Genomic DNA, 63,801 nt, shown 5'->3' on the forward strand with positions numbered 1-63,801 from the left:
CCCAGTCAAATGCGCATGTGTTAACCACTGCTGCCCAAGGACAACTCGTTAGTCGCATGGGACACAGTAACACATTAGCACAGATTAAATTTGCCCTGAAATGGGATTGGGGAGATCTTTGGGCTGTAGGTTGTCGGGGATGTTGTTACTGCCTCAAGGACTGCAATGATGACCACTGTTTATTCACTTGTTTCTTGCCAGGTATCAAAGAGCTTTGTTGGATTATCCCTCCTAATAAAACAGCATCTTGAGATCTCTTGATCTGCTGGATTTTCCCACTGCAAAGTTACTGTTTTTCCCTTCATAATTAATGAATACTGGGGGGAAGTTACTGAGACTCTGCAATATTGTTTAATCTCAAACTTCCCGTCACTTCTCCATATCCTTGGACTGCCTCTGCAACACCCCTCCAGGCTGGCATTGGTGGCTTTTGCTCTTGGTTCAGATTTCCTTTCACTCCAACCTCACCTGAGTAACTCACTGTGTTTGCATCTCCCTCCCCCTCAACTCCCTTCCTCTGCCCACTCCTCCCATCCTGCACCTGGCATTGGCACTCCTGTGGGTTTCGACGACGTCCAGGCTCTGGACCCCTCTGTGGACGTCTTCCTCTTTCATCTAACTCCACTCTTTTCCTCTCTTCTCCCCTCCTCCCTAGTGGATTCTTCCTTGGTGGCTCCTTCTTTGTTGAATTCCCACATCCTTCAAACTCTGCAAATCATATCCTTTACCATTTGCTTGGGAAGAACCAAGCCTAGATCCTGAACCACACTGTTGGGCTGCATCCTCCAGGACCACAAGCTCTGTGCTTGCCCAGTTTCAAGACCAAAGAAAGAGCCTGGAGTCAGAAACACCAATGGTCTAATACATGTAGAGCTTACTTGTCTGAAGCAAGGTTCTGGAGTGACACCCCACCATACTCAGCAGGCAGGACATGGCAGCTTCACTCGCCGGGGCAGGGGAGGTTATCAGTTATGGGGGGATTTGTCAGGTTGGCTCATGAGTTACCAGGAAAACCAGCAGAAAAGCACGTCTCTCACCACTCCTTTGATAAGCTATCAGGTGGAGACGTTCTGCTCTAAAATTAGAACGCTCATTAGCTGGGGTGGGGTCAAGTATGTAGGAAGGTCAGTCAGGTGAACACACTGTAGGTGCAGCAGGCACTGCTTGAGCAGAAGACATACAGGCAGCGAGAGAGCCACCATTTTGGGTGGCCTGATGATAGGTATTGTTGTTGGTGTCTAGTCGCTAAGTCGTGTTTGACTCTTTTGTGACCCCATGGACTGTAGACTGCCAGGTTCATCAGTCAGTGGGATTTCCCAGACAAGAATCCTGGAGTGAGTTGCCATTTCCTTCTCCAGGTTATATGTATGTTAACTTCCTAATCCTTTCTCTATATTCTCCGAACATCTCCACCTCCACAAGCATCCTTTCCTCCTCCCATCCAATCTCAGGCAACTAGCAAAGGCCTTTGGGGCCAGCTGGAGCTCTGACACCACCTAGTAGAGTAGAGCGAACACTGGCTTTAGGGGAAGTCAATTCTGATGTGGCCCATAGTGCCACCGTTTACTAACTATATGACCACTGTCTTTTCCTTTGAACTTTCTGAGCATCAGTGAACCTATCGATGATGTCTGGATAAAAATACTGATTATTAAATATTTTAAGAATTAATATTGATGTGTGACAAGTTCCTGAAACAGACTCTGACATGTAATGCTCAATAAATGGTGCGGGCGTGCTCAGTCCTGTCCAACTCTTTGCGACACTATGGTCTGTAGCCCGCCAGGCTCCTCTGTCCATGGGGATTCTCCAGGCAAGACTATAGGAGTGGGAAATAAAATAAAATTTATTTCCTCCTCCAGGGGATCTTCCTAACCTAGGGATAGAACCCACATCTCCTACGTCTCCTGCCTTGGCAGGTGGATTCTTTACTCTGTGCCGCCTGGGAAGCCCTCAATAAATGATGACTATTATAATTATTCATGGTATGGGTCCGACTCTCTCTAAAAACTTTATGCATCACCTCTCCTCTCTCCTGTATTTTCAACCTCTCACTTCCAACTGGTTTCTTCCCTCAGCTTATGAACAAGGTCAAACCTCTCCCAACTTTAAAAACAAACTAAATAAATAAATAGAAAAACAAAAAGTCCTCTGTAAAAAAAAAAAAAAAATACTCCACCAGCTCCCACAAGTATTTTCACACCTGGTCAGGAAAGGAGAACTTCCACAGGAGGGAATCTTTGGCTTAACTAATGCCTGGTTCTCCAAGATTCCTATCACCTGTGGGAATTTCTTGTCTGGCCTTTCTGAATCAGAGAATTGACTTGTCATCAATTCTGGAAAATTCTCAACCATTATCTTTTCAAATACTGTCTCTGCTCCATTTTCTCTCTCCCTTCCTTCCAAAACTCCAGTTAAACATATATTGGACTTTCTCACTCTATTGTCTCATTTATCTTCTCATCTGTGTTTTCCACCTTGAAGCCCTCTGGGCTTCGTTCTGGATGGCTTCTGACTTATCTTCCTTTCCACTTTCTTGTTAACCTTATTGCATAATCCTACTTTTCAGTTCTATAATATCTAGTTGATTCTTTTTAAAGCCAGCAATCTGCTTTCAGAGCTTCCATATCCTTACATAAAACTCTAAATCCTGCTTTTATCTCCATGGACACAGTAAGCATTGCTTTATTACAAGTTGAGTCTAGTGACTCTAGTATCTGGGCTCCCGGTGGGTCTGTTTCTATGGCTTCTGCCTATTCTACCACTTATTTTGTTGTTTGTTTGTTTTACATGCCATGTATGCTGGTGTACTTTCTGGACATTTTATCTGAAATGACTATTTTGAGAATTAATTTGAGACCTACGCTCTTCTTCCAGAGAGGGTTTTCTTTTCTTCTGCCAGAACCTGAGGTCACTCAGTCCAGGAACAAGACCTGAGGATATTCTAGACGACCACAGAGTCAGTCCCTGCCCCATATCCAATTGCAGCCCTTCGAGGTCTCTGCTCAATGCAGAAGGTGGGCGTATTGGAAAGAAGAGCAGAGGGAGGCGGAAAGAAGGAGGGAAAGAGACAAGGAAATGTGTCTTTATATACAGGGTGAAGATGGGCTTGGGTAGAGATGAAACCCTTTACCTTAGGCAGAGTTCTTAGCCACAGACAACAAAACTGTCTCTGGCAGATTTACTCAGAAAGGAAGTTTAGTAAAGATATCATCTGGAGGGCTAAAATGCAAGGTAGAGTCCAGGGCGGGTGTGTAGCCTGTGTCCACTCCAAGGGAGGCCATGAGGGACAAAGGACAATTCTGGCATTTCTAGGTCCTTGTGAGGACCTGGACTCTTGCTGTATCTGCCCTGTAGGTGGGGAATTCCTTAAAAAGAGGAAGGGGGTTCAAATACTGAGCAGACAAACAGAATAACTATGTCCATTAAGCTCCCCCTCTCCTCCACCCCTGAACAGTGCGGGCTTGAGGTATGTCCAGAAAAGAACGAACTTGAACTCTGTTAATAGCCAAGGTTCAGAGATCACTGACCCCCTGGAGTCCTTGACAAGAACCATTGCAAGAAGAAACAATACAACGCCAAAAAGAATATTGGCTGCAAAGAAGGAAGGCATCTTCTACTACAAACCCCAATTCTCTTCAAACCCAGAGGTCTAAATGAGAATGGCTTCAGAAAAACTGGGAGACTGGCCCTCAGCCTTCTCCATCCTGCTTCCCGCAGCCACAGGTATTGTACTCTGAGAAGATAGTCTAGGTGGAGGACCAAGGAGAGTGATCTCACAGAACGGGAGAGCCCCACAGAGCTCCAAGAATCTTCCTGCATGTGGGGTCCCCTCTGTCATGGAAAAGGAGCTATTTCCACCTTACTTGGCATGAGCATCATTCCCTGGGGAGAACTGCCAGGGAGCTAAACCAAGACCAGGGCCGTCCAAGCTGTCTATCAAGGCCATTGCCCATGGAGCCCCAGCCCAGAGACCCAGCTAGGCCAGCAGCAAGCCTGGGCAACCCTTGGTGATGGCAGCACCACGGGCCAAGAAAGGGCTGGAGGCCAGCAGCCCCCAGGCCACAGCGTCCCTGACGGCCTGCTGAGGGCAGCAGCTGCAGGGTCAGTGCCCAGCACACAGCATGGGCAGTGCGTCTACACCTGACCAGCAATGTGCTGATGGAAAAGGGCCGAGAGCTGACTCTTGCAGACAGAATTCCATAGAAGAGAAGTTCTGCACGATCCTAAGACCCTCTGTGACACTGCAAATCCTGGTGGCAAAGAACCACTAATAAGTAGACACTCGTGTTCATCAGACTGGACTTGTAGTCCCAGATGGTGAAACCTGGTGTGGTGGTACCATGGTTGTAACAACACGCACAATTGTTACATCGTGTAGCATTCTCACATATTAGCCTGATGCTGGGCAGACATCACATCTTTGAAAGCACAGGGAGCAAAGTGGCATTACTGGGGCACCACCTCCTGCCTCATCCAAGGAACACCTTCTTGAGAGGTAAACTACCTGTTTATTTGTTGAGCCTTTGCCAGGCTTCTCCCGGTGGGATGCGAGGGGCAGCTGTCCCCTGTGATGAGTCCTGGGCTCTTCTCAGGGGGATGTCTCTGCCCTGCTGGGACCACATTCAAGAAGAGACCTGACAGCAGAGGTGATGGCAGCAGGTGCCCTTGGGAGAGGTGGGGGAAGCAGTTGCCTTCTTAGTATCCGTCATACTAAGTTCTGTTTCCCAAAGTTAAGCAGATGGTGATGGTGGACGAGGAAGAGGCTGAGAAGCTGGTCCTTCTCCACAAGCCAGGGCAGCAGGTACCTCGCTCTTCTTGCTGGGATTTTGGAGCCATGATGAACCAGGCATGTCTGGCAGAGCAGCACATGAAGAGGGATTGGACGGCCAATGCCTTGGGTGTGGGTGTTCAGGGCACAAACAGCCCACTGAACAGCCCCCTGGCTGCTGCAGCTGCGGGTGATCATGTGACTCCCCCCACTTCCTGCCAGAGACCCCAAGCTTCCTCACCACCTTCTGCTAGCCTCCGACCTGAGGAGCTATTGTGCTGCCACCATCTGCAGCCTCTGGCACCACTGTTGCCGCTCCTGTGGAAAGGCATGTGCCAGGTCCCTCCATGCCCAGTGACCCCCAGGCTGGAGCCCAGGAAGCTGGGGGCAAAGGTCATGCTGCAGCATGGAACTCCAGGCTCAAAGCTGTCCTTGGAGGAGCCCCACAGGTGGGCAGACTAAAGTGTCCTGAGAGTCACTGATTGTCTATCCCATGAACTGTGTTCTTGTTTCCTGGAGCTGTTTAGCTCCTGAGATGGCTTCAGGACCTGTCTGTCTGTCTGTCTCATGGTGTAGGGGTGGGATGGATTCTTCATACTGATCCAGAAAGGGTCTGGATGGAGAGGGAGGATTGAGCAACATGTCTGGACGTGAGGTTGCTGACCAGCTTCTTCTTTCATTGAAGCATAACAAAAATACAGACAAGTGGGTAAATTATAAGTGTGTAGCTCAATAGATTTTTCCAAAATCACCTGTGTAACCAGCATCCAATCAAGAAATAGAAATGTGCCAGAAGTCCCTCCTGACACCTCCTAGCCACTCCCCCTCACAAAGACCACTATCCTGACTTCTGACACCATAAGTTAGTTTTGCCCATTGGAAGACATAATAAGAATAGAATCATAAGATATTGCTGATGGACTTTAAAAGAAAAAAAAAAAACAGAAATATCCAATACCTAATGCTGGGAGTTTGCTTTGGATGATATTATCACCTAACATCATCATCCTCACACTTGTAATAAATCCAGGCTCCTCTGTCCATGGGATTCTCCAGGCAAGAATACTGGAGTGGGTTGCCATGCCCTTCTCCAGGAGATCTTCCTGACTCAGCGATCAAACCTGCATCTCTTATGTCTCCTGCATTAGCAGGCAGGTTCTTTACCACTAGCATCACCTGGGAAGCCCGAGCTGACCTCGGGGCAGTGCAAAAACAGACCAAGGAGTGCTGTGCTGCAGAAAGTGTTTAGAGCAGATTCACACACTCAAAGTCTGAAGGGAGGGTAACCCCAGCCTTGGGATGCTCAGGAACCTTGGACAGAGTGTTGATTTCAGAGAGTCTGGGATGGGTAGGCAATGAGTCAACTTCACCTACATCTCAAAAGGTAGGGCAATTGCTCCACTAACATCTGGTCACACACTAGATAAGCACGACATTTCATCAGAGGAGATACAAAAAACTGTGCATAGGCATCCTTATTTAACATTAACTGGCAGATTTATTCCTGTGTGAGTTAAACCTGCATGAATCACCTGACAGGGCTGAAACAGAAGAAGTTCCCAGCCACAGGTATGGAAAGGGGCCAGAAAGAAAGCCTGCTGGGAGAGGTATCACCATCCAGCCACCCAAGAAGAAGTGCTGTGAGGGGCATGGAGAGGGTCTCCAGGGCCAGTCTTGGGCAAGGGACAGACAAATCTTAAAGGGACAGTGAGACTTCCTCACGCCTTTCCCCAGCAGCAGCAATAAATGAAACCCGAACGGCTCCAGTTTGAGTCTCCCAAGGGAGTAGGAGGCCAGTTCAAGCACAAGGGCAAAACCCGTCCTTCCATCACTCACCACAAAGAACACAGGATGGTTTTCAACCTGACAGCAAATGACGTCACCAGGAGAGAGGTCATCTTTCACTCAAAAAAAAAAAAATTGTGGTTAAAAAATACACAACATAAAAAGGTACCATTTTAACCATTTTTAGGGATACAGTTCAGAGGCATTAAGTGCATCAATACTGTTGTGTAACCATCACCACTATCCCTTTCCAGAACTCCTTCCTCTTACTAAACCGAGACGGTCCTCATTAAACACTAATACCCATCCCCCCTCCCCCAACCCCTGGCAACCAACCTACTTTCTGTCTCTAAGGATCTGACCACTCTAGGTGCCTCACATAATAAGGATAGAAGTGGAATCATACAGCATTTGGTCTTTTGTGTCTGCAGGGGAGATTTTAAAAACATGAATGCCCAGGCCCAACAACTCCTGATCAATAAACCAGAACTTGGGGAGGGGGCAGGAACCCCTCCCCACAGCAAACACATCCAAGCACTTGCTGGCTAATGCCTAAAATTCCTTTAGATGTGGGTAAAGCTAAAGATTTTTCCTATTTCAACTGGAGATGAAAGGTTTAAAATGACTGACTGAGCTATCACAGTGACTGAAACTCATCTGCTCAAGATTAATCTATCAGTCGACAAGCACAGATGACTGTTATCAGGCACTGTCTCCTTCTGAGACCCAGGAGCACTCAGATGACAGCAGATGATGAAATGGGGTGAGACAGACAAACTAGAGACTCGTGGTCACTTTTGGTGTGGGGGCTGGTAATAAAGGTTAGTTCTGTTTACCTTTACTTACCCTGTGGACAAAATAGGAGTTGGGAGTAGAGGAATTTAGGTCCAACACAGCTGTGTACTTGCCCAGTTTACTGGAACGTGGCCACCCTGACATATGGTTCCCATCAACTATATTTTTGCATGATTCTTGAATCCTGCCTCCCACCCCCCACCTTTTTCTGTTCGACTGCACTGACTTCATTACAATGGAACTTCTCTTCCATGGGTTCTAATTGAGGCATGACCAGTGCCTTGTTCAAGAAGAGTTTCTTCTGCTGCTTGTTTCTGCAGAACTAGGAATACATAGAAAACCATCAGATGGGTTGGAGAGATACAAACATATGCAAAATAACAGAATGGCAAGAAGGGTTCACACCAAGCCTGGCCCTACCTGTGAACGGAGAAAGGTATGGACAGGGGACTGAGAAGGACTTGAATGTTTGCTTATTTTTTAAAATCCTGAAGCAAAACATGACAAAATGTTAACACTTATTCATTCTGTGTTGGCATTTGCTATGTTATATTACTCTTTTTACTTGTCTCCATGCCCCTTGGTGTCTTTAAAAGTTGCCAGTATTGCATATATATCTTTATAAATAACTGTACACATGATTATAGATGTATAAAGAAATATTTTGATGACTAAAGAGAATTCTTACAGTTTTTTATGTTAATGATTTTATCATAAAATTAAATTAATAAAGCCTCACAGAAAAGTTGAAAAATATAAGAAAATAGAGATGCAAATTAACATTTCCCATAAAACTACCATCCAGAAAGTGCCACAGTTAAAAATTTTTAGCAATTTATTTCTTTTTATTATTTTTGTTTGCACTGGGTCTTCATTGCTGTTCACGGACTTTTCTCTGGTTGCGGTGAGCGGGGGCTACTCTCTAATTGCAGTGCAGGAGCTTCTCATTGTGGTGGCTTTTTTGTTGCAGAGCATGGGCTCTAGATGCATGGGCTTCCGTAGTGGCAGCATATGGGCTCAGTAGTTGAAGCACACAGGCTTAGTTGCTCACAGCCTGTGGAATCTCCCCAGAGCAGGAATCGAACCCATGTCCCCTCAATTGGTAGGTGGATTCCTATCCACTGTACCACCATGGAAGTTCCAGAATTTGCCACATTGTGATGTCTTGATAGCTAAGCTTTTTCTCCAGGCATTAAATAATTGCAACATTGGTTTTAAGTTTTCAGATAGCTTCTGATTATAAAAATAATACTTGCTAATTATAAAATGGAGAAAAAGATAGATAAGGAAAGAAAATTACTCATGGCCTTAATACCTGGAGTGTCTCTGTCAAGGTTCTTGATGGCAAAAACCAAAATCTGATTCTAGTTGCGAGGAGAAAGATATCATCGGAAAGACTGGAATAGCATGCATCGACAGTGGGGAGGTGGGTTTCACAGGGCTGTTTTTATTTCCTTCATCTCCTCTTCTGGTCTTTATGTAATAGGTTGACCCAAAAATTCAGTCAGATATTGAATAGCTAGACCCTAATACCAGAGAAGGAAATGGCAAGCCACTCCAGTATTCTTGCCTGGAGAATCCCATAGGCAGAGGAGCCTGGCAGGCTACAGTCCATGGGGTCGCAAGAAGTTGGACATGATTGAAGCGACTCAGACAGTAAAGCATCTGCCCACAATGCAGGAGACCGGAGTTCGATCCCTGGGTTGGGAAGATCCCCTGGAGAAGGAAATGGCAACCCACTCCAGTGCTTTTGCCTAGAAAATTCCATGGATGGAGGAGCCTGGTGGGCTACAGTCCATGGGGTCGCAAAGAGTCAGACACAACTGAGTGAATTCACTTCAGCACACACACAGAGACCCTAATGCCAGTTTGATATTGGTTTAAACATTATTTCTATGATGGGAAGGAGTCACTCAGTGTCACAATGGCCTTTTTTTGACGGGAGAGGGCTTATCATTTGTCATTCTCTAACGTTTTTCTTGTTTTCTTAAGTATTTGTGTCTTGTCTCTCTTCTCTGTTGTATTCTCAGGGTTGGAACAGCATCTGGCGTTAGCAGTATTCACTGTTGAATGAATAAGTGAATCAAAGAGCATTCGGTGGTCTTACCTACAAAGTACCTTCCTTTAACTACCACTGGACATGTCATCTAAGAAGCGAACCTGGTGAAGCACCATCTTTCATCTGCATCCCTACCCCCACCTCCTTGTGCAGCAGCAATCCTAATACATCTCTGTGTCCACTACCTGCAGCCAACACCATATCCCTCTTTTTAGCCTGTTTGCCTTGCGCCTTGAGGAGCCTGAAATATCCATGTGACGCCTCCGCTTCCAGTTCAATGACATCATCAATGTGTCCCTTGATGGGTATATTCTTCCCTTTGGTGTTAAAACTCTCAACCCTCAGGGTCTAGTGTTGCTAGGATGGAAAAAATATTTTTATATCCATTCACTAATGCAGCAGCCGTAAGTTGGTGTTTTTTTCCTTTGGCTCATCATTTATCATTCTTTACCACTTTTTTGTCATCGAGGAGTGGGAGGAACTATGTCATCCTCTGTGGGAGGAAGTCGGTATTCTTAAGGCTACAGATAAGCTCCACCCCAGTCACCACAGCCACACTAAACATGAGGCCACTGAGCACACACTGGGCAGAGGGGAAGGGAGCAGAATGCCCTTGCAGAGTGGACTGTCCTGGTCCCTGGTCCCGGAAAACCCCCACCAGGGGAACATTTTATTCAGCATTCACAAGAGATGAATATTCTGGGCCCATTCCAAGAGTCTGAGCCTTTAATTCTTCCCCAAACTTCTTTGTTATAAATCCTCTCATCTGAGTTCTTCTAGGCCATTGATCATATGACAAGATTTTAACTATTACCCAGGATTTAGTGGGCCTTCCTCTGTGGCTCAGTGGTAAAGAATCTACCTGCAATGCAGAAGACACAGGATACTCGGGTTCAATCCCTGGGTCAGGAAGATCTCCCTGTAGGAGGGCGTGGCAACCCACTCCAGTATTCTTGCCTGGAGAATCCTATGGACAGAGGAGCCTGGCAGGCTTCAGTCTTTCAGGTTCACAAAGAGTCAAACATGACTGAAGCAATTGAATGCACACACACACACACATACACACACAGGATTTAGTGGTCCTTGAGCTGTTCCAGAAAAAGTAGAATTGTTTTTTAATGTTATTATTCTGTTCAAAGTTCTGCCCTCCAGAAGTGTTTGTTTTATACGCTGTTCTTCAGGACCATCTGGAGCAAAATTATAGCACTGCTTGGCACGTCCTCTCTGGGAGAGCCACCTGGAAGCAAGCTTGACTGTTCCCTCCTTATCAAGTAGTCAGAGAGAGCTCTACTCTACTAGGTGTTGGCAAAGGGAGCAGAGGGAGGAGGAAGCATGCTAGGAATGTGAGCAACACATTCCCACCACTTATTTTTGCTTTCAGGTCATGCTCAAGCCTGGCCTCATTGTACATATCTATTTGATGATGCAGCATTGCTATGCAGCCTGACTTTAGATTCAGAAAATATCCAGAAAACATGGTTACCATACTAGTGTTCAGAGTCTCCAGAAGAGCCCAATAGCAAGCTAAGATCCAGTTTCTCAAAATGTCACTCTGCCATTTGCCAACACGGTCATGGTTTTGCTCCAGAATCATGAAGCCTTCACTGTGATTCTCATATCTGGACTTGACACAGCCTCCATGAAATTTATTACCTCTGGATCCACTATGCAATAATAAAGCTGCTGGTACTGCAACCTGGGCCAGTTGGAAGGTCTTCCCTTACATTGACCTCCACCTAAAAACAAACACATGTGGACACTCTACCCAACAACAACAGAACACAAATTCTTCTAAGTGCACGTGGACCTTCTCCAGGAGAGAACATGGGTTAGGTCACAATTCAGAACACTTTAAAAGAGAGATGTCATATCAAGTATCTTCTCCAACCACAATGGGATGAAGTTATAACCCTGTATACGAGACAGCAAAAGAGACACTGATGTATAGAACAGTCTTTTGGACTCTGTAGAAGAGGGAGAGGGTGGGATGATTTGGAAGAATGGCATTGAAACATGTGTAATATCATATATGAAACAAGTCGCCAGTCCAGGTTCGATGCACGATACTGGATGCTTGGGGCTGGTGCACTGGGACGACCCAGAGGGATGGTACGGGGAGGGAGGAGGAAGGAGGGTTCAGGATGGGGAACACGTGTATACCTGTGGTGAATTCATATTGATATATGGCAAAACCAATACAATATTGTAAAGTTAAAAAAATAAATAAATAAAAAATTAAAACAATAACAACAAAAAAGAAATCAACTACAGAAAGAAAACTCCAAATTTGTGGAAATTAGCACGCTCTTAAACAACTAATGGGTCAATGTTTTACTCTGCTTGGGCCACCATCACAAAATATGACAGACTGAGTGGCTGAAAGAGCAGATATTTATTTCTTCAGCTCTGGAGGCTGGGCAATCCAAAACTAAGGAGCTAGCCAATTCAGTTCTTGGTGAAGAAATACTTGCTGGCTTGCAGATGGCCACCTTCTCCTCTGTGTCCTTACAGAGTAGACAGCATTCTCATCTCTCTCTTCTTATAAGGACATTAATCCCACCATAGGGGCCCAACCCCCATAACCTCCTTTGAACCTAATTGCCTCCTAGAAGTCTCAGCTCCATCTACTGTCACATTGGGGTATTAGTTCTTCAACATGTGAACTGTAAGGGAACACAAACATTCAGTCCATAACATTCTGCTCCTGGCCTCCCTTAAAGTCATAAAGATATGCAAAAAATTCATCCCATCCCAACAGTCCCAAAAGTGTCAACTCACTCCAGCATCGACTCTAAAATCAAAAGCCTAAAGGTTTATCTAAATAGTATCTAAGTCAGCTAAGCATGAGACTTAAGGTATGATTCATCCTGAGGCAAAACTCCTTCTCAGCTATGAACCTGTGAAACCAGACAAGTTGTGTGGTTCCAAATACAGTCATGGGACAGGCATAGGCTAGATGTACCTTTTCCAAAAGGGAGAAAGTGAAAGGAAGGGGTTATGGTCCCAAGGAAGTATGAAAGTTAGCAAGGTCAATATCATTACATCTCAAGGCTAGAGAAGAATTCTATTTGGTCAGATACTCTGCCCTTAGCCCCTTGGAGCAATGGTCCTGCCTTCAAGACCCACTGGATTGGCGACCCCATCCCTGTGGCTCTACTTGGCAGGTTACCACCCCACAGCTCCAGGTGGCCCCACCCACAAGGCTCCAGAAGACCACTGTCTGGCCTGTTGAGATTGAGGTGGTGTCCCCCCACCACACACATTTTGAAACCAAGGGAGCAGCCGTAATGATCTCTGAATTGCCTTCAGGGTCCTTTTCCCCTTGTCTTGAAGAATAGCACATGTTCACAGCCAAAGAGCTTTACCATCCAGTGCTGCCTGTAGGACCAAAGAAGCCAAAAAGCCTTCCCTCATTTAGTCTCAGCTCCACTCCCTTCGGTTGAAATGGACAGTGTTTCTGATGGGGTGGCTAATCAGGTTTGTAGTCTCACCCCATGCTCATCCGCTTGTCAAGAGGTTGTTGAGCCTCAACTTCCTGTTCTCTTCAGAACATCTCTTTCATTTTTTGCAATATGGACAGGCTGAGAATTTTCAAATCCTTAAGTTTAAGATCTTTTTTGCTTGACAATTACTTCTTCAATGCATTCCTCTCTTTTTGCATTTTACTATAAGCAATTGGAGAAGGAAATGGCAACCTACTCCAGTGTTCTTGCTTGGGAAATCCTGTGGTTAGAGGAGCCTAGTCCATGGAGGCTACAATCCATGGAGTCACAAAGAGTCGGACACGACTTAATGACTAAACAACAATAACAATAATCAATTTGGAGGCACCAAGCCTCTCTTTCAATACTGTACTTAGTAATCTCTTCAGTTAATGGCATCCAGTCCCATCATTTGGGGTTTCCTGGTAGCTCAGCAGTAAAGAATTTGCCTGCAATGCGGGAAACCTGAGTTCAATCCCTGGGTTGGGAAGGTCCCATGGAGAAGGAAAAGGCTACCCACTTCAGTATTCTGGCCTGGAGAACTCCATGGACTGCAGTCCATGGGGTCACAGAGTCGGACACAACTGAGTGACTTTCATATTCGCATTCACAGTCCCATCATTTAATGGCAAATAGAAGGGGAAAAAGTGAATGCAGTGACAGGCTTTACTTTTGGGGGTTCCAAAATCACTATGGACAATGACTGCAGCCATGAAATTAAAAGACGCTTGCTCCTTTGAAGGAAAGCTATGACAAATCTAGACAGTGTGTTAAAAAGCTGAGGCATCGCTTTGGTGATGGTCTGTATAGTCAAAGCAATGGTTTTTCATGCTTTGGATTTGTCATGTATGGATTTGAGAGTTGACCCATAAAGAAGACTGAACTGGGGTGCTGGAAAAGACTCCTGAGAGGCCCTTGGACTGCAAGGAGATTAAACCAGTCAATCCTAAAGGAAATCAACCCTGAATATTCACTGGAAGGATTGATGTTGAAGCCGAAGCTCCAATACTTTGGCCACCTGATGTGAAGAGCTGACTCACTGGAAAAGACCCTGATGCTGGGAAACATTGAGGGCAGGAAGAGAAGAGGGCGACAGAGGATGAGATGGTTGGATGGCATCACTGACTCAATGCACATGAGTTTGAGCAAACTTAGGGAGATAGTAAAGGACAGGAAAGCCTGGTGTTCTGCAGTCCATGGGGTCACAGTCAGATACAACTTGGTACAACAACTCCCCAGTTAAGTAGGCAATTTCTTTTCTCACAAATTCTACCTTCCACAAAACACTAGAACATGAACATAACTGAGCCGAGTTCTTTGCCACTTTTATAAGTACCACATTTTCAACATGTCTTCTAACATGTTTCTCATGTCCATCTGAGACCTCACCAGAAAGGGCTTTATAGCCCATATTTCCACCAACATCCTGTTGGTGACTATTTAGGCATTCTCTAAGGAAAGGGACACTTTTTCTATAGTTGTCCTTTTTTCTTTCTAGGTCATCAACTGAATTATTTTTAACTGTGCCTTCATGGCACTCTTAACCTAGAATTTTCTAGCAGGTACTCCAGACTCTCCCAATTATCCAGTGGCAAAGCTGCTTCCACAATCTTAGGTGTTACAGCAGCATCTCACCTCACAGTACCAAAATTCTGTCAGCTCAATCTGCTCGCTGGGTGACTTAAATCACAAATATTCATTTTTCATGTTTTATAGGCTAGAAATCTGAGATCAGCGTGCCAAGATAGTTGGGTTCTTCTTCTTCTTCTTCTTTTTTTTTTTTTTTTTTTTTTGGTGGAGGGGAGTCTTAACCACTGGACTGACAGGGAAGTCCAGATGGTTGGGTTCTGATGAAAGCTTTTTTCCTGACTTAAAGACAGCTACCTGCTGGCTGTGTGCTCATGTGGCCTTTCCTCAGTGCATGCATATGGAGAGAAACACCAGACACAGGATAGGTAAGGAAGCAGAGGACTTGAACAACACAATAAACCAAATAGATGAAATATATATGAACACTCTGCCCAACAACAACAGAATTCACACTCTTCTGAGAGATCTTCGTTTCTCTTCCTCTTTCTGTAAGGACATGAATGTCATCACAAGGGCCCCACTCTTATGACTTGATCTAAACCTAATCATTCCCAAAGACCCCGCCTCCAAACACTATCACTCTGGAGACTAGAGCATCAACATGAATCCTGTGGGAGACAAACTTTCAGTCCACAACAGGTACCATGTTGATTTTTATTATTATTTGCTTATTTACCAGTGAGATTCATTTTCTTGCATTTCATAGGTTTGTTCAATTTATAGTTTTTGTTAATTTATAGTTTTTCTTAGATGAATAATCACTTTATGTCCTTGGCCCATTTTCCTATTAAGGTATTCATTTTTAACTTCTTGAGATATAAAAGCCTATTATATTGTAAGAAGACTAACACTTTGTGACATATAGAGAAAATTTTAGTTTGTTTTTCTCTCAAAATTGGTTTTTTAACAGTAATTTTAATACATAAATGATTAATTCTGATGTTGAAATTCTATTAAAAAACCTTCAAATTTTTAAAAATAATTAAGTTTTTTACTTTCTTCTTTATGATTCCTACTTTGGTATCATTCAGAGAAATACTCCAATAACTTCAGCATCATGGGAATTTTGCAAGAAATATTAGTAATAACTCTAGTAAAGTTACTAATAATCCTGTCATTTTTTGAGTATTTACTATAGATCAGATACTCTACATACATTGTTCTACATGGATACCTCAGAGATATTGCAGGTCTAGTTCCAGATCATCACAATAAATAAAATGTCATGGGTTTTTTGTTTGTTTGTCAGTGCATGTAAAAAAAAGTTATATTTACACTATATATTATGGTCTATTAAGCACGCAATAACATTGTGTCTAAAACAACAACATGCATACCCTAATTAAAAAGTATTTTATTACTTTAAGAAAAACAATTACAATAGCAACGTCAAAGATCAGTGATCACAGGCCATCATAACGATATAATAATAACAAAAAAATTTGAAATATTGTGAAAACAACCCAAATGTGACACAGAGGCAAGAAGGGAGCAAATGTTGTTGGAAAAATGACATCAATAGATTTGCTTGACTCAGGGTTACCATAAATCTTTCCTTTGTTTAAAAAACATAATATATGCAAAACCTCAATAAAGCAAAGCACAATAAAATATGTCTGCATTTAATCCTCACAAGAAACCCAGAAAGGAATTATTATTCCCATTCTACAGATCAGGAAACTGAGGCTCCAGAAGACAGTAACTTGCTTATCGTTCTGTGAGTTGCAAATGTTGGAGCCGAGATTCAGTCACAATGCAGATAAACGAGTGGATCCAGTCCCATCCTGACTCTGCTGTGTTGGCTGCTGGGTCCCTTCCCCACTCTTAGCCTTCCTGTCACCTGTAAAATTTGTTTAGTAATAACTTTCTCACAGAATTGTTGACAGATTTAACTGAGGGGAAAAAAAATGTAACATGCCTATTACCAAGAAACAGTCAGTAAAAGGGAGTCAGCCACCATCCCTCTTGGCTGGCACCAACCACCCCACTGTCTCCCTCTCCTCTCCTTGTGAAGCGGTGGGGCGGAGGCTGGGAGAGAAAGGGCAGACCTGTGCCAACAGTGAGGGGCAAAGGTTGAAATCCCAGGCCTAGGATCTAAGTAAGGAACAGAGTGAGGCGCAACGCACGTACACCATCAGGCCTCCTAAAGAGCCACTTCCACCCAGGAGTGACTCAGAGGCACCTTCCCCTGTGTGGGAGCACAGGTGTGGCCACATCAGGAGAATCTCCCCATTGCTCAAAAGCAGCCACTCTTGCTCCTGAGAAGCGCCCATGAGGTCGCTGCTCATCTCCAGCCAGTGGCCCTGCCACACACACCCAGACCATGGGGACCCTCGGGGGACACCTGCTTGCAGGGCTGCTGTTCCTCATTGTAGGGCTCTACTACTCGGTGCTGGTGTCCTTGGCTCTGCTACGGGGACAGAGATTCCTCAAATCTCCTCTGCCCCCAAGAGACAAGCGAGGGCACCGGTGGTGGCAGCTGATTTCTGTGGAAGCAGTGGTGAAGGTGGTCTTCTCCCTGATAGTTATCTTGCCCGAGTTCTTCTACCCACCGGGAACAAACCGGATGGTGATGGTGGACTGGGAGGACCCGAAGCGGCCGTTTGTGTTCCAGGACACCTGGCAGCACATCACCATGTACGGGTTCTTCCTCTTCAGCGGAGTGGTGGACATCGTGAGCCAGGTGTGCCAGGCGCGGCAGAACATGAAGCTGGAGCGAGCGGCGGAGGCACTGGCCTTCTGCGTGCTGGTGCTGCTGATGATAAACCACATTGAGAACAAGAGCACCCTGGAGAGCCGCGTGCACGCCCTGTTCATGCTGCCTGTCTTCCTGGTCAGCTTGGTGCTCATCATCGAGGTCTGGGTCCCCGACCAGCCCTCACTCTGGGTGCTCAAGAGCTGGATGGGGCTGGTGCTCAGCAACTGGCTGCTGCATCTAAGCGTCCTGATGTATGCGCCTCCCTCCGGACAGCCCTGGAGCGGGGACGACCCTGTGGAGCTCGCCTTTGTCACTACCTTCTTCTGCTGGCACCTGGGCTTGGGGGCTGTCATGCTGGCTGCCATCTATGGTCTCTGCAGCCTCTGGCACCATCGCTTCTCCTCCTGGAAAAGGGCCCCAGGTGCCAAGTACCAGCCGTGCCCCCTATGTGAGGGCAGCGAAGAGCCTGAAAAGTTCAGGGCAGGGGCCCCACAACTAGACGGGGGTGTTTAGGCATAGAATATATCTTGGTACCTCACCCTTTGTAATGAGGATGCCCACTGTGTGCCTCGTGCAGGAACATCCTGGGATCTGCAATGTGGCTTTCCATCACAGGGGTCCCATTCCTTGATCTGAAATGAACAAAGATTACTTCTGTCTACCACCCTCTTCTCTCCAGACCTGTCTCTCTCCTGCTAGCCAGTGTGGTTCCTTATCATGGATTCACATGAAGTGAGAATAGGAGTAATGGTTTCCTCTGACAGCTTTTGGGATCCAAGAGGAAGAGAAGAAATGAGGAAATAGAAGAAAATGGAGGGTGTCTGGGGACATGGCAGGGCTCTGTATGTCCAGGGCAGAGCTGGCTTGCTGTGTGTGCTGCGTGGACCTGTAGCTGAAGTAGTAAAATGTGTCCCAGGGAGAGAGCTCTGTTTTCCCATTGTGGTGAGGGCTTCTGCTTCTTCATTTCTTTTTAATTATTAATTTATTTTAACTGAAGGCTAATTACAATATTGTGGTGGTTTTTGTTCTGTCTTTTACTCATACTAAGTGGGGCAGGAAGAAGAGCTGGTTTTGTTGTTACTGTTTTCTCATCTAAAGTGGATGAGGCTACTTCTGCCTGAGGGAATGAGGGATGAGGGGATAGGGCAGCAATCAGGTTAGCAGGGCTCAAGTCTAGGGAGGAAGGAAGTGAGGGAGGGATTCCCAAAGGTGGGTGTAAGAAATGAGGATTATATCTGTATAATTTTAGGTTGTTTGGTTTTTGCTATGACATAAAACTCCATTGCTTATGTAGGGTCTTTCAATAAAGTCTATGATACACATACACATGTTTTGTGTGAGTGATTCTGGGGTGAGATCAAAGAAAAGGCCCAGATTTCAGTTGATGGGAGCAGAAGGCAAGGACCACCATGAAACTTGGGGCGCAAATGACCTCAGCAGTTCTGAAGACACAGGAACTCCAAGCTGAGAGGGAATCTGAGAACGCCAGCTCCTGGAAGCTGCAGAACTTTCAGCCACTGTACTCACTGAGCTCCTCCCAGAAACAGGAGGTGTTAATAACTTCACATCCTCAGTGAAATATATGAAAGCAAACTATATAAAAATACTTATCTCTGGGTACAACTAGAAAACTGCTCTTGACAGCGCGTGTCTGCTTATGTGAGATGATAAAGCCAGCATTTGGAAGTCTGAAGAGGCAGGAAAAAGGGAGGAGATGCTGACCACAGTGGTGGATAAAGGACCACAGAGAAAAGTGCCCACACAGTGAAGCAGCTACAATTCTGCCACGCCCACACAGTCAGAGGTGCCGGACTCAAAGACAGAAAAGCTCTATGAAGCACAGAGAGGGATATGCATTTGCAGATGGAGGGCAAGATTGGCTGTACATTGTCCTCCGAAACATCACAGGACACTCCCTAAAGAAGTAGGGTGCATGAGTGTGGAGACAAGCCCTGGAAACAGAGGGATAGGGCTTAAAGCAAAGAAGGGGAACAGGGAAGGAATGGAAGTGGGGCAGGGGTCTGGCAAGTCACAGGGCAGTGCTTGGAGGGAAGGAACACTCTGGGTCTAGAAAAGAGAAATGACTTCCCCCAGCTGGAACCAGGCCAGCCTCAGCTTTCCTCCCCAACCTAAGGAAAGGCCAACATCCTTCCTTGTGTCCCCACGTAAAAACCCAGAAACAGAGTCAACTTTACACCAAAGCTAGTAAACCTTAAACTTCAGTTCCCCTCACTTCATTCTTTATTCTTTTTTTTTGGAGGGGGGCACATCTCTCAGTTTGTGGGATCTCAGTTCCCAGGCTGTGGGCCCCAGCGGTAATAGTGCCGAGTCCTAACCACTGGACCACCAAGGAATTCCCAAGGCCCCCCACTTTATATCTCTCATATAAACTCTTGAGAGGGGCCATAGCAAGTGTTCATATGATCACTTATCACTGAGAAAATGCAAAAGTTAGATTTTTCTTAATCTTTTTTTCTCCATAAAATGTGGCTGTGCCCCCTCCCTGAAAACTCAGCACAGATTTACTTTCAGGATGACTTATGATAAACACATCTCTTCCCGTTAGTAGTGAAAAGTAAGAGTGAAAGTGTTAGTCCCTCAGTCATGTCCAGCTTTTTGGGACGCCATGGACTGTAGCCCACCAGGCTCCTCTGTCCTTGGAATTTCCCAGGCAAAAATACTGGAGTGGGTTGCCATTTCCTTCTCCACCTGTTAGTAGAGCATCCTTTATTCAAGGATAATGGTAAGACTCTTCTTCTTTAGCTTGAAAATAAGAAGCTTAAAATGTTAATGACATCATACACTGGCTGAAAACCACCTTCCAAATTAGAATCTCTCAGTCAACAAATGTGAATATCTTATCAGATGCTGGGCCTGATGCAAGGAGCAGGAATTAAAGGTGCAGAAAACTGATGGCTTCCCTGGTGACTCAGACAATAAAAGAATCCTCCTGCAATGCAGGAGACCTGGGTTCAATTTCTGGGTTGGGAGGTTCCCCTGGAGAAGGGAATGGAAACCCACTCCTGTATTCTTGCCTGGGAAATTTCATGGACAGAAGAGCCTGGCACGCTACAGTCCATGGTGTCGCAAAGAGTTAGATATGAATGAGTGACTAACACTAACACTTTTCTTCACTGAGGCAGAGGTGGGAGGTAATACACAGATTTGGTTTCTGCTTATCTCATCTGTGCTGTATGCAGAATTCTTGTCCTGCACATCTGGCCCTTGCCCAGAGTATCAGTAATGGCTGTCTAGGGAATCAGAAACAATGGGATGCGGACAGATAGAGGATTCAAGGAACTGATTCATAAGATTGTGAAGACTAGCAAGTCCAGAATCTTCAGGGCACGCCAGCAGGCTGGAGACCCAGGGGAGAGTTGAGTTGATGTTGCCATCTTGAATCTGAAGGTGGTCTGGAGGCAAAATTTATTTTTCTTCAGGGCACCTCGGACTCTTCTTTTAATGCTTTCAACTGATGAAATGAGGCCAAACCACATTACCTAAGCCTACTGATTTAAATGTTCATCACATTTGTAAAAATTACCTGCACAGCAACATCTAGACTGATGCTTGACCAAACATCTGGGTATCATGGCCCAGCCAAGTTAACACAAAAAATTAGTCATTATACTCAGCATAACAGAACACGACCACTCAAATATGATTTAAGTCAACATGTTTGTCATGTATTGGAGACCTCCCAAAAGAGTAGTAATAACTTCATTTTGGGTTTTCCTGATGGCTCAGACAGTAAAGAATCTGCCTGTAATGCAGGAGACCCAGGTTCGATCCCTGGGTCGGGAAGATCCCCTGGAGAAGGAAATGGCAACCCGCTCCAGTATTCTTTCCTGGGAAACCCCATGGACAGAGGAGCCTGACAGGCAACAACAGTCCACGAGGTCACAAAAGAGCTGGACAGGACTTAACGACTGAACAACAACAACAAACTTCATTTTAAATGAACTCCATCATTATAGGACCTGACTGCAGTGTGACTACAACTATATAATGTTCTACAGATTTCTTCCCTTCCCTGAACCCTCCAGAAGGAGAATGATAGAGTGATGGGTGTGCAGGTAGGTGACACTGATTTTTAAATTTAAAATTTTTTTTATAATTTTTTAATTTAATTTTTTAATTTAAAAAAGAGGCTTTTTTTTTCTTTTTCAGGTTACATATTTTAGGCATCTTAGAAAATAACAAAAAATAGTTTAAAGTGTTTGGAAATCTACCATAATGCTCTTACCCAGAATTAATTACTGCCTCAAAGGGCTAAAAGGGTAGGATATTATTTCAACCACCTTAAGAGGGTAGAGGGCTTCCCAGGTGGCTCAGAGGTAAAGAATCCACCTGTAATGCAGGAGACGAGAGTTTGATCCCTGGATCAGAAAGATCTCCTGGAGGAGGGCATGGCAGCCCACTCCCGTATTCTTGCCTGGAGAGTCCCATGGCATGAAGAGCCGGGTGGGCTACAGCCCACAGGCTTGCAAAGAGTTGGACGAGACTGAAGTGACTGAGCACACATGCACAAGAGGGGAGAAGGTGGGGTTTAATATCAGAGATGAGGCCATTCCTGGTGATACTGCCTCATGTACCTGATGACCAGGTGAAGGTCACTGAAGATAAGGAAGTCCAGAACTGGGAGTCTAGTACTATGAGAAAGAACTAAGGATACTGACATGCCTGGAAGATGGCAACCTTGGTGAGAAGAACCTGGAGCCCAGTTCTTGGTGAATCTGGAGGAGGCAGTGTGGTAAGGCATCAAGGAAGTACAGAAGATAGAAAATGTGACTAGCATGAGCTTCAAAGGAAGACGTGATCAGGGTTAAGCAGACATGGTAATATTTACCCTACAGAGGTATTCTGGGAAATAAACATGGTTCTTCATATACAACACTTAACACAGAGTGTTGTGCATACCATACAGCAGACACTCAATATGTATTAGTTAGAGATTCTGAATACACATGCAGGCAATGACCAGACCATATATTGAAAATAAAACTCTGACCCACAGTCTGCAGCAACCAGCCCAGGAAACCAGTCTGTGATCTACAAATCAGACTTGTAGAAAGTTAGCCAACTGTCACTCGCTACCAACTAGTCCTGGTAGCCAAACAATAATCCCTATAACAACTGACATACAATGGACAGGACCTGGTAAATAACTAACAGCTTCCCTAATTTTTGCCCCGTTTCTAGCTTAAGGAGCTTTCCTGGTGGCTCAGATGGTAACGGCAACTGCTTGCAATGCGGGAGACCCAGGCTCGATCCCTGGGTCGGGAAGATCCCCTGGAGAAGGAAATGGCAACCCACTCCAGTAATCTTGCCTGGAAAATTCCATGGATGGAGGAACCTCATAGGCTACAGTCCATGGGGTTGCAAAGAGTCGGACATGACTGAGTGACTTCACTTTCTAGCTTAGGACCAACCTGAAAAAGCCAAATATGCACCCCTAAGCAATCACATGAGACTCCACTTCTAGTTAGCCTGACCACAGCTTTCCTATGACAACAGCTTCCAAGCAAAGCATTCCCTGAAGGCTTCTGTTTTTTTCCCCACCATGATGCTTTCCCATTCCTCTGCCTCCCTGAGCCTTTGCCAAAAAGCAAATAATGGCAGCTGACACCCTTGCTGTAGCAAGCCTGAAAAGAACACATTTGCTTGTTCTCCTTTGATTGGTTTTCATCTATTTTCACATGTTAAATTCTTTCATTTATTCATTTAAGTTGTTAATATTTATTGAGTATATACTATATGCCAGACTCCATGCTAGGATCTGAGAATAAAGAAGTGACTCAGATGCCCAGGTCCCTGCCTTCAAGCCAACTGTGGCTGTGGGAGAATAAAGGCAAATAGACAGCAAGGTAAGCACAGTCTGTAAAGGACAGTGATGAAGCGCAGCTAAGCCAGACTTGAGAATCAGGGAAAGCTTACTAGAACAGTGTGGAGACAGGGGCCTGAAGGAAGAAACCTGGAGGAAGGGAAAGAGCGGTGAGGAAAATGGTCAGGAAAAGAGAAAAAGCCATAGGAAAGTCCCCAGGTCATTGCATAAACACTGCAGAAAGTGCATAAACGTAGGATGCTTCAGGACGAGCCATGAAAGTAGAAAGGCAGACAAGGGTCAGAATCTTTCTAGGCCACATGAAGGCATTTAGCATTTATCCTAAAACTGACAGTAGTGATCAGATTTCCATTTTGGAAACATCACTCAAACTCCATGTGGATGAGGCCTGGAGGAAGGCAAACTTGGAATCAGGGAAACCAGTTAGGTGACTAACAAGTGATGGTGGCTGGATGAGAAGAACAGTACGTGGATTGGGGAGCTGATTTAGACCTCCCCAACCAGGACATCAAGGCTGGAGTTCAGTAGGGGAGGGGAGGGGGCTGGGGGATGGGATAGGCCAAAGCTTGTATAGCTGAAGAAGAAAGTAAATGCAATCACCAAGAAAATGAAATCCATGATGAGGGCTGTGGAAGAAGAGATGAATTCTGGATGGAGACATGAAATTAAGGTGCTGTCCTGGAAGCAGGTGGATGTACTGTGCCTGGTGCGCAAGAGGAAGGGAGGGGTAGAGAGGGCAATCTGAAAATCAAAATCCGTCATTAAAGCCATTGATGAGGATGGATGAGATTGCCCAGGGGGAGGGTACAGGGAAGAGAGCTTGGAACAGGACTCGGGGGACCTTATCTAATTGAGAGAAAGAAGACAGACACTCGTGAGGCAGACCAATAAAGAGTAGCCAGGGTAGAGGGAGGAAAACCAGGACTTTGCTGTAATACAGAAACCAAATATTGATGCTATCTTAATAAAGGGAGTAGCAAATAAAGGTTTGCTTCTTGTTCCCAGTTCCTCCTTCTCCTCCCCAGGAAACGACATTGGGAGGGAACTTACTCTACTAGTTCCAGTTCCAGTTACTAGTGGAACTGGTCCTGCATTGCCCCATAGTGTTGCCCAAGCTGCATCAACAAAGTGCTGGTGTTGGTACTTGTCAATAAATAAAACTGGATGATGAAATACTGAGGAGAGATGCACACACTTAGGACAAGGATGTCCCCCTAAGCCACACCACCTGAGAGTGTTACCAGTATCTTGGTGAGGTGGGGCTGGGAGTTAATTCAAGGGCCACAGTGGGCATTATTCTGGTTTGATGACTGAACAGTATACAGTTAACTACTCAGTTCGTTCTGCTTGTACTCAGTCATGTCCAACTCTTTGCAACCCCATGGACCATAGCCTGCCAGGGTCCTCTGTCCATGGAATTTTCCAGGCAAAAATACTGGAGTGAGTTGCTATTTCCTTCTCTGGGGATCTTCCCAACCCAGGAACTGAACCCACGTCTCTTGAGTCTCCTGCATTGGCAGGTGGATTCTTTACCACTGCACCAGCTGGGAAGCCACCCGGGGAAGCCACCCGGGTTATGGAGCACCTACCGTCAAACTTCCTTGTTCTTCACTAGACTGCAGGTACAAAAGGGACCACGGGAAGGATATTTCAAGTTCTCCAACCTTTTCAGCCCTGGCTGAGGTATCCCTCCCCATCCTCACAAGCCTCTCTCTCTCTCTCTACCCCTCTCTGGAGTATGGCATCCCCTCACTGGCAATGGCATCCTTGGTAGCAAAAGGGTTTTCCTCTCTAATTAGCAATTCTTTAAAGACCCAAGTCACCCACCCCCCTCACCAGGGAAAAAAAAGTCCTTCCCCGCCTTCTCCCAGCACTGCCTGCCCACCCTCATAGGCCCTCTGCCCTCCTGAAAACAGTTCCTTAACTTCCTCTGGCAACCCCACTCTCCAGGTACACATTCCCCAGGAACCCAAGAACCAATCTCAGAGTGGCAGCATCCTCACTGCTTGGCCCATCGACCTGTCCTGACGTCTTGGGACAGGAGCTAGGAGCGCGAGTACTGGGAGACAGAATTGGAAGAGACACTTGACTTTCACTCACTTTGTACTTCTGATTGTTTGTTTTCAATGAAACCAAAATTAAAACTGTACTAAGGGCACGGAACTACCTAGTAAACTGTAAGGAATGCACAGAGCCCAGCTCTGCCAGGCTGTCCGTGGGGCCGTGCCTGCTCCACGGCTACCCTCTTGTTAAAGAGGTTCTGGTCTGAGAATGGCCAGTGTGTTAGGGCCCCTCACTCCTGTGCGCTTTCCTGTCCCCTCCTAGGGGCTGGGGCAGAGATCAGGAACTCAGCCCCGAGCCCACCTCTTTTCAAATAAGAGGCTGCGGGGTCGCCGCCACGCCTTTGCGCGACTATCCCAGGGGGCGCCCAAGGGACGACCGCGCAGCATCGCGCTGGAGTACTTGACTCGCCGCCGCTGGGCCGGGGAGAGGGCAGGGACGAGGTTGTGTATCCGCCTTTCCCAGGTCGTTGGTACCGTCAGCTGCCTGGCAAGACACAGATTCAGGACGCAGAGACTGCGCGGCTGAGAAGGTTTCCGCCTGCGTGGATGCCCAACCGGGACCCCCTAGCTGCCTAGCGCTCTTCTCCCACGCGGGCCGGGCGAGGGCCGGCTGGCCCCAGGTGCTCAGAGAGGTTACACGCCTAATCTGGGGAAATGAGGAGGGAGATGGCTGAATCAGGGAGGGGTGGACTAATTCTTAGAATCTTTTCTGCGTACAGTATTTCTCTAGCTCCTTCTAAGCACTCGAGAAGAATCAGCGAACAAAACAAAGTTTCCCGCGCTCTCAGATCTAGAGTGGGAAGTAGCATTGACCTGATTAGTTCATATGTTGAGGTTTAGCCCTAACCATCTACAACCACCTCCTCCTACACGCTATTAAAAGCAAACTCCTTGACAAATTGCTCTCCAGTGTGCACCAAGGGAGACAGCAAGTGGCAAAAGCACGCGGATTGGGAGAGGTTGGGGGCAGGAAGAGCTATAGGATTGGGAAACACAGTTCAGTTCAGTTCAGCTCAATTCAGTCACTCAGTCGTGTCCAACTCTTTGCGACCCCATGAATCGCAGCACGCCAGGCCTCCCTGTCCGTCACCAACTCCTGGAGTTCACTCAGACTCACATCCATTGAGTCAGTGATGCCATCCAGCCATCTCATCCTCTGTTGTCCCCCTCTCCTCCTGCCCCTAATCCCTCCCAGCATCAGAGTCTTTTCCAATGAGTCAACTCTTCCCATGAGGTGGCCAAAGTACTGGAGTTACAGCTTTAGCATCATTCCTTCCAAAGAAATCCCAGGGCTGATCTCCTTCAAAATGGACTGGTTGGATCTCCTTGCAGTCCAAGGGACTCTCAAGAGTCTTCTCTAACACCACAGTTCAAAAGCATCAGTTCTTCGGCACTCAGCTTTCTTCACAGTCCAACTCTCACATCCATACATGACTACTGGAAAAACCATAGCCTTGACTAGACGGACCTTTGTTGGCAAAGTAATGTCTCTGCTTTTCAATATGCTATCTAGGTTGGTCATAACTTGTCTTCCAAGGAGTAAGCGTCTTTTAATTTCATGGCTGCAGTCACCATCTGCAGTGATTTTGGAGCCCAGAAAAAACAAAGTCTGACACTGTTTCCACTGTTTCCCCATCTATTTCCCATGAAGTGATGGGACCAGATGCCATGATCTTTGTTTTCTGAATGTTGAGCTTCAAGCCAACTTTTTCATTCTCCTCTTTCACTTTATCAAGAGGCTTTTTAGTTCCTCTTCACTTTCTGCCATAAGGGTGGTGTCATCTGCATATCTGAGGTTATTGATATTTCTCCCAGCAATCTTGATTCCAGCTTGTACTTCTTCCAGCCCAGCGTTTCTCATGATGTATTCTGCATAGAACTTAAATAAACAGGGTGACAATATGCAGCCTTGACGTACTCCTTTTCCTATTTGGAACCAGTCTGTTGTTCCATGTCCAGTTCTAACTGTTGCTTCCTGACCTGCATATAGGTTTCTCAAGAGGCAGTCAGGTGGTCTGCTATTCCCATCTCTTTCACAATTTTCCACAGTTTATTGTGATCTACACCGTCAAAGGCTTTGGCATAGTCAATCAAGCAGAAATAGATATTTTTCTGGAACTCTCTTGCTTTTTCGATGATCCAGCAATTTGATCTCTGGTTCCTCTGCCTTTTCTAAAACCAGCTTGAACATCTGGAAGTTTACGGTTCACATGTTGCTGAAGCCTGGCTTGGAGAATTTTGAGCATTACTTTACTAGCATGTGAGATGAGTGCAATTGTGCGGTAGTTTGAGCATTCTTTGGCATTGCCTTTCTTTGGGATTGGAATGAAAACTGACCTTTTCCAGTCCTGTGGCCCCTGGCTGAGTTTTCCAAATTTGCTGGCATATTGAGTGCAGCACTTTCACAGCATCATCTTTCAAGATTTGAAAGGCTCAACTGGAATTCCATCACCTCCACTAGCTTTGTTCTGAAGACCTACAAGACCTTTTAGAACTAACACCCAAAAAAGATGTCCTTTGCATTATAGGGGATTGGAATGCAAAAGTAGGAAGTCAAGAAACACCTGGAGTAACAGGCAAATTTGCCCTTGGAATACGGAATGAAGCAGGGCAAAGACTAATAGAGTTTTGCCAAGAAAATGCATTGGTCGTGGCAAACACCCTCTTTCAACAACAAAAGAGAAGACTCTACATATGGACATCACCAGATGGTCAACACCAAAATCAGATTGATTATATTCTTTGCAGCCAAAGATGGAGAAGCTCTATAGAGTCAGCAAAAACAAGACCAGGAGCTGACTGTGGCTCAGATCATGCACTCCTTATTGCCAAATTCAGACTGAAAATTGAAGAAAGTAGGGAAAACCACTAGACCATTCAGGTATGACCTAAATCAAATCCCTTATGATTATACAGTGGAAGTGAGAAATAGATTTAAGGGACTAGATCTGATAGATAGAGTGCCTGATGAACAATGAACTATGGACTGAGGTTCATGACATTGTACAGGAGACAGGGATCAAGACCATCCCCATGGAAAAGAAATGCAAAAAAGCAAAATGGCTGTCTGGGGAGGCCTTACAAATAGCTGTGAAAAGAAGAGAAGCGAAAAGCAAAGGAGAAAAGGAAAGATAGAAGCATCTGAATGCAGAGTTCCAAAGAATGGGAAACACAAGGCCTACATTAAGCAGAAAAATCTTATTTTCATTGGTAAAACATCTTTTATCTTCATCACTGGGGCTTCTCAGAATTTCCTAAGTGCCCCCCAACCTCTTTTTTAGTCACTAATATTTGAAAAGTAAGAAAAGATGGCAGTTTCATTCCTCAGGTCATAAAAACACTTCGGTTCACTCCTTATTCAACAGTTTCTGGCAAGATGGTTGAGATGCCAGATGTGGTGACAATCTGTTAGAAGAAATAAATCAGGTTTGAAAGGCAGATGATAGGGACTCATGAATGTTCTAAATTAGAAATAACAAGACTTAATGACCTGACAATAGTGCCCCAAACGTCCAGTTAACAGGAAGCGCAGAACAATTGACAAAGGATCAAAACTAGAGCACCACCAGACTAAAGGGACTCCAAACAGGTCCTGCCCAGGCATGTCTCTCTTCTTTTCTTTCTTTTTTTTTTTTCCTTCCTTGTGATGAAAGCTTTTAAGGTCCACACTCATCAGTTCAGTTCAGTCGCTCAGTCGTGTCCGACTCTTTGCGACCCCATGAATTGCAACACGCCAGGCCTACCTGTCCATCACCAACTCCCGGAGTTCACTCAGACTCACGTCCATCGAGTCAGTGATGCCATCCAGCCATCTCATCTTCTGTCGTCCCCTTCTCCTCCTGCCCCCAATCCCTCCCAGCATCAGAGTCTTTTCCAATGAGTCAACTCTTCGCATGAGGTGGCCAAAGTACTGGAGTTTCAGCTTCAGCATCATTCCTTCCAAAGAAATCCCAGGGTCCACACTCATAACAACTTTCAAATATCTGATACACTAGTATTAGCTGTAAAACCCCATGATTTATTTATTTATAGCTTGGAGTTTATACTTTTTAACCTTCTTCTTTCATTTCACCTACCCCCATCTCTGGTGACCACCAACCTGTTCTCTCTATGCATGAGTTCAGTTTTTGTTTGTTGTCTGTTGTTAGATTCCCCATATACGTGAGATTATATGGGACCGGTCTTTCTCTGATTTATTCCACTTAGCATAATGTCCTCCAGGTTCATCCATGTTGTTGCAAATGACAAGATTTCATTCTTTTTCATGGCTGAATGATATTCCATTGTACATGTATACACGGCATTTTCTTTGTCCATTCATCCACTGACAGACATTTAGGTTGCTTCCGTATCTCGGCTTTTGTAAATAACGCCACAGTGAACATGAGGTGATACAGATATCTTTTCTAATTAGTATTTTTGTTTCCTTTGGATAAATACCCAGAAGTGGAATTGTTGAATCACATAGTGGTTTTATTTTTAACATTTTGAGGAACCTCCATACTGTTTCCACGGTGGCTGCACCAATGTGGATTCCCAGCATCTGTGCACACCCTCACTAACACTTGTTACTTCTTGTCTTTTTGGATGACAGCCATTCTGATAGGTGTGAACTAATACCTCACTGTAGTTTTGATTTGCATTTCCCTGATGATTAATGACACTGGGCACCTTTTCATTTAGTTGTCGACCATCTATATGTCTATTTAGGCCTTTTGCCCATTCTTTGATTGGGTTGTTTGTTTTTTGGTTATTGAGTTGTATGAGCTACCAGACATCTTTAATCATAGCACCAGCCCTGTAGGATTAGAGTTTATCCTTTTAGTCTGCCTCAATTTGAGACTCAGGTTTAGCAACAAGTGCTGGTCAGGGGCCTGGAGAGAATCTCATTGTATTAAAATATGCATTATCTTTCAGTTTATTGTATATGCTCTATGATCTTAAAGATCTTTTTAATTCCTAGCGTGCATGCACTAAATGAGTATTGAAATTTCAATACAGGAGATATGATCTCTGAGATATTTCTTCACTCTCTTGCTCCATGTCATATGAAAGGGTTTTTTTTTTCTTCACTATTCATAAATAAGGCCAATGTGTCATGAAAATATGTTCTTCTTTATACTTTCTTCTTTGACAGCCTATAATTTGCTTAACTTTTTATTCCTGTTTCCATTACAGCTATTGCTCCTTCTTTCTCTTATCATATATAAATGACCTGGTATGTTATTGTATATTTTAACACCAATTTAAATTCTGATGATAGCTGGAACCACTCTTTCGTTCTTCTGCATTTATTGTAAGAAAAAATTTCCAATGTTCTTACTTTTAAATCCAAACTGACTTATATAAAGGAGTGCAATCATTTGACTCTATTATGTGTTTTAGTATAATTATGTTACAGCATTTACATATGGAAATGTACATTACTTAATTATGGATCTTTTATGTACTTAATAATGGATCATTATTATGTCTCCTTTTAATTTCAGTTAGGACATGAAAATGACAAAAGCCATCCCTGACACCTGGGAGTCAGCCTGGCACTCAGTGCTCAGCATCGTGTTCTCCCCTGGCACATTAACCATTTTACAGATCGCCAGGATCAGACAAGGCCACTCTGAGAGCTTGATGGATCAAGATGAAAACAAGAGCACTCTGTAATCATGTCTGAACACAGACAAATGTGAACGTGGTCCAAACCAGAGAAATGACTAAATGTCTCCCTATGTTGGCTAGTATGGGTGACTACTGTTTTACAATGATAGCTTTAGCTCTAATATGCCCTTCTTCTAGGCAACATTTATCAAAATATCCAACTATAGAACAGTTCCTGCTTCTTGATAGCATTCAATTCAAAGCAAAGCACCACTTTCATGAATCTTCCTGAAAGTCATAAAACAAACTTAAACCTTCCAAGTCCCTTCTCTGCGGTGTGTATTCTCTCTTGCAGTGAGCAATAGGTTTAACTTATTCAACTGTAAGTATGTTCCTGAGGATCTTTGGTTGGGAGGCATTGACAGATATTACAGTGTTATCTGTCTATCTATCTAGCCTTTGCAATAATGTATGTAGATAAATTATATTACCTATGAATTTCAGTTCAAGATAATACAGGGGCTTTATAAAGTATTTGTTATAAAAAGAGGGTATTGAGTTTGATAGTTGATAGTAATTTTCTGAACTTGATTCTGTCTACAGGTAAATCATGGTACGCTGTTTTCTCTGCATATAAATCCTGTGTGCAAACGCAGGCCTCACACAGGATGTCACTTACGTGAGCAGGTAGTGTCATACTACACACACACAAAAATTCCTGAAACTAAATACAGCACAACTATTCCACTCTGCAACTTCAGAAAAATGATTGGTTAAAGGAAACCAACTGAATAGAAGAAAATATTTGCAAATCATAAATCTGCTAAGGTATTAATATCCAAAATATATAAAGAATTCATACAACTCAATAGCAAAAAATAATCTAATTTTAAAAATGGACAGAAGATCTGAATAAACATTCTTCCGTAGAAGACATAGAGATGGCCGATAGGCACATGTGAAAAGATATTCAACATTGCTAATTATTAGAGAAATGCAAATCAAAACCATAATGATACTATATCACACTGGTCAGAATGACCATCATTTAAAAGTCTACAAATAGTAAATGCTGGAGAGGGTGTGGAGAAAAGGGAGCCCTCCTACACTGTAGGTGGGAATGTAAATTGCTGCAGCCACTATGGAAAACAATATAGAAAACCAATACAATATTGTAAATTTAAAAAATTAAATTAAAAAATTAAATTAAAATTTAAAAAAATCTAATAGAAAAAAAAAAAAAACTAAAAATAGAGTTACCATATGACCCAGCAATCCTTCTTCCAGGCAGATATCCAGACAAAGTTATAATTTGAAAAGATACATACACCCCGATGGTCATAGCAGCCCTGTTTACAATAGCCAAGACATGCAAGCAACCTAAATATCCACTGACAGATGAATGGATAAAGAAGATGTGGTACATATATACAATGGACTATTACTCAGCCATAAAAAGAATGAAACAATGCCATTTGCAGCAACCTGGATAGACCTAGAGATTATCATACTAAGTGAAGTAGGTCAGACAAAGACAAATATCATATGATATTACTTATATGTGAAATCTAAAATAGGACATAAGTGAATTGATCTATGAAACAGAAACAGACAGACATAGAAAACAGACTTGTGGTTGCCAAGGAGGAAGGAGGAGGTGGAGAAAGGATGGATTGGGAGTTTGGGATTAGCAGATGCAAACTATTATATATAGAATGGATAAACAACATTCCTACTGTATAGCACAGGGAATTATATTCAACATTCTGTTATAAACTATAATGGAAAAGAATATGAAAAATAGTATATATATGTAAAACTTAATCACTTTGCTGTACACTAAATCTGCCTGCAGTGCATGAGACACAGGAGATGTGGGTTTGATTCCTAAGTCTGAAAGATCCCTGGGTCGGGAAGATCCTCTGGAGGAGGAGATGGCAACCCACTCCAGTATTCTTGCCTGGGAAATGTCATGGACAGAGGAGCCTGGCAGGCTACAGTCCATGTGGTCTCAAAGAGTCCAACACAACTGCACAGGAGCACTGTGCCTAGTATCCGTATCCATATGCTAGAAGCTAACTCAACATTGTAAATTAACTATACTTCAATAAAATAAATTTTCAAAAAAAGATAATTCAGTGGACATGTATATTAATAGTTCATGGTGCTCTAAAAGCTAGCCATTTGTCATCATTTTTGTCTCTGTGCACAAGCACACACACACACACACACGTTAAAAGAACAGATGGAGAGATATAGGTGTGGTTGCTTGAGTCTCCGTGATTACATGGAAGGTGCTTGACTCAATGTGTGTGGTTGAGTTTGCAGGACAATCAGGCAATGCTGTTGCAGGCTTTTGAAAGTGGAGGCCAGGGCTCTCAGGACTCGCGCGCAGCCCCATCTCACTGACCATTTTACCACCATGCTCTCCGTCCGCGTCCCGCTCGCCACCATCGCTGACCCGCAGCAGCAGCAGCTCTCGCCTCTGGAGGGGCTCAGCCTGGCGGACAAGGAGAACACTCCCCCTTCGCTCAGCGGGACCCGCGTGCTGGCCATCAAGACCGCGAGGAGGATCTTCCAGGAGCCCTCCGAGCCGAACCCTAAGCTATCTGCCCCCAGTGTGGAGGACGAACCACTTCTGAGAGAAAACCCCCGCCGCTTTGTCATCTTTCCTATCGAATACCATGATATTTGGCAGATGTATAAGAAAGCTGAGGCTTCCTTTTGGACAGCTGAGGAGGTGGACCTTTCCAAGGACATTCAGCACTGGGAAGCCCTGAAGCCTGAGGAGAGATATTTTATTTCCCATGTGCTGGCTTTCTTTGCAGCAAGAGATGGCATAGTAAATGAAAACTTGGTGGAGCGGTTTAGCCAAGAAGTTCAGATTACAGAGGCCCGTTGTTTCTATGGCTTCCAAATTGCCATGGAAAACATACATTCTGAAATGTATAGTCTCCTCATTGACACTTACATTAAAGATTCCAAAGAAAGGGAATTTCTCTTCAACGCCATTGAGACGATGCCTTGTGTGAAGAAGAAAGCAGATTGGGCCTTGTGCTGGATTGGGGACAAAGAAGCCACATATGGAGAACGTGTGGTAGCCTTTGCTGCAGTGGAAGGCATCTTCTTTTCCGGTTCTTTTGCGTCGATATTCTGGCTCAAGAAACGAGGACTGATGCCTGGCCTCACGTTTTCCAATGAACTTATTAGCAGAGACGAGGGCTTGCATTGTGACTGTGCCTGCCTGATGTTCAAACACCTGTTGCACAAACCTTTGGAACAGAGAGTAAAAGAAATAATCATCAATGCAGTTAGGATAGAACAGGAGTTCCTCACGGAGGCCCTGCCTGTGAAGCTCATTGGGATGAATTGCACTTTGATGAAGCAGTACATTGAGTTCGTGGCAGATAGACTTATGCTGGAGCTGGGCTTTAGCAAGGTTTTCAGAGTAGAAAATCCATTTGACTTTATGGAAAATATTTCACTGGAGGGGAAGACTAACTTCTTTGAGAAGAGAGTAGGTGAGTATCAGAGGATGGGAGTGATGTCAAGTCCGACAGAGAATTCCTTTACCTTGGATGCCGACTTCTAAGTGACCTGAAGACGTGCTCTTACCTTGCTGATTTTTTTTTTTTTCCTTCTCATCAAAAAAGAAAAAAATCAGCTACTTGAACCATATCAATGAGCTACACCATGAATTGTCCATCATGTTCACTAATGGCATCTTTAGCACTGTGTAGCTACCTCAGAATCAATCCTGTTAATGCTAGTGGGGTCACCTAGATGGAAAGTAGTCAAAAGCTACTCGGGTTCTTGAAAGATCTTGTCCGTGTTTGGCTTTTGCAAGCAGGCTAGCTGAACAGGACTTACTTTGGGTCTTAACAGCTGCTTTCTTGGCCTCCAAGTGTAGGGACTCCAGTGAGTTTGATCTGGAAAGATTAAAGAGTAACCACCACAAGGCTGTAGGAAGACATCAGACTCACTGCTTCTGAGCAGATTTTAAAGTTTACTTATGATTTGTATATAAAACTGGCACTTTACATACAAATAAACAAAGTTTGAACTGTCAGGGTAAAGGCTTGATTTTACCTAAATTTGTTGGTTTCTGTACCAAATATAAAAGTATTTTATTTACCAGTAGTGGCAGCCAATTCAAGATTTACTAGGTGACCAGAGTAGGTTAAGCCTATGTAAACTAAGCATGTTATTTTTCTTCTTTTCTTGAATGAATTGAATTGAAGCCCTTTTTGACTCAATCCTGTGCACGCCTAGGTATTAATATCAGCCAGGTGGTGCCCTCTAGAACACAGGTTGGTGTCCTGTTCTAGAGCCCAGGTTGAGTATCAGGATAAGAGATGAGAGATCTCTAGGAACTAAAGTTCAGATCCAGGCTCACTGTAGGTAACCTGGGTGTGCGGGAGGGGCTGTATCATTTATTTAGTTTCTCAAATTGTATGTTCCTCAACTTCAAGTTAGTATGAAAGATCCTTGAAGAGTCTTCTTAGCAGGGATCCAAGATATAATATTAACATTGTAAGTTGGTTTTGAAATCACCCTTGAACGAAAGGACCCACCTATATAAGATCTTTCTCCTATTAAGTGGTAAAGGCAGGACTGAAATGGCCCCTCTTAAAAGTTGAGTGTTTATTCTGATTTTGTGAAATTTGTAAGTAGGTACTGTTTACTTAACCATTTATACTTTTAAGTTAGAGAAGTTTTCTACTATCTATGTTTTTTTTTAATATTATATCTGTAGTTTGTACTTTGAAATAATTACCCAGTATTATTTTCCAGTTCATAATTGAGTAGTTAACCATTCAGTGCAATGACTTCTAGGATTTGCTTAAAACTTAGCATCATCTGCTGGATTCTTAAACTGCAGTAGAAAGCTAGTGTTATGTGAATAATTAATACATGTTCCACTCAAATATTAATTTCAGAAAAGAAAGTATAAACTTAATTGGTATATTTAATAGGTTTGAATCAGTCTGCCTTTTTATTCCTTCCTCCCTCCAAAAAAGGCAAGATGTAACATGGAAGGAAATAAGTGACGCCCACCAATCTTTTGGCTGTTTGTTAACACATTGTGTTGCGTGTTGGCTGACCACTGGCCTGTCCCATTGTCGGTTTTCTTCATTGTATAAATGGTAAAATAGTCGATTTAAAATTTTCTGTAATATGGGATCCTTCTCTATCTTTTAAATTATTGTTGTAAAGTTAATCCAGATTATATGGTCCTTAAACTTAGGCAACACAAAAATAGACGCTTTAGCTGGCATGGTCAGGTACGGGTAGAAGTTGGAAGCAAATTTTAGGATTCTACCTCCCATTAGCCGTGTGATACAAGCATTAACTTCCACCAACTAGGATCCGATTTCTTCATCCGTTTAAAGGGAAACAGATTTTTGTCTAAAACGTCTCAAAATCCTGATATTGAGTACAGCACAAGTGTTCAGTGATTTCAATAAAACTGTTCTTGTGTCAAAAAAAAAAAAAAGTGCAGGCCAGGCTGGAGGGCAGGGGAGGTCATGGGAGAAACAGAGGACACAGGTTGAACATACTTGAATCAGAACTCAGTTGGCTATATGGATAGTTGTGTACAACATGCTTCAATATATTACCTTTGTGCCTTTTTTTTTTTTTTTTTTTGATAATAGAGACCTCCCAGAAAATAGTTTTTATTACCATGGAAACAACACAGTCCTACATTTTACACATGACTTTTGGACTTCATTTATTTCACTGTGGCCTGGGATTCTTTCATCAGTGGTGAAGAATAGAGGCTCAATTGGAAGAGAAGACAAGAGGTCTTAGAGAAGTTAGCCTTCTAAGGTGGCCTCCTTGGGACAGCATCAGAGTAGCAGTGAAAATCATGAAAAATGGCAAGGAATCCAAAATGAATATAAAAATACAGTCTTCTTTGCATTGTGCTAAACATCTGTTGCTAATTTTTTTTAATGGCCCACAAACCTATGTTGCCAGAAATTATAGCTGAGGCTCAATCTGTGGCACATACAATGACATTAGAAAAGGGAATTATTGTTTCTATGAAATCATTTTTAAGGGTTTCAACCCTTAAGCATTGAAGGGTTTAAGGGTTTCAACGCTTCTGTGTCAATTGTCAGTAATTTTGAAAACAAACTTCCGCAGCAGCTTTTTGTAGTCCTTAACGTCACCGATGTGAGCAGAATGCTTTTTTATCCCCCAGGGGGCTCTCATCCACCAGAAATAAAAATGTCCAGCCTGATCTCATTACACAGCTGATGTTCAGCAGATTTCACCATCTCTTTGATTTTTCTTAGAGCAGTATCATCAGAATTCAGTGGAATAAAAGTATCATTTCAGCTGGATTTTTTTTCCTGTCATCATTTATACAACCTATAATTCACTGGTAATTTGAGTTCTTTTCCTACAATATGTTATTCACCCTATTTTACAAGCCTTTGTGTGCTTAGTCACTCAGTCATGTCCGACTCTTTGCAACCCCTTGGACTGTAGCCCACCAGGCTCTTCTGTCCATGGGGATTCTCCAGGTAAGAATACTGGAGTGAGTTGCCATGCCCTCCTCCAGGCTGCAAGCCTTTAAATTATTTAAAAATTCTCATTTTCACACTTTTCCTTTAAATTTCAGAAGTATGATATGCTATCAACTTTGTGTGTATGTGTGTGTTACTCATTCAGTCGTGTCTGACTCTTTGCAATCCCATGGACTGAAGGCCACCAGGCTCCTCTGTCCATGGAATTCTCCAGGCACGAATACTGGAGTGGGTAGCCATCCTCTTCTCCAGGGGGATGTTCCCAATCCAGGGATCAAATCTGGGTCTCCTGCATTGAAGATGGATTATTTACCATCCGAGCCACCAGGGAAGTCTATGCTATTAACTTTACAAATATGTTTCTTTGTAAAAATCTTCACTTTATCTTGCTGGGGTCACTGTTTATTAGAAAAGAACTGCAGGGTTTGCATGTTGGCAAGGATTTATTGTGGGCAGCTATAAAACCAAATCTTCAATATTCAACTGAATATTGTTGACTCTTTTCCTTTAGAAATGACACTTTGTCATATAGACTACATCACTATATTCCTATATAAATGTAGAATCACCATGAAAATGACAGTTAAAATGCAGACAGGTTTGGTGACTCCAATAATACAAGAGGATTGCCACCAGTGACTTCTTAAAAGGGTGAACTCTTTAGTAAAGTATTAAATAAAACACAGTACAATCTTCCCTTGATATTTACAGTTGTTGCTTCCCAGGAAATTTGGTATTTAACTAAACCTTGCCAATAAACCCCCCAAAACAAGCACTTTGTGTTCATTTGTAAAATGAAATTATTTCTGGGCTCAAATAATTATAAGCAGGTTTTCACCTACATAATTCCAGGTTCAGTTAGATTATAGAAATGGATCATTATAAACAAGTTTTTTACTTCTATTTAAAAGTCCTGAGGGACACAAGAGAAATCTTTTGCCAGCCCAACAAAATGCCAGCTTTAACCCCTATTTGTCATGACCAAAAAATACAAATTTCCAAAATACTTTAAGGAGCAGTAGTGCCCTGCAGAGAACCATTAATCTTTATGAAGATACAATGACATATCTGTGGTTTACAAGCTAGGTTACACCTAATTTTTGTAAAAAATATAGTCACTCAAACATGATCAGGGCTGTTTTAAGAACTTTTTGAGGCTCAGTCCCACAGGTTGGAGGCCCTACCTTAATTACAGCAAGCATTTAAAAATGCACCCTCATTCTACAGCAAATATACTAATAGCCAGACCTGATATGTACCAGGCACATTCTAAGTAATTTACAGCCACGCTCTGAAGTCGGCCGCTTCCCTGGTGACTCGACAGTAAAGCATCTTCATGCAATGCAGGAGACCCGGGTTCAATCCCTGGGTTGGGAAGATCCCCTGGAGAAGGAAATGGCAACCACTACAGTACTCTTGCCTGGAAAATCCCATGGATGGAGGGGCCTGGTAGGCTACAGTCCATGGGGTCACAAAGAGTCAGACACGACTGAGCAACTTCAATTTCTTTCTTTCTCTGAAGTAAGCACCGTTATTATTCCCAATTTGCAGATAAGGAACAGGCACAGAAAGATTCAATGACTTGTTCAAAATCACACGTGTAAGTGGGGAAGCCAAAATACAAAGCCATGCACTCTGGTGCTGACATACTATGGCCTGTGTAGCTTTTGTAAAGTTTGTATTTAAGAATAATTTATAGCTTCATTTATGAGTTAGTTGAGTTGCAGTTGACTTAATATTTGTCAGTTTCAGTTGTGGAGTTTTTGTTTTGTGTTTTGAGCCAGTCATTTAATTTGAGGTCTCAAACATCATGGTAAGGTCCTTAAAAGGCCTGTGAAAGTGACAGTCATTCAGTCGTGTCCATAGCCTGACGGCCTCCTCTGTCCTGTGGAATTCTCAAGGTCAGAGTACTGGAGTGGATAGCCATTTCCTTCTCCAGAGGATCTTCCCTACCCAGGAATCAAACCACATCTCCCACATTGCAGGAGCATTCTTTACCATCTGAGCCACCAGGGAAGCCCTAAAATGCCCGTAGACCTCGTGTAGTAAGCCTGCCCTGTCAAAACATCTTCCTTGCAATCAGAGAGACCCACACCAACTTCTCAGAGACCCACCCACCTTCTCTCTCCTGGTTTTTAGAGTGTAGTTTCTAAAACACCATGATCCGTGCAATCCTAATCTATAATTTTAGTACACACCCTTCCCTGGTGGCTCAGACGGTAAAGAATCTGCTGGCAATACGGGAGACCCAGGTTCTATCCTGGGTTGGGAAGATCTCCTGGAGAATGAAATGGCAACCCACTGAAATATTCTAGCCTGGGAAATCCCAAGGGAAGAGGAGCCTGGTTACTACAGTCCATGGGGTGATAAAAAGTCAGACATGATTGAGTGACTAACACTTTAGGATAAGTGTTATTATCTCAATTTATGGAAGAGGAAACTGGTATGAGAGAGACTAAAGTCCTCACTCAATGTTCACATTGCCTAAGAAATGACAGAAGTGAGAATTCAGTCCTGGTCCTTAGGGCTCCAAAACTTCTGTCCCTCATTCTGTTTAGTTCCCATGGGGCTTTCCTGTCCTATTGCAAAACAGTCCTTCCTTGGTATACGGAATGTCAGCAGGTTTCCTAACGTCCCGCCACCCAGTTCCCATCAGCATCTCTTGCTTTCTCTTGTAAGGAAGTTCTTTCCTTACAGCCACTGCCCTCCCATTCCAGAGCCAATGAGGCCCAGACTCTTGTTAGAGCACAGCCAACTGCAGAGGGTGTTCTGGATGGGGAACTCCAGAGGAGGATTTTCTCAATGCCGGACCTCACCTGCTCCTCTTTTCCTGGGCACTAAAATCACCCATCACTTCTCCTGACCATCCTTCTTAGAGATCCCTCCTCCCCACAACCCCAGAGGCCATGACTGCACCAAATTCCCCCTCACCTTGGTGGCCTGATCCCTGAGGATCCAAAGCATGGGGAGCAGATATTACCAACTGGTTCCCTTCTCTCAAGACTCCACTGGCCCTTCACCTGGAGGCCTCAGAGACTGAGGCTGAAATAGCCAAATTTTATTGGGCATGTGCTCAAGTAGAGAGAGCAGAGGGAAGTGAGGGAGTGGGGATGCAGGCAGAGAGAAGCAAATAAGAGACCCCTCGTATAGCCAGATAGAGAGAGCGCGCATGTGCACAAAAACAGGGGAGAGGAACTTGGTTCCCAAACTCGCCTGAGGTCAATCCTCAGGCCTCATGAAATCTGCCAGTATCCTTCCAACACATTCCCTTCATCCCACTGAAGTTCCCTGCATCACCTGCTGAGCCCCACTGCAGCCCCAGGGACAAGAGAAAAGGGATTGGCTCATTAGTCCCAACCCTCCCACCCCATCCCGATCTGGCAGGTTGTGGCACTAAAGTGAACTTTCTGAGGACCTGTTACCTGCTCATCTCTGAGTCACAGACACTTCAATAAATGATATGGTGTTGAGATAAGAGATACCAGTGCCATAAAGGACGGTCTAACTCTGAAAAAATAAAAAAGTTAGCAGTTAAGAGAGTTAAGAGGCTGTCATAGAAATTTCAGCATGACGTGAAGATGCTCCAAAATGAGACTAGAAAACAATTTGACTAAACAGCATTTTCAGAGAAACACTTCTGGCATTTAATCGCAGAACTGCTACAAAGGATAGAGAAAACCTTCAAAATTCTATTCCAAGGAGAAAAAATATCTTCCTCTTTAGAAACCAAACTTAGATAGGTGTTGGGACAATAGAGATAAAGGATTCAGGGGAGTGAAGTTTGAATATTAATGTGGCATATATAGAAATAGAAGAGAATTTGCATATGATGAATATGTTTTGGAACTATCAACTTGAAACCATGAAGATAGACATATTCTATGTTAAAGTAAGTATAGTGAGGCTTATAATATTTTTAAAGGTACTGACCTGCCTCTTGAGAAATTTGTATGCAGGTCAGGAAGCAACAGTTAGAACTGGACATGGAACAACAGACTGGTTCCAAATAGGAAAAGGAGTACGTCAAGGCTGTATATTGTCACCCTGCTTATTTAACTTCTATGCAGAGTAAGTACATCATGAGAAACGCTGGGCTGGAAGAAGCACAAGCTGGAATCAAGATTGCCGGGAGAAATATCAATAACCTCAGATATGAGATGACACCACCCTTATGGCAGAAAGTGAAGAGGAACTAAAAAGCCTCTTGATGAAGGTAAAAGAGGAGAGTGAAAAAGTTGGCTTAAAGCTCAACATTCAGAAAATGAAGATCATGGCATCTGGTCCCATCACTTCATGGGAAATAGATGGGGAAACAGTGGAAACAGTGTCAGACTTTGTCTTTTTCTGGGCTCCAAAATCACTGCAGATGGTGATTGCAGCCATGAAATTAAAAGATGCTGACTCCTTGGAAGGAAAGTTATGACCAACCTAGATAGCATATTAAAAAGCAGAGACATTACTTTGCCAACAAAGGTCCGTCTAGTCAAGGCTATGGTTTTTCCAGTGGTCATGTATGGATGTGAGAGTTGGACTGTGAAGAAAGCTGAGTGCCGAAGAATTGATGCTTTTGAACTGTGGTGTTGGAGAAGACTCTTGAGAGTCCCTTGGACTGCAAGGAGATCCAACCAGTCCATTCTGAAGGAGATCAGCCCTGGGATTTCTTTGGAAGGAATGATGCTAAAGCTGAAACTCCAGTACTTTGGCCACCTCATGCGAAGAGTTGACTCATTGGAAAAGACTCTGATGCTGGGAGGGATTGGGGGCAGGAGGAGAAGGGGACGACAGAGGATGAGATGGCTGGATGGCATCACTGACTCAATGGATGTGAGTCTGAGTGAACTCCGGGAGTTGGTGATGGACAAGGAGGCCTGGCGTGCTGTGATTCATGGGGTCGCAAAGAGTCAGACATGACTAAGTGACTGAACTGAACTAGTACATTTGGAGAATGTAATGAACTGTATAGATCTCTTTCGCTGGTGAAAGAAATATTCATAACAGAAAATTATACATAATTTTGCACATAATTCCAGGAAGTACTCAGACTCCAAATACCGCAAAGATAGTTGGGGATTGCTAGTCAATGAGCACAGTGAGGTCAGTGGATAAAAAATTACTAAGAATAATCTGATTAGATATCAGAAGTAGAAGAATTCTTTTTTTTATTTTTAAACAGCTGCACTGGGTCTTAGTTGTGGCAAACAGGATCTTTAGTTTCGGCATGTGGGATATAGTTTCCTGGCCAGGGAACAAACCTGGGCCCCCCGCATTGGGAGCTCAGAGTCTTAGCCACTGGACCAGACCACCAGAGAAGTCCTAGAAGTCAAAGGATTCTTGATAAAGGCGGGCCATAGTGATCAAATATCGAGGATAGCAATATTCTCAGTACACTGACTTAGCAGATTCTTTGCTAAAACAGGGCCTTACCCGAGGTGCTGTGCTCTACCTTATAGCCCCTCCAGAATGCCCCAAGTCTAGCCCCACTGTGGACCCCAGTCCACTTTACTCTAGCTAAGTCCTATCCAGATCCGCTCCCTGGGGTACTCCTTTCCATGCTCACTTTGCCAGTTCCAGACTCTGAACTCAGCAGCGACACAGATGCTGCAAAACCTGCCCTGCCTTATCCACTTGATGGTATCTCTCAGTTCAGAGACTTATCTATATACCCAGGCTTGCTGGGCCAGCAAAATGGAACATAGCACAACCAACAAAGTGATAATTGCCTGATGATCTAGAAAGATATCCACAAGTTTGCATCATGGAGAGCAGGTATGTAGATATGCTTGTAATTAGACATTTTTGTCTAATTACTGTTTCCATAGGAAACAGTCTCGTACGCATCATGGCTGAATTCTCTGTTTCTTTTCTGGCTTAAATATTTTTCTGGTTTTACTACTCACCACAACATAGATGGGTTTCCCTTGTGGCTCAGCTGGTAAAGAATCTGCCTGCAATGTGGGAGACCTGGGTTCAATCTCTGTTGGGAAGATCCACTGGAGAAGGGAAAGGCTACCCACTCCAGTATTCTGGCCTGGAGAATTCCATGTACTGTATAGTCTATGAGGTCATAAACAGTCGGATACGACTGAGCGACTTTCATTTTCACTTCACTTTCACAACATAGATGAATTTCACAGAGACAATGAGAAAGAAAGCAGACACCAAAGAGCAAGTGCTGCATAACTCCATATAAGTGAAATTAAAAAACAGGAAAACCAATCTATCATAATAGGAGTCAGAATAGCAGAGTTTCTATGTTGACTGGGACTGGAACCAGAGAGCTTTCTGGGGTGCTAGAAATGTTATTTCTTGATCTGGGGGTGGTCACATGGGTTGATATACTTGCAAAATTTTCTTGAGTAGTACCCAGAAACATTTTTTATGGGTTCCTCCCTTTCCCAACAGCATTTCCTGATGGCGTGTAGTGTTTCCCCTTGCTGATCTGTCTTCTGGAATTCCTGGGTCCCTTTCCCTTCTTCCTAACCCTGGAGATTTTCCTCTCTGGAAGTTCCATCTGAAGCTAAGAGCTACCAAATGGAATTAAAATACTCTTAATCAGAGGACTCCAGGTTCTCTGTTCTATCTGCCAGTTATCAAGTTATTGCCTTTCAGCTCCAAGTGTATATATAGCTCAGTGATAACTGAGCTGGACCTTAAAATATTTCTCCTTTGCTACCTGGCCAAATGCTAAGCTTTCTTGGTAATGGACACTAGAGAGAGACTGGTAAGACTTACACCCTGTCTCTACCCTCAGATTAAGCTGATAGTAGGAGTATACCCAGATGGCGCAGCAGTAAAGAGCCCACTTGCTGCTGCAGGAGACAGGAGACTCAGGTTGGATCCCTGGGTTGGGAAGATCCTCTGTTTGTTACACTAACACTCTTGTATTATTCTTGCAGAGATCGTAGCTGACCACTTTCTTGATGGGGTCTCTGAGGAAGGATGTGGACCTGATGGAAGGCAGGAACGGGTTGGAGTGATACAGGAGCCTTCTTGTGCACAGATCTTCTTGGCCACAACTCTGACTCCAGCCACTGCTTTGGCAACCAGTTTTGCACAACCTTCAGTTCTCAGCCTGAGCAACCTGACTGTGCCTTACCTTGGGCCCTTACTCCCTTACTCTGAAAAGTCCTACTTCCCTGTGTCTTCTGGACCCTTCTCCTACATTTCTTCCCATTCTTCTTATTAGATTTTTATTATTATTATTAAAAATAGAGTATGTTTATTTGCACAGAGCATGATTCCTGAGGGAACAAGGCATCTTATCATTGATCATCTTGCACTCGGGATTCATGAACTTGAGCATCTGAGCCAGCAGGCGTCTGCTCACCGCACAGCCCTGTCTTCTTGGTCTGGAAATTTCTCAGCTGGCTCTTGGGGGTCATGGGCTTCCGCCTCAGGTATCAGGGCCCAGCATCCTTGGTCACTTGCATGTCACCATTGCTGGGGGTTGGCTTCCCCGACAGGCTCTGGGGCCCGGTGTCCAGTCACAGTCTTTCGGCCACCGTCATTTCGATGGTCTGCTTCCCCTGCTCCAGCTTGCTGGCAGCTGCCTGAAGGGTGGAGGAAGTGCTGCCAGCCTCGGTGCTGGGTGTGCCCAGCCAGCTGTTGCCTCCCAACCGTTTCTGCTCCCTCTTGGGGGGCGTCTTCTTCACCATAAAGCGCACCAAGGAGGTTTCTCTGTTGATGTCACTCTCCTCGCTGCTGTGTTTCCTCTGCTTCTTCTCCTGCGGCATGGGCACCTTCTTGTCCTCCTGGGGCAGTGTCTCCTTCTGGCACTCATCACAGCTCATGCTCTGCTTGTCCATGCCCTTGGGGCTCTCCTCCTGCTGGGTGACCTTGGGCTTGCCCTCCAGCTCCTCCTGGGAGTTGCTGCGGCTGGCGGACATGTAGTCCACCTCCTGGCCCTTGAAGTCACCATTATCACTCACCTCAAAGGCCTCATCGTCTGATCCCTTCTTCTTCTTCCAACCCCCCTTGCTGGGTGGCCCCTTCTTTTTGACCTTCGGGCCCCAGCCATGCTCCTCTCCGCTGGCCTTGCTGTCATAGGAGGACATCTCCAGGTCGTCCTCCAGGTCGCAGATGCGCAGCTCAGTGGCTTTCTTGCGGCCTGGCTTCTCTTTCTCATCCTCCTCCTGGTCCTTCCACCTAGGCTGCTGCTTGATGCATAAATGGTTCCGGACTGGGTTTCTTCTCTCCCACTCCTCCTCAGCTGTCAGCGTGCAGCCTTTGGCCAGCGGCATGAAGTTGTACCAGTTGTTCACAGGGAAGGCCTCAAAGGCTCCATCAGGGCACTAGGTGAAGATATAATAGGATGTGTGCTCTATCGCGCAGTATTTCTTTCTTGGCGCCTCTTCCCCAAGCTTGCGGCTGAAACCCCTGCCAGCTCCCAACTTGGGCATCTCCTCCTCTTGGTAAATTTTCTTGTTGCTCAGGTTGCATTCCAGCTGGGCCTGATTCCAAGTAGCAAGGTTGACTTTATTGGCCGCATTGAAAGCCATGATATTAAATTTTTTGGTGGTATTTTTGGGAACTCAGACGACATACTCAGTGACATCCTGACTGCCGGGGCCGAGGGCCACCATGGGCGATGGTCAGGGTCCAGTCGGAACCTCGTCCTTTTCGTTTCCTCCTGGGGTCTGCATCCTCCAGTCTCTGGAAGCCACCCTCGAGGGATCAGGTCTCTGGTCTCGATCAAGGACCCCAAGCCCAGGCAGGGTACCGTTGATCCTGAGAAAAGCTATCTGGAGGCAGCGCTGGGTCAGCCTCAGAAGCCTCCCGTGCCGTGTCTGCACCTGCGCAGGCTCCTAAATCAGAATAGGAACTCTCCAGCAAGCCTAGTCCAAACAAGCTACTCCAAGCTGAAGGCAGCACCTTCTGTGCCCGGCGCACTGGCTGCCAGAAATATATATATCCATCCAATCACAAGGATCACGTCATCATGGGATGACCCGGTCATGTTGATAACCCAATCAGGCCGATGAAGTCTCATGTGGATAATCAATAGGTCGATAACCCAGTTATGCGGAGTCCTATGTAGCTGTTTTGGTTCGTCCTGACTTCTGGTGGCTCAGAAGGTAAAGAATCCACCTGCAATGTGGAAGACCTGGGTTTGATCCCTGGGTTGGCAAGATCCCCTGGAGGCCGGCATGGCAACCCACTCCAGTATTCTTGCCAGGAGAATCCCCATGGACAGAGGAGCCTGATGGGCTACAATCCATGGGGTCGCAAACAGTCAGACAAGACTAAGTGACTAAGCAGAGCACAGCCCAGTAAACATAGGTTCTCCCCAGAGTCCACGCTTGTGTTCTCTTCTTGATGTACACATTCTCTCCAGACAGTCTTGTCACTCACATTGCTTCAATCTTTACTTTTATTAAGCTACTTCCCAGCTCTCCAACTCTACTCCCATATCATTTTCAACAGCTGTCTGGGACTTGGACAAAGAAAGCCAACCAATATTTCACACTCAGGTAGTTCTTGCCAAAGAATGACTGTTCTTTTGCTGTATGAAAGTTGTGGGCTCTACATATTTAAAGTGTTTTCTATTTTTACTATAATGATTAAGAAAAGCACACACACACAAACACAACACACTCCTGGGATTCTGAGCAAGAGGAGTTAGTGAGCATCCCTCCACCACGCTACTACCACCCCCAAATTCTCAGTGCCTGATTCTGTCCTCCACCTTGCCTCCACCACATACTTCACAATAAATCTATAGATGTACACTTACCAGTAATTAAAGCCAACAATCTTGGTTGTGAATTCAATTCCTGCCCTCATCTTCCATATTTCTAGCTCATTCCCTTATTAACCAGACTCCAGTAATACTTTCCCCTACGAGGACCTAAAGTCCATTTTTCTCAGTCCCTCTTTCCCCAGATGTCCCCTCTTCCCTCCCTGCCAAATTTAATTTTCTCAGCCAATTTTTACAGTTGCTCTCTTTATCACAATCTAATTCCCCTGCCCCTCTTTCACTTCATGATGCCCAATTAGAAAAATGAGAACCCAAGTTAAATCCAGCCCTACACCTCCTCCACACCTGAATTCATGCACCTGAACCTGATTAGAGAAAAAGGTATTAAACTGCTGACTGTTTTCTCTTTAAGCTCATGACCATGAACCTCAAGCACATCTCAACTGTCTGTAGCCAATCATCTGATACACCCTATAATTCTTTCACTCTCCTATAGATTTGAATGATTTCTTCACCTGTTTTACCCTCAGACCTCCAACAGACCTTCTCTGTCTTCACTCTTTACTTGCAACCTTGCCTCCTGTTTTACTGAGGAAATGAAATCTGTCTGAAAAGAACTGTCCTGAACTTCCACCTACTGCATCTGAGCTGGCATATTCTGTCTTACCTCCTTGACTATGGATAAACCTTCCGTGGTCCTGAGTAAAGCCAATCCCTCACCTCAAGGACATCTCCCCAGTAAATCTACCTCTTTCTCTCTCACAACATCAGATTTTCCCTCTCTACTCTTTCCCATAAACATACAATCGTAGTATTATTTCTCCTATTTTTGAAGAAAAACTCTTGGCTCTTCCTTCCCTTCTAGCCACCATTCCATTTCTCTGCTCCCCTTCCTTAAAAAAAAAAAAGCCACTTGAAAGTACCCTTGTACTCACTGTCTCCAGTTCTCTATTGAGTCCACTTCAATCAGGCTTTGGTCTTTTCGAAGGTCTTGGAACAATACCACCAGTGACTTCCGTGTTGCAAGATCATTGCCTCTTCCTCTTGGAGTTCATTGCCTCTTCTTCCTGGAAATACTCTCTAATAACACACCACAATCTCTGAGTTTTCCTTCTTCCTCACCAGCTACTCCTTCTCAGCCTCCTGGTTCTTCAACTTGTACATCTTTACTTTAGAGCACTCCAGGGCACTCTCTCACTTCTCTTTCTATAGAACTCCTTTGGCAATCTCATCTAATGTTATAGTGTTAAATATCTTTTTTTAAACAGTCAACATTTCTTAAAAATTGAAATATAGTTGACTTACTAATATTGTGTTAGTTTCAGGTGTACAGCAAAGTGATTCAGATTTTTTTCAGATGATTTCCCATTATACATTATTATAGGATATGGACTACAGTTCCCTGTACTATATAGAAAATACTTGTTGCCTATTTTATGTAAAGTACTTTACATCTGTTAATCCCATGCTCCTAATTTACCCTTCTCTCCCTCCCTTTCCCATTTGGTAACCACAAGTTTGTTTCCTATGTCTGTGAGTCCGTTTCTGTTTTGTATATCAATTCATCTATATTATTTTTAGATATCATGTAATATTTGTCTTTGTCTGACTTTCTTCACTTAGTATGATATTCTCTAGGTCCATCCACATTGCTGCAGATGGCAGTTTTTCATTCTTTTTAAAATTTATTTATTTTTGGCTGCACTGAGTCTTCATTGCTGCATGAAGGCTTTCTCTAGTTGTGGAGAGCAGGGGCTCCTATCTAGTTTCAGTGTGTGGGTTTCTCATTGCGGTGGCTTCTCTTGTTGTGGAGCACAGGCTTCAGTAGTTGTGGCATGAGGGGACTCATTAGCTATGACTCAAGGGCGAGTGTGTAGGCTTCAGTAGTGCAGCTTGCAGGCTCTCGAGCGTGGGTTCAGGAGCTGTGGCACAGGGGCTTAGTTGCTCCAAGGCATGTGGAATCTCCCTGGACCAGGGATGGAACCCACGTCCCTTGCACTGGCAGGTGGATTCTTATCTACTGCACCCCAGGGAAGTCCTTATGCTTTTTATGGTTGAGTAATATTCCATTGTATATATATACACCACATCTTCTTAAACTAATCATCTGTTGACACTGTTAAAATGGCCATACTATCCAAAGCAATCTACAGGTTTAATGAGATCCCTGACCTAAATCAAATCCCTTATGATTATACAGTGGAAGTGAGAAATAGATTTAAGGGACTAGATCTGATAGATAGAGTACCTGATGAACTATGGAATGAGGTTCGTGACATTGTACAGGAGACAGGGATCAAGACCATTCCCATGGAAAAGAAATGCAAAAAACCAAAATGGCTGTCTGGGGAGGCCTTACAAACAGCTGTGAAAAGAAGAGAAGCGAAAAGCAAAGGAGACAAGGAAAGATATAAACATCTGAATGCAGAGTTCCAAAGAATAGCAAGAAGAGATAAGAAAGCCTTCTTCAGTGATCAATGCAAAGAAATGGAGGAAAACAACAGAATGGGAAAGACTAGGGATCTCTTCAAGAAAATCAGAGATACCAAAGGAACATTTCATGCAAAGACAGGCTCGATAAAGGACAGAAATGGTATGGACCTAACAGAAGCAGAAGATATTAAGAAGAGATGGCAAGAATACACAGAAGAACTGTACAAAAAAGATCTTCACAACCAAGATAATCACGATGGTGTGATCACTCACCTAGAGCCAGACATCCTGGAATGTGAAGTCAAGTGGGCCTTAGAAAGCATCACTACGAACAAAGCTAGTGGAGGTGATGGAATTCCAGTTGAGCTATTTCAAATCCTGAAAGATGAAGCTGTGAAAGTGCTGCACTCAATATGCCAGCAAATTTGGAAAACTCAGCAGTGGCCACAGAACTGGAAAACGTCAGTTTTCATTCCAATCCCAAAGAGAGGCAATGCCAAAGAATGCTCAAACTACCACACAATTGCACTCATCTCACACGCTAGTAAAGTAATGCTCAAAATTCTCCAAGCCAGGCTTCAGCAATATGTGAACCGTGAACTTCCTCCTGATGTTCAAGTTGGTTTTAGAAAAAGCAGAGGAACCAGAGATCAAATTGCCAACATCTGCTGGATCATTGAAAAAGCAAGAGAGTTCCAGAAAAGCATCTATTTCTGCTTGATTGACTATGCCAAAGCCTTTGACTGTGTGGATCACAATCAACCGTGGAAAATTCTGAAAGAGATGGGAATACCGGACCACCTGATCTGCCTCTTGAGAAATTTGTATGCAGGTCAGGAAGCAACAGTTAGAACTGGACATGGAACAACAGACTGGTTCCAAATAGGAAAAGGAGTTCATCAAGGCTATATATATATTGTCACCCTGTTTATTTAACTTATATGCAGAGTACATCATGAGAAACGCTGGACTGGAAGAAACACAAGCTGGAATCAAGATTGCCGGGAGAAATATCAATAACCTCAGATATGAGATGACACCACCCTTATGGCAGAAAGTGAAGAGGAACTAAAAAGCCTCTTGATGAAAGTGAAAGTGGAGAGTGAAAAAGTTGGCTTAAAGCTCAACATTCAGAAAACGAAGATCATGGCATCTGGTCCCATCACTTCATGGGAAATAGATGGGGAAACAGTGGAAACAGTGTCAGACTTTATTTTTCTGGGCTCCAAAATCACTACAGATGGTGAGTGCAGCCATGAAATTAAAAGACGCTTACTCCTTGGAAGGAAAGTTATGACCAACTTAGATAGCATATTGAAAAGCAGAGACATTACTTTGTCAACAAAGGTCCGTCTAGTCAAGGCTATCTATGGTTTTTCTTGTGGTCATGTATGGATGTGAGAGTTGGACTGTGAAGAAGGTTGAGCACCGAAGAATTGGTGCTTTTGAACTGTGGTGTTGGAGAAGACTCTTGAGAGTCCCTTGGACTGCAAGGAGATCCAACCAGTGCATTTTGAAGGAGATCAGCCCTGGGATTTCTTTGGAAGGAATGATGCTAAAGCTGAAACTCCAGTACTTTGGCCACCTCATGCGAAGAGTTGACTCATTGGAAAAGACTCTGATGCTGGGAGGGATTGGGGGCAGGAGGAGAAGGGGACGACAGAGGATGAGATGGCTGGATGGCATCACTGACTCGATGGACATGAGTCTGGGTGAACTCCAGGAGTTGGTGATGGACAGGGAGGCCTGGTGTGCTGCGATTCATGGGGTTGCAAAAAGTCAGACACAACTGAGCGACTGATCTGATCTGATCATAATATCCATAACATTTTCCACAGAACTAAAACAAAAAATTCTAAAATTTATGTGGAACCAGAAAAGACCTAGTATCAAAAGGAATCCTGAGGAAAAAGAACATAGCTGAAGGCCCAATTATCCCAGACTGAGGACAATATTATAAAACTCTAGCAATCTAGAGCAGGATATTGACACAAAAATAGACATACGGACCAATGGAACAGAATAGCAAGCCCAGAAATAAACCTACATATGTAGGGTCAATTAATCTTCAACAAAGGAGGTAAGAATGTACAATGGAGAAAAGACAGTCTCTTCACAAGGGCTGTTGGGAAAGCTAGACAGCTACATGTAAGTCAATGAAGTTAGAACACACCCTCACACCATCAACAAAAATAAATTCAAAATGTTTAAAGACCTAAATATAATACATGACACCATAAAACTCCTAGAAGAGAACATAGGCTGAACATTCTCTGACATAAATCATACCAATATTTTCTTAGATTGGTTTTCCAAGGCAAAAGAAATAAAGGCAAAAATAAACAAGTGATACCTTATCAAACTTAAAAGCTTTTGCACAGCAAAGGAAACCATCAACAAAATGGAAAAAAAGGCCTACAGAATGAAATAAAATATTTCCAGATGATGCAACTACAAACAGCTCATACAACTTAATATAAAAAAAAAAAAAACTTGCTCAAAAAATGGACAGAAGACCTAAATAGACATCTCTCCAAAGAAGACAAACAGATGACCAAGAGGCACATGAAATTAATGATGCTCAACATCACTAATTGCTAGAGAAATGCAAATGAAAACCACAATGAGGTAATACCTCACACCAGTCAGAATGGCCATCATTAAAAAGTCTATAGATAATAAACGCTAAAAGGTATGTGAAGAAAAGGGAACACTCTTACACTGTGGGTGGGAATGTAAATGGAGGAAGCCATTGTGGAAAACAGTATGGAGGTTCCTTACAAAACTAAAACGAGAGCTACCACATGATCCAGCAATCCCGCTCCTGGCCGTATATCCTGAAACGGTGAAAACTCTAATCTGAAAAGATACATGCATCCCAGTGTTCACAGCACCATTATTTACAGTAGCCAAGATATGGAAGCAAACTGAGGGTCCATCAACAAATGAATGGATACCACCATGTGCGGTATCACATGGCACACAAACATGTAAAGACAGGGCAAGATGTCCCATATAGCAGGTAACTACAGTTTCAACATTACATTATGTAGGATGTGACACTTCAGCTCTGGGGTGGGGGCAGGATCTTCGGTTGTGGCCTCACCCAGAAGTCCTGCTTCGAACCATAGGCAGATGCTCCTTCAGTCCTAAGACCCAACCACATCAGGCTGCATCTGGGCCAGGAGTAATGGTCAGGATCACATCTACCTTATGATGGTTCCTATAACCATAGACCAACCATCTTCTTTCCTTTCCCAAGGAGGCTCCTTTTCTTTTAAACATTTAAAACTCTAACAGAAGAGATTTCTAATTAAAATTAGCAGATTAAACATCTCTGTTTATTTCCATTCCCTCCCACATCCTTTCTAAAATTAAAGTGAAGGATTTTTTTTAAATGGATAAACCTACAGCTACAAGAGAATGAGAAAGAAGGTCCATCAGCCAGTAAGAGATTTTGACAAAATTCTGGAAGACAGGAAGCAGAAGGAGTGACAACTAAAGTCCAGAATAAAGGAAGCTGCAGATTTGAATATTGGCACAGAGAAAAAACACCGAAAAGGTCTGTGTCGCCCTACAGAATGTCAGAGAAGTTCAGTTCTCTAAGGAATCAAGTAGAGTAGTACAGCAGAGGGCAAATAGGGTTGAAAACAGGGTGGCTAATTAAAAGTCTATGTAGAATTTAAACAGCCCCTCCATTCTGCCTTTCCCCCATTTCCCCTCTGGTCAAAACAGACTTCCACCCTTCAGGGAGGAGAATAGAATTTCCTTCCCTAGAGAAATAAGCAGCCCAGAAAATAGAATTGCACATTATGGCATTAGAGGCCCCCAGCATAACGGCAGGCTCCCACACAATCACCCCGAAGGAAAGCCCATCCCCAACTCAACATTCACTCAGGGCTCCTCAAAGCCTTTTTGTCCCATGCTCTTAAATTGAGAATCACTGGAAAACTGAGGAATGCTTCCAAAATAAATAAAATCAGGATTTAAAAAATGACTCTACAGAGTTCACATGGGATAATGATAGATTCTTACATCCAGATCTCTTCACACAACCACTAAAACCCATACAAATTAACAAGGAGAGCAACTCAAATCACATAAAATCTATATCTAGACCGTGACTACAACGCAGAGATTACACAAACTTTAATTTACACCTAAAAAGATAATTAGACATATTATATCAGCAAAGCTGGCTCCAGAGCTCACTTCAGAGCAGAAAATCAGGTGAAGACTGAAGGGAAGAAGGATGGGGTTGGGGGGAATCCTAGCAGTGGGAGAACATGGATAAAAGTCACCATTTTGAAAAGACAGGGTCTCATCTTGAGCAGAAGAATGCTGAGAATGATTCTCCAGCTCTGGCCACAGACGCTTGAGCCACTGCAAATGTTCGTGCCCAAGAAAGACCTGCTTGCCATCTATGAACTCCTTTTTAGGAAGGGGCTTGGTGGTGCCAAGTAGGATGTCCACAGGCCTAAACACCCCAAGCTGGCAGAAAAGAATGTGCCTAATCTTCACGTGATGAAGACCTTGAAGTCTCACATCACCAGCCTACAGGAAGGGACAGTTAGCCTGGAGACAAATCTGGTACCTTACCAGCAAGGTATAAGGTATTTCTCTGATTACCTCTATCTGCCCCCTGAGAAGGAGAAGGCAATGGCACCCCACTCCAGTACTTTTCCCTGGAAAATCCCATGGATGGAGGAGCCTGGTAGGCTGCAGTCCATGGGGTCTAAGAGTCGGATACGACTGAATGACTTCACTTTCACTTTTCAGTTTCCTGCATTGGAGAAGGAAATGGCAACCCACTCCAGTGTTCTTGCCTGGAGAATCCCAGGGATTGGGGAGCCTGGTGGGCTGCCGTCTATGGGGTCACACAGAGTCGGACACTACTGAGGTGACTTAGCAGCAGCAGCAGCCCCCTGAGACATGCCTACCACCCTGCACTGCAGCTGTCCTGAGACTGGCCGTAGCCCAAAAGTCTGGAGGGAGAAAACCGGCAAGATTCACACGATGGGAAGCTGACCGAGATGCCTACAGACCAACTGCTATGCCCTCTGGTGCCTACAGGAGCCCCGTGGCCAGGCTGAGTCAGCAACCAAATTCCAATTAAAAGGTGTGTTTGGCCATGGGTGTGGTAGGCCATCTCAGTAAAGTTGGAAGAGATTGTTTAGTGTTGAAGAAACCTGCAGGCAGACACGCAGAAAGGAAGGGGGTGGAGAGAGAGAGAGAAAGAAAGAAAGGAAGGAGGAGGGAGAGAGAAAGACTGAGAACAGGCCTGCCAGCTGGCAGGCCAGGGCATTAGCTACTGAGGACTCTAGGAGAGACTCAAAAAGGCACAGGACCAAAAGTAAGAGTCTTTGAAAGGCTCCCCTCCTGGGGAGAGGTAGCCAGCTTAAAAGTGGGAGGCATTACATGGAGACTAGGAAATGAAAGAAAATGGTGGACAAGAGGAGCCCTACAGAAATGAAAGAAAATCACAGAATCAGAAGACACACCAACCTCTCCCTCACAACAGCACAAACTATTAAAGAAATCTCACTCCACTTATCTATAGAAAAGGGCGTTCCAGAACTAAGAATCTTAGTAAACCACCAAGTCCTTTACTTCTCCCCCAAAACAAACACCTGTCATTAGCCGACCAGGAAAATTCAACACACTGTTATATAAACAAATCACAGGTAGCAGGTACACTGAGCCACTATGATAAGAAAGTAATAAGTGCGAGTACAATACCTTCAGATGATGATTTTATTCACCTCCAAACCACAAACAGATGAAAACTGTGACCCAATATCCAACATTAAATATCACTAAACAGGCACTTGAAATATAAAACACCAAAATTCAAATTTTCTGGATGGGAAATAGACAAAAATCAAGATGTGAAATGAGCTAATCAAACTCAGAAAAGAGAAGGAAAAAAAATAAAAGTTATGTATAGACATTAACTCAATATGTTGCACATCTGAAGCTAATATAATGTTATGAGTCAATTATACCTCAATAAAATCTTTAATTGTTTTTCAATTTAAAAATTACAGAAATAAAGATTAAATCACAAGATGCCCAAAGGAGAATAGATGCAACTTCAACTAAAAATATAATAAGGGATATAGCCAAGAGAAAAAAAGTGAATAAAGGGATAAAATGATCAGAGAAAACGTGATCACTGTAGAGAACAGGCAAAAAAGGCATATACATATATCTGGGCTTCCCCAGTGGCTCTGTGGTTACAGAATCCACCTGCAATGCAGAAGACGCAGGTGACTCAGATTCAGATTTGATCACTGGGTTGGGATGATCCCCTGGAGGAGGCATGGCAACCCACTCCAGCTATCTTGCCTGGAGAATCCCACGGACAGAGGAGCCTGGCAGTCCATAGGGTTGCAAAGAGTTGGACATGATTGAAGCGACTGAGCACGCACACACATACACATAACTGGATTTGCTGAAGAAGCAAAACAAAACAATGGAATGGAAATAATATTAAAAACTGTAGTCCAGTAATGACTATAGTAATGATTACACAACTGTGTGCTGCTGCTGCTGCTAAGTCACTTCAGTCGTGTCCGACTCTGTGCGACCCCACAGACGGCAGCCCACCGGGCTCCCCCGTCCCTGGGATTCTCCAGGCAAGAACACTGGAGTGGGTTGCCATTTCCTTCTCCAATGCAGGAAAGTGAAAACTGAAAATGAAGTCGCTCAGTCGTGTCCAACTCTTAGCTACCCCATGGACTGCAGCCTACCAGGCTCCTCCATCCATGGGATTTTCCAGGCAAGAGTACTGGAGTGGGGTGCTATTGCCTTCTCTGACACAACTGTGTATTACTTGTCAAAACTCATGAAACCATACACTTGAAAGTGAATTTTATTTTATATAAATTATACCAATACAAAGTAGATTATAAATTAAATAAATATGACATGTTTAACCCAAAAGTTATAATCCCAGAATACTTTCTGGAAATAAAAATGACCTAAATCTACATGTCAAACGTGTCTGTGTGTGTACATAGGAAAACTGACCAGAATAGTCAACTCTGAGACATATCAGGGTAAAACTATAATAGAAGTAAAGAAAAAAAATTCTGTTGGCAAATTTTCCAAATCAAATACAAAGAAAAATCAAGTTGTCATCCTATTGGATAATCACTATTACAAAACTAAAATAGTGAAAGAATGTATAACTGACAATTTAACAGAAAGAAAAGGAAATTATAGAAAATATTTTATTAATCCAAAAGTACCCAAAAAGGAAGAAAAAAGGGAATATAAAACAGGTTTGTTCATCCAATTTACCAGAGTGAAAAGAAGAAAGTAAAAATTTGCGGCATTTTTAAAAAGAATGTATTTGGCCTTTAAAACTTTCCAACAGTTCTGGCTATGACAGGGTAACTAGCACTGGACTAACACTCCTGCCATAAGTAATTACAAAACTAGACAAAAAGTATAAAGAAATCTTTTTTAGATATTGGGACAACCAGTGATACAGAACAGTGATCCCTAAGAGAAGAAAGGCCCATGTGAGCTCCACAATTACCTCGCTTTCTTCCTGGAGACAGTTTCTAGACCGCAGGACAGAGAGGTAGAGCCCAGGAAAGAAAGGTGGGTCACTGAGCTGAGGAGGCAGAAATTAGAGTCTAGGGCTGTTTAAACAGCTGAAATCTGTGAGACCGGGTACTGAAAAGGAGAGAGCTGTAAGAGAAGGAGCTTTGGAAATCTGTGTAGGGGTCCCCTCAAGGGTTTGACTGAGTACTCAGCTGAGCATAGAGAAATGAGAGTCTGCAAAGCCTGGCAGAGAACAGCTATTGAGAAGTTGGGAGCTGCACAGACATTCCAGAAGTCTCACAGGACTGGGAGACGTAGCAGTTCCAACCAGTTAGAGAGGCTAAACATGCAATTCAATTAAGGCCTCAGAAAGGCCACACCTTAGGAGTAGAGCTAATCTAGCCTTAAGGAAGGACACCTCCAGACCAGTCCTAATAAAGCTTAAAACAAGCCTTGAAGAAAAAAACCAAATTGATTCACTAGTAAATCAATTGCCTGCTAAAACAAACCTCAACAACCTTTAAAGGAAAGCCGCATTAATCCCTTCACGTGGCATGTACAATGTACAGCTTGAAGGTCAAATCATTAGACAGGTGAAGTAGTAGTAAGATGTGATTAAAAATCAAGAGAAAAAACAGTTTAAAAAAACTCAAACAGGGTAAAAGGTGTTGGAATTGACACAGACTTTTAAAAAGCCATTATAAAATTGTTCAAGGATTTAAAGGGGAAAACTAAACATAGTGAGTGAACAATTGGAGAAATTCAGTAGATAAAGGCAAACTATTAAAAAGCATCAAATGGAAATTTTAGAATTGAAAACAATATCAGAAATAAAAATTTGCCAAATGTGTCAAAGAACAGATTAGATGCTGCAGGAAAAAAAATCAGTTAACTTGAAGGCAAGGCAATAGACTTACCAAAGTGAATCACAGGGAGAAAGAAAGCAAAAATTGATCAGCACCTTAGTGACCTATAGAACAATATTAGGCAGTCTAACAGGTGTAAGGAGATCCAACCAGTCCATTCTGAAGGAGATCAGCCCTGGGTGTTCTTTGGAAGGAATGATGCTAAAGCTGAAACTCCAGTACTTTGGCCACCTCATGGGAAGACTTGACTCATTGGAAAAGACTCTGATGCTGGGAGGGATTGGGGGCAGGAGGAGAAGGGGACGACAGAGGATGAGATGGCTGGATGGCATCACTGACTCGATGGACGTGAGTCTGAGTGAACTCTGGGAGTTGGTGATGGACAGGGAGGCCTGGCGTGCTGCGATTCATGGGGTCACAAAGAGTCGGACACGACTGAGCAACTGAACTGAACTGAACAGGTGTAATTGAAGTCTCAGGAGATGTGAGATATTATAGCATGAAAAATATATTTGAAAAAATAAGGCTGAAACATTTCAAACATCTCAGATTTAATGAGAAAATATCATCCCACAGATCTAAGAAGCTAAAAAAAAATAAGCTAAATAGAAAAATCTTAAAAGCAGAGAAGAATAAAACATGGAATGTACATAAGTTTTTTAAGTGATGAAACATTGACTTAGAGATAATGCAAACCAGAAGACAATGGAACAACATCTTTAAAATACAGAAGGGGAAAAACTGCTAACCTATAACGACAATTCACTCAGTGAAAATCTCCTCCAACAGTAAAGACAACCAATAACAGGACCTAGAACTCCTTGGAGAAATAGCTGATTCGAGGACTAGGACATGGAAAGCACAAGAGGAACCTGGAACATCTTACAGAGCCAGGAAGTACTGATAAAAGTGGAGGCAATGGTTAAGTTTGAAAATCACCACTTTTCACCACTTTGCAATCATCACAGTGAAAAATTGACTCTGGACAACTGGTACAAAATCTATGGGGAAAAATTTGATAAGGAGCAGGATATTTACAAGGTCTTAAAATTTCTCCCCAAATATGCCTTATTAATTTCAAAGGAAAACAAGATAAAGCAGACAACACCTTGACTGGGTAATCCAAATCAGTATCACCCACAATGGGCAAGTGAGCATGTGTGCCTTCAAATGTGATTCCCTGAAAAGAACACAGTGTCCTGTGCATATTATTACTGCCCAGGATGAGTAAACTGACTGTACACGTAAGGAAACGAGATGCGCTCTTAAGTGTGCAAAATTACCTAGTGAGTGTACTTGCCAGAAATGTTTAACCTATTTAACATAATCCACAAGATGGCTAGTCCAAGCTCTTGAAAAAGTCAGTACCCTAAAAACTACCCAAAAAATGTGTGAGGGAGAACTGTTCTAAGTTAAAAGAGAATAAGGAAGTATGATAACTAACTGTAATATGTGACTCTTAACCCAACCCTGAATCCAGAAGGAAAAAAAAAAATTGCTATTAAAGTCAGTTTGAGCAGAAATTGCAGAATTTTTTTTTTTTTGGCCACTCAGCAAGAAAATTAGAGATACCAAGGGAACATTTCATGCAAAGATGGGCTTGATAAAGGACAGAAATGGTATGGACCTAACAGAAGCAGAAGATATTAAGAAGAGGTGGCAAGAATACACAGAACTGTACAAAAAAAGATCTTCACGACCAAGATAATCACGATGGTGTGATCACTCATCTAAAGCCAGACAACCTGGAATGTGAAGTCAAGTGGGCCTTAGAAAGCATCACTACAAACAAAGCTAGTGGAGGTGATGGCATTCCAGTTGAGCTATTCCAAATCCTGAAAGATGATGCTGTGAAAGTGCTGCACTCAATATGCCAGCAAATTTGGAAAACTCAGCAGTGGCCACAGGACTGGAAAAGGTCAGTTTTCATTCCAATCCCAAAGAAAGGCAATGCCAAAGAATGCTCAAACTACCGCACAATTGCACTCATCTCACACGATAGTAAAGTAATGTTCAAAATTCTCCAAGCCAGGCTTCAGCAATACGTGAACAGTGAACTTCCTGATGTTCAAGCTGGTTTTAGAAAAGGCAGAGGAACCAGAGATCAAATTGCCAACATCTGCTGGATCATCGAAAAAGCAAGAGAGTTCCAGAAAAACACCTGTTTCTGCTTTCTTGACTATGCCAAAGCCTTTGACTGTGTGGATCACAATCAACTGTGGAAAATTGTGAAAGAGATGGGAATACCAGACCATCTGACCTGTCTCTTGAGAAACCTATATGCAGGTCAAGAAGCAACAGCTAGAACTGGACATGGAACAACAGACTGGTTCCAAATAGGAAAAGGAGTACGTCAAGGCTGTATATTGTCACCCTGCTTATTTAACTTACATGCAGAGTACATCATGAGAAACACTGGGCTGGAAGAAGCACGGGCTGGAAGAAGCACAACCTGGAATCAAGATTGCCGGGAAAAATATCAATAACCTCAGATATGCAGATGACACCACCCTTAAGGCAGAAAGTGAAGAGGAACTAAAAAGTCTCTTGATGAAAGTGAAGGAGGAGAGTGAAAAAGTTGGCTTAAAGCTCAACATTCAGAAAACTAAGATCATGGCATCTGGTCCCATCATTTTCTGGGAAATAGATGGGGAAACAGTGGAAAGAGTGTCAGACTTTATTTTGGGGGGCTCCAAAATCACAGCAGATGGTGACTGCAACCATGAAATTAAAAGATGCTTACTCCTTGGAAGGAAAGTTATAACCAACCTAGATAGCTTATTCAAAAGCAGAGACATTACTTTGCCAACAAAGGTCCGTATAGTCAAGGCTTAGTTTTTCCAGTGATCATGTATGGATGTGAGAGTTGGACTGTGAAGAAAACTGAGCACCGAAGAGCTGATGCTTTTGAACTGTGGTGTTAGAGAAGACTCTTGAGAGTCCCTTGGACTGCAAGGAGATCCCACCAGTCCATCCTAAAGGAGATGAGTCCTGGGTGTTCACTGGAAGGACTGATGTTGAAGCTAAAACTCCAATACTTGGGCCACCTCATGTGAAGAGTTGACTCATTGGAAAAGACCCTAATGCTGGGAAGGATTGGGGCAGGAGGAGAAGGGGACGACAGAGGATGAGATGGCTAGATGGCATCACTGACTCGATGGACATGAGTTTGAGTGAACTCTGGGAGTTAGTGATGGACAGGGAGGCCTGGTGTGCTGCGATTCATGGGGTCGCAAAGAGTCGGACACGAGTGAGTGACTGAACTGAACTGAACAGCAAGGCTTGCAGGATCCAGTCAGGGATGTAACCCAGGCCCCATGCAGTGAAATCTTGGAGTCCTAACCAGTGAACCACCAGGGAATTCCCAGTAAAATTTAAGTATGAACTGAATATCAGAAGATATTATTCAATTAGTGATATGTGTTTGGAGTGTAGTAATGATCTTGTGGTATGTAGAAAAATGTCCTTATTCTTAAAAGAAATATATGCTGAAGTACTTAGGACTGAAATGATGATGTCTACAAATGATTCAGAAAATCAAAATAGTTTGTAAATGTGGCAAAATACTAATGACTGATGATTAGGGAAAGGATATATGAGTATTCAGTGCACTATTCTTTCAACTTTGTGTAAGTCTGAACATTTTTTAAATAAAAAGTTGAAAGAAAAAAAAAAACAGGAAAAATTACCTTGGAGAAAACAAGGCTAACTCAGGGAACAAGAGAAAACTTAAAAATATACATACAGTATCTTCAGGGAAACTTGAAAGGCTATTTCAAGCATAAAAAAGATTGCCTTCTCCATAAAAAAGAACGGAATACTCTAAAACTAGATAATTCAGTAAATAAGATAGCACTCTTAGAAATTAAAAATTGATCAGCGAAAAAATTTTCAATAGGACCAGTAGATCAGAAAACAAATTTTTAAAAAATGACAAAATAGGAAATGTGAGAGAAAAGAGGAGAGCTACAGATATCAGTCCAGGATTGCAACATCTGACTAAAAATAGCCCTAGTAACTGGAAACAGAAACATATGGGGGGGTGGGTATTTTCAAAATAGAAAACAAGAAATTTTCCTAGAGCTAAAAAACATTTGACTTCCATCCAAGATCACAGAACAATGAATGAGAAATAACTCCACTGAGGCATACTTGGGCTTCTCTGGTGGCTCAGATGATAATCTGTCTGCAGTGCAGGAGACCAGGGTTCAATCCCTGGGTCAGGAAGACCCCCTGGAGAAGGGAATGACTACCCACTCCAGTATTCTCACCTGGAGAATCCCATAGAAAGAGGATCCTGGAGGGCTACAGTCCATGGTGTCCCAAAGAGCTGGACATGACTGAGTGACTAACACATACACACACACACACACACACACACACACACACGGCATACTTGCATCATTTTCGTGGAGGTTCAAGATACTCAGGATACAGAGATTGTTAAAAGATTCCAGAGATATAAACAAACACACTAACAAGTCACCTACAAAGAGCCTAGAGTCGAGTAAGTTTCTGAACATTTTGACAGATAGCTTGATGCTCACAGCCCTGGGCGGAGCACACCTTGTGCGAGAACTCGCCCTGTGGAGGGCCCAGGTGTGCTCTGTGTGAAATAGCTTCAGGCCTGTCCTACTCTGAGACCCGATGGTCTGTAGCCCGCTAGGCTCCTCTGTCCATGGGACTCTCTAGGCAAGAACACTGGAGTGGGTTGCCATGCCCTCCTCCAGGGGATCTTCCCCACCCAGGATTCGAACCACAGTCTCTTATGTCTCCTGCACTGGCAGGTGTGTTCTTTGCCTCTAGCGCCGCCTGGGACCCCAACACCATTGTTAGTGGCATATCTTTCTTTTTCACAAGAAAGTGAATCACTGCAGTGCAAGGAACACCAACTTATCCACCTTTATAGCCCCCTCTCTTCTTTATGTCTAAAGTCTTGCAAAGAATACATATAGTTCTTTTGAATAAGTTATAGTCAGTCTTTGTCTCTCTATCCCTCTCATTACTTCCTTCTCTCCCCTTTTCTGTCCCCTTCCTTCTCTGCTCATTTGTTCATCCTGGAAATGCTGATGGAGATCCAGTGTGCTGGGTCAGGGGCTATCAGATGAACAAAGACCAGTCACAGGTTCCAGGAACTCAGAGCCATGAGGAGACAGACTCTGTAGGGACACGGCAGTCCTGGAGCCTGGCAATCTTCCTCCCCAAATTACAGAACAGAATCCAGGTGTACTCCACAATAGTTTAATGCTCCCTATTCCTTTTTTTTTTTAAGAAATTAGCTTTTCTTAATAAACAATAAACAATAAATTTATTTATTGTTGGCCATGCCACACTGCATGGGGGATTTTAGTTTCCTGGTCAGGGATCAAACCCGTGCCCTTTGCCTTGGAAGCTCAGAATCTTAACCACTGAACTCCAGGGAAGTTTCAACACTCTCTATTCTTAAACTTAAGTTAAACATTAGGCTAGGCTTCAGCAGTATGTGAACTGAGAACCTCCAGTGTCCAAGCTGGGTTTTGAAAAGGCAGAGGAACCCAAGATCAAATTGCCAACATTCATTGGATCATAGAGAAAACAAGGAAATTTCAGGAAAACATCTACTTCTGTTTCATTGAGTATGCTAAAAAACCTTGGACTGTGTGGATCACAACAAACTGTGGAATATTCTTAAAGAGATAGGAATACCAGACCATCTTACCTGTCTCCTAAGAAACCTGTATGTTGGTCAAGAAGCAATAGTTAGAACTGGACATAGAACAATGGACTGGTTCAAAATTGGGAAAGAAATACGTCAAGGCTGTATATTGTTACCCTGCTTATTTAACTTTTATGCAGAGTACGTCATGTGAAATGTTGGGTTGAATGAATCACAAGTTGGAATCAAGATTGCTGGGAGAAATATCAACAGCCTTAGATATGCAGATGACACCACCTTAATGGCAGAAAGTGAAGAGGAACTTGATGAACATCTTAAAGAACATTTTGATGAAGGTTAAAGAGGAGAGTGAAAAAGCTGGCAAAAACTAAGATCA

General features: G+C 43.5%; 2 protein-coding genes, 1 long non-coding RNA gene and 2 pseudogenes across 3 annotated transcripts in view; 3 read left to right on the forward strand and 2 right to left on the reverse strand.

Moving 5' to 3' along the window:
- The window catches only part of LOC123334178, an 11,373-nt gene extending 9,725 nt beyond the window's left edge, over positions 1-1,648 (reverse strand). The window contains exon 1 of the long non-coding RNA XR_006641207.1: positions 879-1,648. This is a non-coding gene — a long non-coding RNA (uncharacterized LOC123334178). The remainder of the gene's footprint in view (positions 1-878) is intronic.
- A 14,344-nt stretch (positions 1,649-15,992) lies between these two features.
- Positions 15,993-18,515, forward strand: LOC102411381 (transmembrane epididymal protein 1A-like). The gene has a single exon (XM_006056733.4). The coding sequence runs from the start codon at positions 16,806-16,808 to the stop codon at positions 17,691-17,693; it is 888 nt and encodes a 295-aa protein (XP_006056795.2). The 5' UTR covers positions 15,993-16,805; the 3' UTR covers positions 17,694-18,515.
- A 14,575-nt stretch (positions 18,516-33,090) lies between these two features.
- Positions 33,091-34,752, forward strand: LOC102410819 (ribonucleoside-diphosphate reductase subunit M2-like). The gene has a single exon (XM_044944051.2). The coding sequence runs from the start codon at positions 33,106-33,108 to the stop codon at positions 34,273-34,275; it is 1,170 nt and encodes a 389-aa protein (XP_044799986.2). The 5' UTR covers positions 33,091-33,105; the 3' UTR covers positions 34,276-34,752.
- A 9,640-nt stretch (positions 34,753-44,392) lies between these two features.
- LOC102415890 lies at positions 44,393-46,281 on the reverse strand (annotated as a pseudogene).
- Positions 46,282-53,738: 7,457 nt separating this feature from the next.
- Positions 53,739-54,506, forward strand: LOC102415549 (annotated as a pseudogene).
- The last annotated feature ends 9,295 nt before the right edge of the window (positions 54,507-63,801 follow it).

The sequence above is a fragment of the Bubalus bubalis genome, chromosome 1, assembly GCF_019923935.1.
Source record: "Bubalus bubalis isolate 160015118507 breed Murrah chromosome 1, NDDB_SH_1, whole genome shotgun sequence".
Classification (NCBI taxonomy): domain Eukaryota; kingdom Metazoa; phylum Chordata; class Mammalia; order Artiodactyla; family Bovidae; genus Bubalus; species Bubalus bubalis.

Excerpts from the sequence above, each read along its gene's own strand:
- LOC102411381 (XM_006056733.4), top strand. The coding sequence starts at position 16,806 with ATGGGGACCCTCGGGGGACACCTGCTTGCAGGGCTGCTGTTCCTCATT.
- LOC102410819 (XM_044944051.2), top strand. The coding sequence starts at position 33,106 with ATGCTCTCCGTCCGCGTCCCGCTCGCCACCATCGCTGACCCGCAGCAG.